Source organism: Xenopus tropicalis, chromosome 8 (assembly GCF_000004195.4).
Source record: "Xenopus tropicalis strain Nigerian chromosome 8, UCB_Xtro_10.0, whole genome shotgun sequence".
Taxonomy (NCBI): Eukaryota; Metazoa; Chordata; class Amphibia; order Anura; family Pipidae; genus Xenopus; species Xenopus tropicalis.
The window spans coordinates 130,829,675-130,901,483 of record NC_030684.2 but is presented as its reverse complement, the minus strand read 5'-3'; the positions used below and the strand labels follow the sequence as shown (position 1 = coordinate 130,901,483).

Genomic DNA, 71,809 nt, shown 5'->3' with positions numbered 1-71,809 from the left:
TGGTCTTTGACCCCAGGGCCAATAATAGTTTTCCATATACACATCATTATTGGACAGCCAATGTTTTATTGCTTTCAGTAGCAGAACGCAAGAATAATCCTTTCATAGACTGTTATAGCAGACTTTATTGAGCAATTACATTTCAGCAATTTGGGACTTTTTCCCCTGTTAGATAATAGACAATGATATAATTACTCTGGACCATGACTAAATGTTTGGCGTTTTTTCTTTTACCTGGAGAGGTAGGGGAATTACAATTTAACATCAGAAAAGGTAAACCTTTGCTCAGGGTTGGACTAGGGGGTGCAGGGCCCATTGGGGGCTGCCGCCCCGGGGCCCCTGTAGGTGCCCCTGCCATCCGTGTCCCCCCTACCCCCCACAGGGGCCCCCCGCTGAGCCTTCCTTACCCCTCACTGAGGCTCCCTAACCCCCCCGCAGGGTCCCCCACCTGATGTCCTCCCTTGAGCATACATGCACGTGTAGCCTATAGAGGCTCTGTTTGACTGTTTTTTATGCAATCAACACTTGCCCCCAAGCCAGAAATTCAAAAATGAGCACCTACATTGAGGCCCCTGGGCGCAACAACCAAGGGGTTGGGGAACAACATGTTGCTCACAAGCCACTGGTTGGGGATCACTGGCCTAAGCCTAATAGGGGATGCTGACCCAGGACTATCTAGAGTGAATGCCTACTCCCACAATATCTCACTCTAGGGGGCACATTTACTAAGACACGAATCCGAACCGAATTGGAAAAATTCCGATTTGAAAACGAACATTTTGCGTATTTTTTGCAATTTTTTCGGCGCCTTTACGACTTTTCGGAAATTGTCGCGACTTTTTCGTTACCAATACGATTTGCGCGAAAAAACGCGAGTTTTTCGTAGCCATTCCGAAAGTTGCGCAAAATCTGGCGATTTTTTCGTAGCATTAAAACTTGCGCGAAAAGTTGTGCCTTTTTCGTAGCGTTAAAACTTAAAAGGCGCAATGTTTCGCGCAAGTTTTAACGCTACGAAAAAATCGCAACTTTTCGCGCAAGTTTTAACGCTACGAAAAAATCGCCAGATTTTGCGCAACTTTCGGAATGGCTACAAAAAACTCGCGTTTTTTCGCGCAAATCGTATTGGTAACGAAAAAGTCGCAACAATTTTCCGAAAAAAATCGCAAAATACCGATCATTACGAAAAAAACGCAATCGGACGCATTCAGCCCGTTCGTGGGTTAGTAAATGTGCCCCTAGGAGTAAGAGTTATGTTTAGGGTGACTAGTATAGGAGTCAGAGCTTTCACCAACATTTGTATTTTCTTTATTTTCACAAACTGTGGATTTTACTAATATCTGTAAACCACCAAAAATTTGTAATTTATTAAGAGCAAAAACCACGAAAAACTCTAATACAAAACTTTGCCATCCAAAATCTGGGGAGGTCATGTAGAAATCAATGGCGGCTGTCCTGTTTTTAATTGTAAAATCTTCCTTTGCTTTTTGGTTTTAGGGGTTTCGGGGTTTTTCCAGACACTGTCGTACATAAAAAAAAATCCTTATGAAGACAGGGATTAAGGGGTTTTGGAGGAATCTTTTTGTTGATTTTTTTTGTTTCTGCTTCTTTGAAGGAGAACAGAGAAAAGAGAATGTACTGGAAAGGACAGAATGATAGGGAACAAGGAAGAGCAGAAGAGGAAGAGGGGAAAAGAAGGGAAATTGGCAAAGAGCAGAATGGGGAAGGGAAGAAACGGAAGCCCAACGGGCAGATATTAGTATCATCCATCAAATAAATCCTCTTTGCAGAAGAGCACACACCCAGCATGGGGTAAATGAGACAAGGTTAAAATGGCACTGACATTTATACTTATATTAAATACAAATAAATTATGCCCTCTGGATCATCATACAACTTGGCAAATAAGTGGGTTACAGGTTTGCTCACACCAGGATATTGTGCAACAGTGTGGTGTCTTATAAATTCTTAGAATTTAGGAAGGAATTGCAACGTTTAACTTGAAATAACATAAAGGGGAAGTGTGTGGTTACATTTGGCTGAGATAGTGTTCAGTGTTTCAGTTGGTCTTCTTTTAATTGGAGCCGTTTGATTAAATGTGTCCCTTTTTGTCAAATCTTAAACATGGAATTTAAACTGTTAATATGTTGGTTGTGTCCTGCTCAGAGTCATTACGGAAAAGCACAGGCAAAGGGATGGTTTCTGGGCTGTGCGAGAGGTGGCGGTGGGGACAGTTGGCACAAGTCAAGTCCCCAAGTACATGCAAGTAGTGAAGCAGGCCTGAGTCTGGGTGGCCAGCCTGAAACTTGCTGCTATAGCCCCACTGCATTTACGTTAAAAATCGGAATACCTATACAGGCACATATTTTTAATATCTCTATGTACAGGCTATGAGCAAATGTAAAGGGGCTGTTCCTGCTGAATTGTGCTTAGTACAGGGGAATCCCTATGCTGCCATAGTTTTATGGTATCTCTCTGTACAGGCTATGAGCAAACTTAGGGGGCTGTTCCTGCTGAATTGTGCTTAGTACAAGGGAATCCCTATGCTGCCATAGTTTTATGGTATCTCTCTGTACAGGCTATGAGCAAACTTAGGAGGCTGTTCCTGCTGAATTGTGCTTAGTACAGGGGAATCCCTATGCTGCCATAGTTTTATGGTATCTCTCTGTACAGGCTATGAGCAAACTTAGGGGGCTGTTCCTGCTGAATTGTGCTTAGTACAGGGGGGTCCCTATGCTGCCATAGTTTTATGGTATCTCTCTGTACAGGCTATGAGCAAACTTAGGGGGCTGTTCCTGCTGAATTGTGCTTAGTAGAGGGGAATCCCTATGCTGCCATAGTTTTATGGTATCTCTCTGTACAGGCTATGAGCAAACTTAGGGGGCTGTTCCTGCTGAATTGTGCTTAATACAGGGGAATCCCTATGCTGCCATAGTTTTATGGTATCTCTCTGTACAGGCTATGAGCAAACTTAGGGGGCTGTTCCTGCTGAATTGTGCTTAGTACAGGGGAATCCCTATGCTGCCAAAGTTTTATGGTATCTCTCTGTACAGGCTATGAGCAAACTTAGGGGGCTGTTCCTGCTCATTTTATTTAGTACAGGGGAATCCCTATGCTGTTATTTCTCAAAATAGCATGTAAGCAAGATCAGCGAATAGCAGGTTGTACAAGAAATAATTATCAGTCTCTTTTACAGGAATAGGTCCATGAGCACCAGCATCCCATCCAGTTTTACTGCATCATCAGCCTCTTGGTTTCCTTTAAAGGAAAACTATACCTCCAGAATGAATACTTAAAAAAATAAAACTATGGACAGCCCTTCCGAAAACTGGGCTGTCTGGGTCAAAACCAGACAGGTGGCAACCCAACTGCTCCCTCAGAGATCACATGACCAGAAATAATGCAGCTCTAACTGTAACAGGAAGTAGTGTGGGAGCAAAAGACAGAACTCTGCCCATTCATTGGCTGATGGGGCCTAGCATGTATGTGTGCCTTGGCTTGTTTGTGTGCACTGTGAATCCTATGATCATGTGCCCGGGCTCTGAACACAGTACATCGTTGGTTAGAGTGCACCAGTGGGGCTGTGAGGGATGGGAGGGATCGTTAAAAACAGCCAAACTGGGACAATAGCCGCTGGGATGAGAGTAAAACTGCCTGTAAACACCTTTACAGAGTGCAAAGCACAAGGTACCCTATTGCGAGATAAATAACCCATGTGCTTTCAGCGTCAGTGAGCCTCTTGCTTTTAAACATTAGAAAAATAGGTTTCATCTTGTCTCCATGTTGCCAAGGCCGCATTATATCTCTCAATTCTCATACCCATGGGCTATCTTCTGTTTTATACTGCCAACCAACCATTCTAATGCAAATTGTCTTTGTATCCCCCATTCCATGCTCTTTGTAGCCCTGTTCTGCTCTCCAATGCTAACCAACCATTTTAGCTTTAAGCTGTGTACTCTGCCCTTTTTGTTCTTCCTGTACTTTCTCTCTCTCTTTAGTAGACTTTATTCATTGCTTGTAGAGAGATAATATCTAGATAGATTTAAGGTGGCCATACACGAGGCCGCCAAGCAAGCGGATCTTCTCCCGATACCCCAACCTAAGGGTGGGCAATATTGGGCAAGTTTAGGCTAATTCGAATTAATCAAATCAAAACGACTGTAATGGGTGCAGTCGGTTCGGGGACCGCATCAATGAGCCAATGCGGTCCCCGATCCGACTAAATTTTTTAACCTGCCTGATTGATATCTGCCTGATTTCAGGTGGGCAAGCCCATTGTTGGTGCCCCTACACTGCCCGATAAGCAGCCTAAACGGTCTAAGGGACCCAAATCAGCAGCTAGAATTGGCCCGTGTATGGCCACCTTTTATGGCACACCTTTCAGATTTGGATCTGCCTCTGAGCTGCCGCTGAGTTTCTATTGAAACTTGGCCCAGCTCCCAGACCTACTTTCAAAATGACTGCATATGACATGAATGCAATTTATTCAGCCATAGTATTTAGGATAAAATAGAGAGAAGTGTACATCTGGGAGGCCGATTAGTAGCAGGTTTCAGTAGTCTAGCGGGATTGGATAAGGGCATGGATAAGTGTTTAAGTAGTTGTCTAAGGGCAGTGGCACAAGGGGAGATTAGTCGCCTGTGATAAATCTTTACTATTGTGAGTGACTAATCACCTTTAAATGCCATCCCACCGGCAAGAATGTAAATCGTTGGTGGGGCGGCAAACGTGTTGCCTCGGTTCCCGAAGTCTCCTTGCGAGGCAACTTCAGGAAACCGAAGCAACACATATGCCGTCCCACTGGCAATTAACCTCCATACTGGTGGGATGGCATTATGGGGAGATTAGTCACCTGCAGTAACAAAGATTTATCACAGGTGACTAATCTCCCCTTGTGCCACTGCCCTAAAGGTGGCCATACACGAGCAGATCCGCTCGCTTGGCGATGTCGCCAAGCGAGCGGATCTTCCCCCGATATCCCCACCTACGGGTGGGCGATATCGGGGACCATTTAGGTAAAAAAAATAATAATCCGATCGGATTATGTGGGCGGCAATGGGGCAGTCGGATCGGGGACCGCATCAACGAGCCGATGCGGTCCCCGATCCGACCAGATTTTCTAACCTGGCCGATCGAGATCTGGCCAATTTCAGGCCAGATATCGGTCGGCCAGGCCGCTCTGCTCTCCCCATACACGGGCCGATTAGCTGCCGAATCGGTCCAAGGGACCGATAGCGGCAGCTATAGTCGGCCCGTGTATGGCCACCTTTAGACAACTACTTAAACACCTATCCATGCCCTTATCCTATCCCGCTAGACTACTATCTGGCCTCCTTGATGTACACTTGAATTTATCCTAAATACTATGGTTAGAGTCCACCTTCTCTCACTTATAAAAAGTTTGATTCTCTGAAATCTTTATTATGTTATGCAAAGAATATAAATTTCTTCTGCTCACCTTTAAAGCCATCCCTCTGAACCCCTGAATACATTGCCTTAAGAGCTTATTGGGGTTCTTAGCCAGTGGGACAATGCAGCTGGAGAAGCCACCACTAGCGCTCCGTGTTTGTCAGCATTGATGTGAATGGAATATGCCAGTAATGTTGTTTAATCTACGTAGAGACTGTGGAATGTTCTAAAGCTGAAGGATAATAATTGTGTTTGATGGCTTGGCGTGACTGCAGCTCAGAGTAGAAAACTTAATTGCAGTGAAACAGATTCAGTTGTTTATTGTTACAGAAACAATGATAAAACTGTTGGGTTAGAAGCCCGGAGCTATTAGGGCACAGAGCGTTGGCTCCGCTACCCTCAGTCTGAGGTTTTTTTTTTTTTTTGCACAGTTTTATCTGCTCCCTTCCACAGCTCCGTGCATATGTACTGACAAGTACCGCTTCCACCCGAGTGCAGGAATATGAAGTGGAGATTGGCCCCAAAATACCTGCTTTTGCGGTCTGATCTTTGCTCTGCTCCCCTCTGTATAAGTGCACTTAGGCGGAAGCTGTGCTGTACAATACAGATAAATGGAGCTGTGGAAGGGAGCGGATCTGCTTCTCTCCGTCTGCCTAAAAAATGCAGCCTGAAAGCAGCAGAGCCAATGCTCCATGTGCCCTTGGAGTAAATGTCTGAGTAGGAAAGAAACAGCACAAGCAGTTACTGCAATCAGCAGGATCAGAGCAGTTAGGTTGTGTAGGATACAGTTGCTTGTTTGTATTGGAAACAAAGGGTAACACAATACTGACAGCCGACAGGTTTATAAGCACGCAAACAGTAGTTATGGTTACTAGTTTGCTAAGAATAAAGTTTTAGGTGAAGGTCATAGTCATACCACTCAAATGTGCTGATCTTTGTGGGACAGTCCCAATTTTAAAAGCTCAACCCGCAGTCCTGGATTCTTATTGAAAAGTCCCTAATTTCCCTTTGATCTCCTGCACTGAACGCTAAAAAAGATACAAAGTTTCTCAAACTTAATTAGATAAGTAGCTTTGGGCAGAGAGCCCAGAATACTCACCCCCTGCACTGAGATACAACTGTAACTAATAAGCTAAACTGGTCTCTTGGGGAACTGAGACTTGCAGGGCAATTTCACCTTTTATAGCAAAACTGTAATAACACATAAAACAAGATCCCAAAACCCCCAGAAATGTGTTCAGCTATTAAATAACCTGCCAAATTTTGTAAGATATGAGTGGAATTTTGGGGGTGTGTTTGCAACAATGGGCACGGTGAAAAGGGAGGTAGAAACAATAGGATTTCTACCTCCTTCTGCCAATTCAGCCCTGAAGGCAGATTTTGCTCAGGCACCTTCTATGTCGCCCAATCAAAATCTTTTAACCTGGCCGATCGGCGATTCGACCCATATCAGCAGCCTCCTGTGATATCTGTCGACTCGCCGACTTGCCATACACGCACCGAATATCGTACGAAACGAGGTTTTGTACGATATTATCGGTGCGTGTATGGCCAGCCTAATGTCCCATGCAGAGTTTAGATGGCCGTCATTGATCTCTGCTACCGCGGGCGACTAATCTCCCCAAAATCCATTTCCACCGCAACAAAGAGAATCACCAGTGGAAAGGCCTACGGCTCTTCAGCTTTTGGAAGTAGAGCAAACTACATTATCCGGCATGCACTGGGCACCCCAAATCAATTATCTTACCGGCAAAGGGCAGGTTCTGGGCATGATAGATGTTGAGAGGACTATTTGTATTAAGGGATCATTTACTTACTACATGTAAGTAGTCCCAGCACTAAATATTTGTGGGTACAAAACATGGCAATAGTCTCAGGAATGTGCACTTTGCACACTGCAGAGCGGAGGTAAATGAACCCTATTTTCTTTCATTGAATGTGATTAGTGATGAGCGAATCTGTCCCATTTTGCTTCACCGAAAAATTTGCGAATCTTGTAAAAGATTCGCGAAACAGCGAAAATGATGTGCATCGAAAAAAATTGTCTGCATTCTTTTTTTACCCTGACAACAATTTTTAGTTGCGCTGCAAATTTTTCCGCAGCAAATTTTGTTGCCCGTTTTGCAAAAAAATCTGCCAGTTGCGACACGTGGATATTCGGTGCAAATCTATGCCTGGATTTCACCCATCGGTAAATGAGATTACTATCATTGTACAACTGGGTGCTTTTGTAATGTTTGTGGCTAATTCTTTTTATAGACGTTGGTTTTGACAAGGAGAGCTGGTAGCCCTGCTTGGAATCCATTAGAAAGCAGCACTCGCCTGGCCAGTAACAATGGTGCTTGCCCCCATGTTATGAACAGGAAAGAAAGGTAAAACTATACCAAGGTCAGTATTTGTTCCAGAGAAGGAACTCTAGTTTCAGGAAACAGTGAGTGAATAAACAAGTCATCGCTTGCTAAGGGCAATGAAATGCAGATTATGTACAGGAAAAACAGCATTCTGTCACGCAGTCGGCTCAGTTAACCCTCTCAGCACCATACGCCTGAATACTTGTATAAGTGTACTAATCCTCCTCGATCTATGGGCTGCGTTTGATACGGTTGACCACTCCCTCCTGATGCAAATTCTGCATTCGATTGGTCTCCGTAGTCAGGCTGCATCCTGGGTCTCTTCCTACCTCTCTAACCGTTCATTCACTGTCTCTTATGCTAACAACACCTCATCTCCAGTTCCTCTTAATGTGGGGGTACCCCAAGGCTCTGTACTTAATGTGGGGGTACCCCAAGGCTCTGTACTTAATGTGGGGATACCCCAAGGCTCTGTACTTAATGTGGGGGTATCCCAAGGCTCTGTACTTAATGTGGGGGTACCCCAAGGCTCTGTACTTAATGTGGGGGTACCCCAAGGCTCTGTACTTAATGTGGGGGTACCCCAAGGCTCTGTACTTAATGTGGGGGTACCCCAAGGCTCTGTACTTAATGTGGGGGTACCCCAAGCCTCAGTACTTAATGTGGGGGTACCCCAAGGCTCTGTACTTAATGTGGGGGTACCCCAAGGCTCTGTACTTAATGTGGGGGTACCCCAAGCCTCAGTACTTAATGTGGGGGTACCCCAAGCCTCAGTACTTAATGTGGGGGTACCCCAAGGCTCTGTCCTTAATGTGGGGGTACCTCAAGGCTCTGTACTTAATGTGGGGGTACCCCAAGGCTCTGTACTTAATGTGGGGGTACCCCAAGGCTCTGTACTTAATGTGGGGGTACCCCAAGGCTCTGTACTTAATGTGGGGGTACCCCAAGCCTCAGTACTTAATGTGGGGGTACCCCAAGGCTCTGTACTTAATGTGGGGGTACCCCAAGGCTCTGTACTTAATGTGGGGGTACCCCAAGCCTCAGTACTTAATGTGGGGGTACCCCAAGCCTCAGTACTTAATGTGGGGGTACCCCAAGGCTCTGTACTTAATGTGGGGGTACCTCAAGGCTCTGTACTTAATGTGGGGGTACCCCAAGGCTCTGTACTTAATGTGGGGGTACCCCAAGGCTCTGTACTTAATGTGGGGGAACCCCAAGGCTCTGTACTTAATGTGGGGGTACCCCAAGGCTCTGTACTTAATGTGGGGGTACCCCAAGGCTCTGTACTTAATGTGGGGGTACCCCAAGCCTCAGTACTTAATGTGGGGGTACCCCAAGGCTCTGTACTTGGGCCATTGTTGTTCTCCCTTTACACGCTGTCCTTGGGAGATCTTATCCGTTCATTCAGCTTTAAATCCCATCTGTATGCTGATGATATCCAAATTTACTTTTCGACCCCTTCATTAACAGTTTAAACTAAGACTCAAATCTCTAACTGCCTCCTGGCTATCTCCAATTGGATGAACCAACGCCACCTCAAACTGAACTAATGATATTTCCGCCTAAGCCTGGTCCTACCTCCCCCCTTTTCTATCTCTATTGATGGCACCCTCATCAACCCTGTCGATTCGGTGTGTTGTTTGGGGGGGATCTTTGACTCCAGTCTCTCCTTCTCTCACCACATTAACACCACTGTCAAAACCTGTCACTTTTTCTTACGCAATATTGCCAAAATCCGTCCCTTTCTTTCTACTGCAACAGCTAGGCTGCTCATGCATGCCCTCATCCTATCCCGACTTGACTACTGCAACCTGCTGCTAACCGGCCTCCCCAACTCCCATCTCTCCCCCCTATAGTCTATATTAAACACTGCTGCCAGAATTCTCCTTGTCTCATCCAGGAGAGTTCAGGCTCTTCCCCTGCTAAAGTCCTTATTGTGGCTTCCTATTAAACAAAGATTTGCCCCCTACATTGGGAATGCCCTCCCTGATTTCCACCGAAGAGAATCCTCCCTCAGTCTTTTTAAAACTAAACTTAAAAACTAAAAACGCACAGCCCCTGATTTGGGAACTGGCACTTATATTGTAATGTCACCCACTGTGACCTACAGCACTTATATTTGCCTATTTGTGTCTGTAAATTACCCCTCCCATATAGATTGTAAGCTCTACGGGGCAGGGACCCCCATCCTCTTGTGTCTTTGACTCTTACCCTTCCATATAGATTGTAAGCTCTACGGGGCAGGGGCCTCCATCCTCTTGTGCCTTTGACTCTTACCCTCCCATATAGATTGTAAGCTCTACGGGGCAGGGACCCCCATCCTCTTGTGTCTTTGACTCTTACACTCCCATATAGATTGTAAGCTCTACGGGGCAGGGACCCCCATCCTCTTGTGTCTTTGACTCTTACCCTCCCATATAGATTGTAAGCTCTACGGGGCAGGGGCCTCCATCCTCTTGTGCCTTTGACTCTTACCCTCCCATATAGATTGTAAGCTCTACGGGGCAGGGACCTCCATCCTCTTGTGCCTTTGACTCTTACCCTCCCATATAGATTGTAAGCTCTACGGGGCAGGGACCTCCATCCTCTTGTGCCTTTGACTCTTACCCTCCCATATAGATTGTAAGCTCTACGGGGCAGGGACCTCCATCCTCTTGTGCCTTTGACTCTTACCCTCCCATATAGATTGTAAGCTCTACGGGGCAGGGACCTCCATCCTCTTGTGCCTTTGACTCTTACCCTCCCATATAGATTGTAAGCTCTACGGGGCAGGGACCTCCATCCTCTTGTGTCTTTGACTCTTAACTTATTGCAACTGTACTTGTATCTATTTGTATTTATTGTTATACTTTGTATTTATCTATTATTATCTTAATAACCCCCTGTTTGTATTAATGTATTCTACTGTACAGCGCTGCGTACATAAGTAGCACTTTATAAATAAAGATATACATACATACATACAATGTCTGTCTAGAAATCCCCTGATACACCCCAGCCATGCCCAGGCTCCCAACCCCTTTGGGCTGTAATTTGGCACTGTGTAAGAGGGTGGAGTACTGTAATAATAATAATTGTTCCAATGCAACACCGACATGGTTAAATTGCTCTTTACCAAACTGTTGGTTAGTCGTTATTTCTCTTCTTTTGTTGTCTGTAAAGTTTGTTCCAGTTTTACCCATATATAGATATATATATATATAGAAGAAAGAGGAGGAACATCAGCGGTAGTAACTATGCTTGGTTGGTGTAAAACGGGGCCATGGTCTAATTTTTCCCTAATTTGGTAATTCAGATGCTGGGAGGTATGTGCCATAAAAAGACTGAGGGGGGGTGTGTGGGATCGCTTAGAAAAGCACAAGTAACCTGCTCCGCTATAGGGCGAAGAAGTATGGGGAGTTTGGGTATTGTACCCCTAAAACTGTAGGAGGAGTAGCATTTAGAAAATGGGGGGCGCTAAGAATAAGAAGAAGAAGAATAAGCGGAAGAATAAGCAGAAGTAGAAGAACAGTCTGTGGGTTTTCCAACCCAACATAGCGAACAAAGGCAAATATAATTTACATGGCACACAACAACACATTTCCTCTTCTTAACAGTGAATTTGCAAATCATTATCATTTTTTGTTGTGATAATAGAACGCTGCTGCCAACCCATGGATATATGAGGTACTTCAATTTTAGGCTCTGGACATGTTTTTATGCTATTGTGAGAGGTCAGGAAAAACTCCACCCATCCCTAACCTGCTGCAACTATACCCACTCCAGGCCCTATTTTAGGGCCAACACTTAGCTTATACCCACAACTTAAGGTGGGTGTTATTATCCAGTTATTTTGAGCCCAGGTAGCAGGCTTGCAGTAGGAGTTTGCTCTATTCTCTTGCACAGCAGTGACTGCAGAATTAGTGCTACCATCTGTGCAACGTGCACTCACTTGTGAATGTAACATGGAGAGTAAACACAAATGATGTGATTAGTAGCATTAATACATTTAGCAACTTGTGGCAATTAACAAAGTGACTGTTCAGCCTGCTGTGATAAACTGAATGCTTGGGCACCACTGTATTACCGTCAGCTTTGATCTGGCAGTGATCCCAGGGTTCCCTTACTTGGTTCCTTCAGAGACTGTGACTGAGTTGCGCCAAATTAATCAGACAAAGATTAACAAAAAGACACCTGTATTTTACCTGTTGTTGAGAAATGTTACTTAGTAGGTACCACATAGATGCTGATATTTGGCACATTGCACCCAAAAAGGGGGGTTGTGGGAGCGTTCCATGGGTAAGTAAAATATACATGTACAATGGAAGTGCGACTGATCTGGCCATTTAGCTACAAACATACAAAAGAGAGAGGGGGAGTGATCAATGCACATTCCCTGGTTCCCCGTTTCGCTAGTCATTTAGTATCATGTATTTTTAAAAATAGGGGTTTTTGGATACAAAAGTGCACTTGTTGGTTTTTGCTTTTCTAACCTTGTCTTGGAGCTCCAGGAATGGACAGACTGCTATATGCCAATCCTCACCAGCACACCTTGCCCTTGACATGGGCAGCGTCAAGTCTTCACCCTTTCCCCCAAACTCTCCACCCCCTTCCTTTTACTAACACTCAGACTCTGTGTGGGTTGAAAAGGCCGCAGCCAAGTTTATTGCATATAATGAACAATCATATAACTTTACAATGCCAACAAGGTAATATATAACACTATCCAACGTGATCTGCCCCCCTAGCCACTGAAGGCTGCTCCTGTGGAGATCCCTTGTTAACCAGCATAACAAATTCCAGAGACTCCTCCCCTTATCTTTTGTCCCTCCCCATTGGCTAATCACCGCCTCTGACCTGCACAACTTCCACCATGTCTCGTACTGGCTAACTTCTGCCACTTATTCCTCATCCCATAGCTACGACTAGTGCTTCTCCATAGGGTAGGTGGGAGGGGCTGTTCTGGTAAATTGATGCCAAATCCCCCTCTGCTCAGCCCTATTATTTCCTCCCTTACCTTCTACCAAATCACTGCCCGGACTACAATCCCCATAAGCCCTTACACCCTAACACTTTCTGGCCCTGTTATGGCCCTGTCCCTCCATTTTTCTCCGGTCCTAGAGGGCCTCCTTTCCACTCTGTTCCACCTCATGCACAGTATTTGGAGAGACTTCGGCACTCTCCACCATGTTCCAAATTGCACAAAAATACTGGCACAACAGGACTTTTTTAACCGGGATAAAGCCTGCTAATTTTTATATTTATATGGTTTGCTACTATTAAAAATTAAAAGGGTTTATCCTGCTTAAATAAGTCCTGTTGTGCCGGTATTTTTGCACAATCTATCACAACTGTAGCCTTCTGGTTTTCTCTGTCTAATCTCTTTTGAACTGGAGCAATGGACAAACCCATCAACCCAAAATAATAACCACTTTCTAGATGCAGTCTTTTTGAAAAAGTGGTGCGATACCACGAAACGCGTCAAGCGTATGGTTTTGTTCTGTATGAGCACAATATGCTTTTAAGGAGATTGAATAAAGGTATGATTTTTTAAACAGCAGTGGGTTTGTTGCTCCGTACAAGATATTCTTTGGTGCAGATTGATTGGCCGTCTGGGTTTCGGCTGTGCGTTGAGCACACACTGCTGATTCGGTAAGTGCTCCCGTGAGTTTTTCGTGGGATTTTTGTACGAATATATGTATATATGTCTTGTAACAATAACTCATTCCTTCTCTCCATCATAACCTTCTTACATTTTCTATCTCACACTCTTCTTCTTCAGCTGCTCCTTCCCCCCCACTGTTCTATTTCAGAATACTTACCTTCATGAATCTATCTACAAACAGATCATCAGGAGTGATGAGCCACATCCTCTTCATATTGACATAATGGTGTTCTACTATTACTATTACTTCTATTTAAAATGTCATACGTCTGCTTACACATTATTTTAGACCATAATCATCAATGCTATCAATTTTAGTGGGATGTAAGTTGAGCATAGAGCTCACTTTTAACCTCAGGCCCAAACTCAGAGGTTGCCTGTCCCTGTCAGTATCAGATTGCCAAGAACCTTCAGAAGGTGCCTATACTGCATAGATATTTGATGCAACATCTGAGCTGTCTAATGATTTCAAATACCCAGGCCCACACATGGAATTGAAATAATGAATTGTCTGGGATATATAAGCTCCTTGAAGTTCTCTATTTCCTTTCAATGTAATTTCCAAATGTCCCCAATGGGCAAAAGTCAACCTTCTTACAAACACAATAGTCAATCAAATGGCAAAGCTCATTTGGATTTAAACAGGATACTTTTTTTTCTGTTGGGGGGAAGTCCAATTACCTGAGGCCTCAACCACATCCCCAATGCACAGTGTTTCCCACTTGTGTGTTATATTTGGTTGGGGTTCCTAGGAAGTTGCTGTATATCCTGCACTAGTCAACTCTCTATAAAAAGGTTCAATAAGGGAAGAGTGCCAAAACATCGACATATGGGTATCAATTCTACACTTCCTCTCTACAACAGCATCATGGACTTCACTCCAGACCCATCTGAGAAGCTAAGGCCCAATGGAACCGAGACATCAGGGACTTTGATAAAGACAAATGGAGAGACATCCTCAACTAAATCAAAGTAACTTATGTGAATAAAAAAGCATGGAATCTCTCTCCTGAGTATCTTCTCCAGTATGGTTGACCCCTATCCCTTTATCTCCGTTTCCCCGGTTTCCTTCATACCCTTTCCCCCTTTTGACCACTGACTATATCTGGAGTAACATGATACAAGTGTGTACTTAAATTCTATGAAACAAATAATGCTGTAACCAATATTGTGCATATATTCAATAAAGACTCGTTGAAAAACAAAACAAAAAAAAAGCATGGAATCCATTTTGTTTGTATCTGTTAAGAATCCATTTTGTTTAAAACATGTTGTATAAGATGAGCTTTTTCTCTTTGCTGTTGAACTTTTTTTCTGATAAGTCATTGAGCCTTGGGACAAGGGGCCCCTGGGCATGTTGGCCAACTGGGCCCCTTTGTTCTGTGTTTAAAGATAACAGAGCTAACTACTGATAAGGGTGTCTTAAAGGAACAGTAACACCAAAAAATGAAAGTGTATAAAAGTAACTAAAATATAATGTGCTGCTGCCCTGCACTGGTAAAAGTTGTGTGTTTACTTCAGAAAGTCTACTATAATTTATATAAATAAGCTGCTATGTAGCCATGGAGGCAGCCATTCAAAGGAGAAAAGGCACAGGCACATAGCAGATAACAGATAAAACACTATTGTATTCTACAGAAATTATCTGTTATCTGCTATGTAACCTGAGCCTTTTCTCCTTTTTTCCAGCTTGAATGGCTGCCCCGGGGCTACACAGCAGCTTATTATATAAATTATAGTAGTGTTACTGTAGCAAACACACCAGTTTTACCAGTGCAGGGCAACAGTGCATTATATTTTTATTACTTTAAAGCTCTTTCATTTTTTGGTGTTACTGTTCCTTTAAGCCAGCCATACATGCACCAATAATATCATATGAAATCTAGTATTGTACGATATTCCGTGCATGTATGGCTGCTCGAAGAGGTGACCGATATCGCAACTCTGGCACTCGTGCTCTGTGATACTCTCTATGCGTGAATATCTTCAATCAAACTGGCCTGTCCAACAGTTTCTCTTTAACACCTCCATTCCAGCTAAATGAACAAATATGTTTTCCAGTGCACTTTACTGAATAAATAAATGTCAAGTTAATTTGCAATAATCTCCATTGGTTTTATGAGGAACCTGCTAATAGTGAAGTTCAAAGTCAAAGAGCGATGAGCAAATTTTTCACCAGGCATGGATCATCAGTGAAATTCTGCCATTGGCGACATTTTTCACAAAATTTTGACATGCAAAAATTGGAGGGCGAGTCAAGAAAAGATGCATTTTCTTATCAAAAAATGGCACGGGCTTGTAAAAAAGAAAAAATTCAGTTTCGCAAAATGGGACAGATTTGCTCATCACTATCAGAGATTAGAAGTGGTCGCAACCTTGTCTGGTGAGGAATAAACCCCGGTTACCTACTAGGAGTGTGTGTAATGGACTAGATATATATCTACCCTTTGTGCAACTACTGTTTCCAGTGGTATCAGGTTAGTAAATTCTACTGGCTGGCTGTTGAAACCAAACTGGGCTAAAATTAACCCATTGTTTTTCCCTGCCCTCCTTATCACCAATTGCCCATTTGCTAAAATCACTATTCTTTGCACTGACTAGTGATGGGCGAAATGTTTCACCAGGCATGGATTCGCGGCGAATTTCCGCGTTTCGCCATTGGCGGATTGTTTCGCGAAATTGTCGCCGGCGTCAAAAAAGAATTGTTGCGGGCGTCAAAAGAATAGGTGCGCGTCAAAAGAATAGCCGCGAGTCAAAAGAATAGCCGCGGGCGTCGAAATAATAGCCGCGTGCGACGAAACAATAGGTGCGCGACGAAATAATAGCCGCGGGCGACTAAACAATAGCCGCGCGACAAAGTAATAGCCGCGGACGACGAAACAATAGCCGCGCGACGAAATAATAGCCGCGCGCGACGAAATAATAGCCGCGGGCGACGAAACAATAGCCGCGCAACAAAATAATAGCCGCGGGCGACGAAACAATAGCCACGCGACAAAATAATAGCTGCGGGCGACAAAACAATAGCCGCGCGACAAAATAATAGCCGCGGGCGACAAATTTTTTTTGTCGCACGACATTTTCGCTGTTTCGCGAATTTTTTGCCGTTTCGCGGATCTTTTTAAAGATTCGCGAATTTTTCGGCGAAGCGAAACGGAACAGATTCGCTCATCACTAGCACTGACTATTGATATTCTAACTGAGTAGGAGTTAGGTACAGAGGCGGATTACTGCTGCAGTAGGAAATAACGTCTTTCTACTGAATCTGGATTGCCGCGGGTCAGACAGAGAGTCTTAGAAATGATTAAAATGAGATTTGGTAAGGGATACCAATGTATATTTTACTCTTTGCTTTGTCAATGTGCCTAGAGACTACAGCAGATTACTAGGGCTTATTCATTAAATTTGCTCATAGGGTGGACCTGCAGTAATACAGAATAGTGATGGTTACAGGACTGAATCCCTCTGTACACTGTGTGATATTGAGTGAGTGTGACCTTGAGTGACCATAGACTGCTGCTCTGCCTAATAATTGTAGAATCTCCAATTTTCCTTCTTTGTTATAAGTCATTTCCTACTTTCTTCCAGCTCAGTGTTCAAGTACAAACTATTCCCCTGCATTGTCAGTTGCTTCTCCTCTGGTTCCATTTTATCTTGCTGATACTTGAAAAAGGGATTATAACACCCCTTTAGTTTGGGTCACATGGCAGATGAGAGCTACAAGGCATCTGTAATTTATGTTTGGCACAAGAACAGTAATCACCCTGCCCTTGTCATTAGCTCACTGTGGCTTCTTCTTACCACAGCTTTGCACCCTAGCTGAATTCAGTGCTGTTATTTTTTTAATTGTTCAGATTTACAGCTCTAGATATAGTAATTAGTCTACTGTTGCTCTTTACCCCATGGGATGAACACAGCAAAATGAATCAAGATCTATTGTTGGATTTGGTGCTCAGTGATTTCAGCAATTGCCTAGTTAAAGTTTCTTAAAGAAACCAAGTCAAGTTTCACAGAATTTTGTAGATGGGGTGTTTTCTGGTGCCTCTGATCTGGTACTGTTATTGTGATGGTTTCTTAAGGTGTCATTATAGTATAGAGATGGTGCCTATAGTATCAGTGGGGGGATAATAGCCTCTGGGAAGGGACTGGGGCTGTGGGATAGCAGGTATAGTAGGGAGAGATGGTGCCTATAGTAGCAGTGGGGGGATAATAGCCTCTGGGAAGGGACTGGGGCTGTGGGATAGCAGGTATAGTAGGGAGAGATGGTGCCTATAGTAACAGTGGGGGATAATAGCCTCTGGGAAGGGACTGGGGCTGTGGGATAGCAGGTATAGTAGGGAGAGATGGTGCCTATAGTAGCAGTGGGGGGATAATAGCCTCTGGGAAGGGACTGAGGCTGTGGGATAGCAGGTATAGTAGGGAGAGATGGTGCCTATAGTATCAGTGGGGGGATAATAGCCTCTGGGAAGGGACTGGGGCTGTGGGATAGCAGGTATAGTAGGTAGAAATGGTGCCTATAGTAGCAGTGGGATAATAGCCTCTGGGAAGGGACTGGGGCTGTGGGATAGCAGGTATAGTAGGGAGAGATGGTGCCTATAGTAGCAGTGGGATAATAGCCTCTGGGAAGGGACTGGGGCTGTGGGATAGCAGTATAGTAGGGAGAGATGGTGCCTATAGTAGCAGTGGGATAATAGCCTCTGGGAAGGGACTGGGGGCTGTGGGATAGCAGGTATAGTAGGGAGAGATGGTGCTTATAGTAGCAGTGGGGGGATAATAGCCTCTGGGAAGGGACTGGGGCTGTGGGATAGCAGGTATAGTAGGGAGAGATGGTGCCTATAGTAGCAGTGGGGGGGATAATAGCCTCTGGGAAGGGACTGGGGCTGTGGGATAGCAGGTATAGTAGGGAGAGATGGTGCCTATAGTAGCAGTGGGGGATAATAGCCTCTGGGAAGGGACTGGGGCTGTGGGATAGCAGGTATAGTAGGGAGAGATGGTGCCTATAGTAGCAGTGGGGGGATAATAGCCTCTGGGAAGGGACTGGGGCTGTGGGATAGCAGGTATAGTAGGGAGAGATGGTGCCTATAGTAGCAGTGGGGGGATAATAGCCTCTGGGAAGGACTGGGGCTGTGGGATAGCAGGTATAGTAGGGAGAGATGGTGCCTATAGTAGCAGTGGGGGATAATAGCCTCTGGGAAGGGACTGTGGCTGTGGGATAGCAGGTATAGTAGGGAGAGATGGTGCCTATAGTAGCAGTGGGGGGATAATAGCCTCTGGGAAGGGACTGGGGCTGTGGGATAGCAGGTATAGTAGGGAGAGATGGTGCCTATAGTAACAGTGGGGGGATAATAGCCTCTGGGAAGGGACTGGGGCTGTGGGATAGCAGGTATAGTAGGGAGAAATGGTGCCTATAGTAGCAGTGGGGGGATAATAGCCTCTGGGAAGGGACTGGGGCTGTGGGATAGCAGGTATAGTAGGGAGAGATGGTGCCTATAGTAGCAGTGGGGGGATAATAGCCTCTGGGAAGGGACTGGGGCTGTGGGATAGCAGGTATAGTAGGGAGAGATGGTGCCTATAGTAGCAGTGGGGGTAACAGTGTTTAGGAAGGGACAGTGGGACAGCAGTTAGTTGGTATAATAGCATTACTTGCACGTCTACTAAATGGTGACAAGTATAAAGTTGGGTCTTTTTACCTGGAAATCACCACACTTGGAGACCCATTCAATGTTCAATCAAGAAGAAATTTATTTGACCAGTGTACTATGATTAAAACACTTGATTAGCATTCAACAAATGTGTCCTGCTTACATCACTACCCACAATTATATACCCCATGATACACATCATTAATATATTGTAATTCAAAACTTACCATTGGTCATTCACTAATCTATGTAATCAGATTTTTATTTGATTAGTTTATTAGAATCACCTGAATTACCCTATTTTACGTCTTTACATGCTCCATGTGGCTGCAGGTCAGGGCAATGGCTCTGGGTGCAGGCATATCAAAAAGCTATAGAAAGTGTATAGGCACATTCTCGGCCTGCGTTTACCTGCAGGCTGAGAATCTTCCCTGTGTAGCATTAGCCAATAGGTCCTAAGAGAGAGAAACTGCTAAATAAAGTGTCTCCCCCCTGTGGGGGCTTAGGGGTGCCACAGGGAACCCTAGGGGGTGCAGGGGACATGGCCAGCGAGGGCACGTTGGGGCGGAAGCCCCGGTGGGCCCTGCACCCCCCAGTCCGACCCTGCCAAAAAGTCATTTATTTGCACAAAAGAGACACCCTCGTCTTTTGTGCCTTATGGGGCACTTACTCATAGGCTCCTATGAGTAAGTGCCCCATAAGGCATGAAACACGTTAGTCCGTCCCTTTTGTCCAAATAAATTACTTTTTGAATTTTATTTTCATCACTACTGGTTTCATTTGATGGTCTTTGCAATTAAGTCGTTTTGTTCATAATTAATTGTTACCCTGAGACTGGGGGCATATTGCCAACCATCTCCTATATACTATTGTAGAGAGACTCTACTAACCCCTAACTGCATTAATTTTTATGGGTTCTTCAACCCATAGCAGCATGTAGTTGAAACACAGGTTTGCCCACAGAAAAAGGACAGAAAATTAGCTAATTACATACATGTATGATAATTAATATAATTGTGTATATGCTCCAGTTTCCTCCAGTATGTACCAATGCAATCACTGCCCGTTTAGATAATTGATTAAATCTTCCATCTCCAAATCTCTTGCTGCTTTCTAAGGATATGGAATCTTTATGGGTATTGATCTCTCAGTTGATGTCTCCGTTTCAGTCAATCAGCTGTAAATAAAATATTTAAAAGTATTTAAACCTACTGACTAAATATAGCTTATGAGAACCAAGAAAGTATTTAGCAACACTCGTCTCTTGTAGAAGAAGGGTTGCAAACATTGTGTATACACACACACACACCCCAGACACATTCTTTAGACAATATATTCACGTACAAAATTTGTTTATACCTGTTGCAGGGTGCCCGTGTTATTTGACTGGTTAATTATTTGGCATATAATTTGTGCCTGCTTTTTCAAACAGTACAGGTATCAGAATGCTTGAGACCCAGGGCTTTCCGGATAAGGGATCTTTCTGTAATTTGGATTTCCATAACTTAAGTCTGCTAAAAATCATTTAAATATTTAATAAACCCAATAGGCTTGTTTTGCCTCCAATAAGGATTAATTATATCTTAGTTGGGATCAAGTACAGGTACTGTTTTATTATTACAGAGAAAAGGGAATCATTTAACCATGAAATAAACCCAATAGGGCTGTTCTGCCCCCAATAAGGGGTAATTATATCTTAGTTGGGATCAAGTACAGGTACTGTTTTATTATTACAGAGAAAAGGGAATCATTTAACCATTAAATAAACCCAATAGGGCTGTTCTGCCCCCAATAAGAGGTAATTATATCTTAGTTGGGATCAAGTACAGGTACTGTTTTATTATTACAGAGAAAAGGGAATCATTTAACCATGAAATAAACCCAATAGGGCTGTTCTGCCCCAATAAGGGGTAATTATATCTTAGTTGGGATCAAGTACAGGTACTGTTTTATTATTACAGAGGAAAGGGAATCATTTAACCATTAAATAAACCCAATAGGGCTGTTCTGCCCCCAATAAAGGGTAATTATATCTTAGTTGGGATCAAGTACAGGTACTGTTTTATTATAACAGAGAAAAAGGAATCATTTTAAAAAATTAGAATTATTTGCTTATAATGGAGTCTATAGGAGATGGCCTTTGCGGAATTCAGAACTTTCTGGATAACAGGTTTCCAGATAAGGGATCCCATACCTGTAAATAAATTTACGCAATCACCTTGGTAGTGTACAATTAATTTCATAAAGTCCCCTGCCAGTGCTCACATTGTTTGGCAACCTGTAAAAATGCACAGCCTGAGGGAAAAAAGTACCTTTGCACTGTGCCGCCATCTTATTAACTTAATAATTGTCCATAGAAATATATAGCACTGTGAAAACAATCAACGCACCAGAGGCCCCTCCTTTAGATTAGAGGAAAGGAGCTTCCATTTGAAGCAGCGTAGGTGGTTTTTCACGGTGAGGGCAGTGAGGAGGTTGGGGAATGCCCTGCCGGGGGATGTTGGGTAGGGGGTTCCTCACGGTGAGGGCAGTGAGGGGGTTGAGGAATGCCCTGCTGGGGGATGTTGGGTAGGGGGTTCCTCACAGTGAGGGCAGTGAGGGGGTTGGGGAATGCCCTGCCGGGGGATGTTGGGTAGGGGGTTCCTCACGGTGAGGGCAGTGAGGGGGTTGGGGAATGCCCTGCCGGGGGATGTTGGGTAGGGGGTTCCTCACGGTGAGGGCAGTGAGGGGGTTGGGGAATGCCCTGCCGGGGGATGTTGGGTAGGGGGTTCCTCACGGTGAGGGCAGTGAGGGGGTTGGGGAATGCCCTGCCGGGGGATGTTGGGTAGGGGGTTCCTCACGGTGAGGGCAGTGAGGTTGGGGAATGCCCTGTTGGGGGATGTTGGGTAGGGGGTTCCTCACGGTGAGGGCAGTGAGGGGGTTGGGGAATGCCCTGCCGGGGGATGTTGGGTAGGGGGTTCCTCACGGTGAGGGCAGTGAGGGGGTTGGGGAATGCCCTGCCGGGGGATGTTGGGTAGGGGGTTCCTCATGGTGAGGGCAGTGAGGGGGTTGGGGAATGCCCTGCCGGGGGATGTTGGGTAGGGGGTTCCTCACGGTGAGGGCAGTGAGGGGGTTGGGGAATGCCCTGCCGGGGGATGTTGGGTAGGGGGTTCCTCACGGTGAGGGCAGTGAGGTTGGGGAATGCCCTGCCGGGGGATGTTGGGTAGGGGGTTCCTCACGGTGAGGGCAGTGAGGGGGTTGGGGAATGCCCTGCCGGGGGATGTTGGGTAGGGGGTTCCTCACGGTGAGGGCAGTGAGGTTGGGGAATGCCCTGTTGGGGGATGTTGGGTAGGGGGTTCCTCACGGTGAGGGCAGTGAGGGGGTTGGGGAATGCCCTGCCGGGGGATGTTGGGTAGGGGGTTCCTCACGGTGAGGGCAGTGAGGGGGTTGGGGAATGCCCTGCCGGGGGATGTTGGGTAGGGGGTTCCTCATGGTGAGGGCAGTGAGGGGGTTGGGGAATGCCCTGCCGGGGGATGTTGGGTAGTGGGTTCCTCACGGTGAGGGCAGTGAGGTTGGGGAATGCCCTGCCGGGGGATGTTGGGTAGGGGGTTCCTCACGGTGAGGGCAGTGAGGGGGTTGGGGAATGCCCTGTTGGGGGATGTTGGGTAGGGGGTTCCTCATGGTGAGGGCAGTGAGGGGGTTGGGGAATGCCCTGCCGGGGGATGTTGGGTAGGGGGTTCCTCACGGTGAGGGCAGTGAGGGGGTTGGGGAATGCCCTGCCGGGGGATGTTGGGTAGGGGGTTCCTCACGGTGAGGGCAGTGAGGGGGTTGGGGAATGCCCTGCCGGGGGATGTTGGGTAGGGGGTTCCTCACGGTGAGGGCAGTGAGGGGGTTGGGGAATGCCCTGCCGGGGGATGTTGGGTAGGGGGTTCCTCACGGTGAGGGCAGTGAGGGGGTTGGGGAATGCCCTGCCGGGGGATGTTGGGTAGGGGGTTCCTCATGGTGAGGGCAGTGAGGGGGTTGGGGAATGCCCTGCCGGGGGATGTTGGGTAGGGGGTTCCTCACGGTGAGGGCAGTGAGGTTGGGGAATGCCCTTCCTAGAGATGGGGTAATGGCAGATTCTGTTAATGCCTTTAAGAGGGGCCTGGATGAGTTCTTGAACAATCAGAATACCCAAGGCTATTGTGATACTAATATCTACAGTTAGTATTAGTGGGTTGTATATATAGTTTATGTATGTGAGTGTATAGATTGGTAGGTGTGGGTTAGGTGTGCTGGGTTTACTTGGATGGGTTGAACTTGATGGACACTGGTCTTTTTTCAACCCTATGTAACTATGTAACTATGTAAAAGCAAATGCAGATTCTGCTTTATTCTAATTTTTTCCATATCCTTTTATGACAGTTACCCATTTACAAACTGTATAAAATGTTAATTTGAACAGCCTTTTCAGAGGGAAGATATTGGATTGGCTGATCTTAGCTTCTCTTTAAGCAAACTTTTTCTGCCATCTATATTTTTATGATTTTCTCTGCCATTCAGTTCAATGCTAGCCTTCTTGTGTCTTTGGAATTGCAGGTTTGGGTGATGTGCACCCAGATTCCATGGGCTGTGGGTATAACTGGGAGTATCACTCAGGTGCTGCAGTATAACTCAGGGGGCAGGGCTGTGGGTATAACTGGGAGTATCACTCAGGTGCTACTTTTTTAGTAGTATATACCATTGGGTAATCCTAAATAGGAAACTGCCATTTTAAGTACTAAGTGCCGCCCCCTGGGATCATAGGATTCACAGTGCACACAAACAAGCCAAGGCACACATACATGCTAGGCCCCATCAGCCAATGAATGGGCAGAGTTCTGCCTTTTGCTCCCACACTACTTCCTGTTACAGTTAGAGCTGCATTATTTCCTGTCAGCTGATCTCTGAGGGAGCACACAGCCCATCACTAAATGGCGGCTCAAGGGAAAGGATGTAAAAGGGCAATAATTACTGATATATATTCCAGTTTGGCGAGATTCTTTAATAGATCACTGTTGGTTGATAACTAGGTACCTACTAGCTTTTCCTGTTATCACCAGCCAAAATTGAGTAATTCGTAAATTTCTGGATAACTGATTTCCGGATAAGGTTTCCAAAACCTGTACAAAAAAAGGAGGATATAACCATTAATGACATTTATTGCTAGTGCCCATGTGGAAATGTTCCAAAGAAAATAGAGATGATACAAATCCCTTCAGATTTCTTACCTGATCAGTACTTGTGGCAGGAAATGAATTGCCAGCGTTTGTAATATATTCCAGCATTCTTCTGTCCTTAAAAGAAACAATAAAAAACATTTGTGACTTTAAGATAAACAAGTCTTTTGAAAAAATACATTTTAAATGGACATAAACATTATAATATATAATATAATATATGATATTTTTTAGTGAAGAATGAGAATAAAATCAATTTTGTGCACAAAAGGATATTATTATATTACAAACTCCATTCTGTAAATTTTAACAAGCATTCTGTCTCACAAATGTATAACATCCATACAAAAAACAGTTATATGTAAAGTTACTTACAGAATGAATAATGTAAACCAAAACCTCGACAAAATATATAATGGTGTAGCTGAATAGCATATTCCAGCTAGATTTTTTATGACAAAATAGATGCGTGTGACAGAAAGTAAGATTCTATAGCAACAACTTCATTCTGTCAACAAAATGAATACACAGTTCCACAAAACTGATTAAATATCCATTCTGTGAAACAACATTGTCAATCAAATTCCTGAACCAATAAGAAACAAGCATAATCATTATCCAATAATATGCAGGTTTTAACTGGAGTCAATTTACTGATCTCCCCACCGTTTTAATGTGTCTATAAAGTGTTCACACACACTATTCATATTAGCAGCATAACTACTGGGTGAGGGGCCCCTCGGTAAAGCACAATACAGCAGATATTTATAGTAGCAATGTAACTCAGTATATCTGAGATACGCACCACATAGCTACAGTATAAACCATCTAACTTTAGCTCCTCCCTCCTGGGATACCAGCTGATTCACATCATTACACTACAACATGACATTTCACAACTTTACATAATTTCCCCGCTGTAGTAATGACTGTTAGACTCCAATGTTTGGCTTCCTCCTATTATTATGTAATATTGTACTAATTAGCTTACAGCAGTCTCTTAATAATGTGCTTATCCATAGTTCAACTACTACACTATGTAGCCACAGTAGCTCTACTCACTGATGTATTTGTAACACTATTTTGGCTATGGAAATGGTTAAACCCAGGCTAGTAGTGATGTGAGAGCATGTGTTACACGCAACCCTCTTTCTTAGGATGGGCCTTCGCTTAGATGGAAGAAACCTAAACAGGAGGTGAGGGTGTAGTTGAACTACAACTCACTGCAGCTGTGTGGTGCAAGTGTAGTAAATATGGACGCCAGAGAGGTTCTTTCTGTTGAACTATGAACAAGTTAGTAGGTTTGTAAATATGCTAAATGACAACTTTTTATTTCAGGTGGTTCAAGAACCTACTAGGAATGATTCTATTTTGGACCTGGTGATTTCTAATAATAATGAACTCATCTCTAACATTTGTGTGGGTGAGCATTTGGGGAACAGTGATCCCAACATGGTCTCCTTTGAGATAATGCTACAGAGACAGCTCTATAAGGGAGGAACTAAAACGCTCAATTTTAGCTGTGCAGACTTTGCCAGTATAAGGGCATCTCTGCAATGTGTCAACTGGGAAAGGCTTTTCATGGGGTTAGACACAGAAGGAAAATGGAACATCTTTAAAACATTGCTTTGCAGGTATACACAACAGTATATCCCCCTTGTAAGCAAGGAGAGGCATCGCAAAGCAAAACCTTTATGGCTGAATAAAAGTGTTAGTGTCGAGGTTGGTAAGAAAAGACGTGCTTTTAAAGCATTCAAGTTAGCTGGGACAGCAGGGACTTTCATCAGGTACAAGGAAGCAAATAAAGCATGCAAAAAAACTATCAGGCAAGCTAAAATAGAGATGGAAAGGGATATTGCAGCTAGGAGTAAAAAGAATCCAAAATTATTTTTTAATTATGTGAATAGTAAAAAAATGAAGCAAGAAGGGGTGGGAACTTTATTATCACGGGGAGATACGTTGGTTGATGAAAACGGGGAAAAAGCTGAAATTTTGAACTCTTATTTTTCATCTGTCTATACATCTGAGGAGCCAGATAATGAAGGCTTCCCTTTTAATATGCCCAGTGCTAGTAATTTAGCTACTGGCGCGTGGGTCACTCGGGAGGAAATTCAAAAGAGACTTGAACATGTAAAGGTAAACAAAGGTCCAGGGCCGGATGGGATTCATCCCAGGGTATTAAATGAGCTGAGCGCTGTGATTGCCAGACAGGTTATCAAGGGTATCACATGCAATTCAAGTACTTTCAGGTACTTTCAATTCAGGTACTTTCTTACTTCCCTCTGAGACACCCTCCCTCTCAGGCCTATTCCCGGTACTCCCGCCAGAAGACCCTCTTTGGGAGTTCCCCCGGTACTTGCGCCAGGAGACCTTCTCTAGGGCTCTCCCCAGTACTCCCGCCAGGCTGACCCTCCCTGAGGCCTCTCCCCGGTACTCTCGCCGAAATATGCCTTTTATAAGGTTGCGCCCATGCGTAATGACGTCACACGTACACACGGGGTGCAACCTTATAAAAGGGCCAGGGACCACCGGCGAGAAGAGAAGCAGCCACAGGAGAGAAGCAGCGTAAGGAGTCGGAGCGCGTACGGGGGCTCTGTGTTTGGGGGGCCTCTGTGTATGGGGGGCCTCTGTGTTTGGGGGGCTCTGTGTATGGGGGGCTCTGTGTATTGGGGGCTTCTGTGTTTGGGGGGGCCTCTGTGTTTGGGGGGACCTCTGTGTTTGGGGGGCTCTGTGTATGGGGGGCTCTGTGTTTGGGGGCCTCTGTGTATGGGGGGCCTCTGTGTTTGGGGGGCCTCTGTGTTTGGGGGGCTCTGTGTATGGGGGGCTCTGTGTATGGGGGGCTCTGTGTTTGGGGGGCCTCTGTGTATGGGGGCCTCTGTGTATGGGGGGGCACTGTGTTTGGGGGGGCTCTGTGTATGGGGGGCTCTGTGTATGGGGGGCCTCTGTGTATGGGGGGCACTGTGTATGGGGGGCACTGTGTATGGGGGGACACTGTGTATAAAGGGTACTGTATATAAAGGGTACTGTGTATGGGGGTACTGTATATGAGGGGGCTCTGTGTATGAAGGGCACTGTGTATGGGGGGGCTCTGTGGGCTTCCTTAGGTAGTACAGTATGAGGGTATAGCACATTTGCATCTGATCCCACCATTTCAACTATATAAAAGGAGTATTTTTAGAAAAAAATGGGGTGTGTTAATTGGGGCGTGGTCACAAAAGTGGGCGTGGCCAAACAATTTGCCGCGCTGCGCGCGCCAAATCTTTTTGTCCCTCTTTTTGTTTTTCAAATGTTGGGAGGTATGTTGTAAGACATTTCATTTAAGAACCTGTAGGGTTTAACAGCTGCCCTTTTAAGAGTATTTGTTCCTTGTTAATGGTTATTGCTATGCAGCACAGCAGACATTAGAGGGCGCCTCTATATCAGGCCACACATCATCTATGCACTGGGGATGGTGCAGCCATGTGGGGCAGAGCTGGCAGTTTTTTACCTTGTTAAATAAATCTTACAAACAAATCCTCCTTTGTGTGTGGGGGGGGGTGCAGGGTCAACACTTTATAGAAACAATTCAAACAGTGGGAAGAAAGCCCAGGTATTATATTGTCCTAGGGTAGGGACAGGTTGAACTGTGACACCCTTCCCTGGGAACTTTGTACAGTCCTCCTCTTTGTATATGGACTCCCTGCAACTCCCAGTACCTTGCCCTCCTTGGGGTAGCTGCTTACCAGGCAGTTGAGGATCCACACTGTGAGGAATAGCACATAAACATCTAGGACCACCTTTAGGTGTCCATACTCAAAAAGGACACCTTCTAGTGCCTGTCTAACAGGAACCCACCTAAGGGCCCAAACCTGGGGATCCCTACACAAAGAATGGATATTTTATCAGTTTTGTGGAACTGTGTATTCATTTTGTTGATAGAATGAATTTTCTGCTATAGAATCTTCCTTTTTGTCACAAGCATTTATTTTGTCATAAAATCTAGCTTGGAATATGCTAGTCAGTTACACCATTATATATGTGTGCAAAATTTTGTTTTACATAATTCATTCTTGTTATGCTGTATGGATGTTATACATTTGAGAAGCAGAATGCTTGTTAAAATTTACAGAATTGAGTTTGTAATATAATTATATCCTTTTGTGCATAAAATTGATTATTTTCACAGAAATATGTCTTTTGTATATTTGTTACCAGTGTACATGACCACACATTCATTCTGTGTACTGAGGATTGTCCTTTGTATACAGAATGTATTTTTGTAGACAAAATGTACTCTGTGTAGTGATGAGCGAATCTGTTCCGTTTCGCTTCGCCGAAAAATTCGCGAATCTTTGAAAAGATCCGCGAAACGGCGAAAAATTCGCGAAACGGCGAAAATGTTGTGCGACAAAAAAAATTGACGCCCGCGGCAATTATTTTGTCGCGCGGCTATTGTTTCGTCTCCCGCGGCTATAGTTTTGTCGCGCGGCTATTATTTCGTCGCCCGCGGCTCTTGTTTCGTCGCGCGGCTCTTGTTTCGTCGCGCGGCTCTTGTTTCGTCGCCCGCGGCTCTTGTTTCGTCGCCCGCGGCTCTTGTTTCGTCGCCCGCGGCTCTTGTTTTGTCGCGCGGCTATTATTTCGTCGCCCGCAGCTATTATTTTGTCGCATGGCTATTGTTTCGTTGAGCGTGGCTATTGTTTCGTTGCGCGCGGCTCTTGTTTCGTCGCCCGCGGCTCTTGTTTCGTCGCCCGCGGCTATTATTTTGTCGCCCGCGACTAATCTTTTTCGACGCCGGCGACAATTTTGGGGACTCTGACATTAAACATGTGAGAATGGCAACAGTTAAAATTTCCCCACTGTTTGGGGACCCTGGTGTTAATTCTGTGAGAATGGCAGCAGGTTGGATTTACCCATTGAAAGTCAATCAAATCTGATTGGCTGTTGGTGGCTCCACCCAATTTTTATAACCTTGAACTGCAGGTACCTGGTGCCTAACCCTGCAAAGTTTGGGGACCCGGCGTTATTACTGTGAGACTGGCAGCAGGTTGGATTTCCGCCAAGTCAATAGGTAAAATCTCATTGGCTGTTAACAGCTCCGCCCACTTTTGGTCATCCAACAAATAGCATATTTTCATTCAGGCTGAGCCCATGACTGTGTGATTCAGGTTTGGGGGGTGTAGCCTCAAAGCTGTAAGATTGGCAGCAGTTTGAAAATCTTCCCTGTCAAAGTCAATGGGAAAATTGGGGGTTCGGAGCGGCGCCACAAAAAGACGGGGGGCGGGATCCCTTAGAAAAGCACAAGCAACCTGCTCCGCTATAGGGCGAAGAAGTGTGGGGAGTTTGGGTGTTGTACCCCTAAAACTGTAGGAGGAGTAGTGTTTAGAAAATGGGGGGCGCTAAGAATAAGAAGAAGAAGCGGAAGAATCAGCTGAAGGGGAAGAACAGTCTGTGGGGTTCAGCCCAACATAATAAAGACAGGGGGCAGGGATAGAAAGTGCAGCACAGAAATACAAGTAAAAATACACAGAGATGTTACAGAAGGCACAGAGAGGCAGGAAGAGAAGAGACAGGAGGTTGGGAAAGAGCGACGTTGGATGAAAAAGGGAAAAGGAATCAGGGTTCAGAGACGGGGGGGGGGGGAGTCACAACAATAAGGCCATTCATTAACATTATTCAAGGAATCTCAGCAGGAATATCCCTGTAACTGATTCCATTTAATGATAACATGTTTACATGCAATTGAGCAAGATAATTGAAAGATTCTTTTGGTGGGACTTTGCAAACTCTGCTATAGGCCAGTAAACTCAATTCTGTAGTTTCTCTTGTAAATGAGTAGCCAGGTTTATAATGATTGGGGGGGGCGGGGTTAGGGGACATGGCCAGCAGGGGGCATGGGAGCCCAAGTGGGCCCTGCACCCCCCCCAGTCCGACCCTGTGTGAGGAAATAACTGGAGCCTCTGTGACTGAGGTGAGTGTAGGGATGGGTCACTACAGAATGCTAAAAGCTAAAAGCTAAAATCCTAAAAAAAAAGCGGGCATGAACAGGCAGAAAGGGGGTGATTAATCAAGAACAAACCCAGGAATGGGTAAATGTAGTGGGTAGTCATTACATTAACAAATGTCAGTTACTTAGTTCACAATCTAGATGTTAAACCGAAAAATGCTGGATCACACAAAGTTGTGTAAGTACGATATTCAGTATGTGAAATAAGTTAAAAAGTAGAAGTCAAGGAATTCAAAGAGGAAAGCTAACAGACAGTATGCCTTGGCACATTGTATAAGTCACTTACCTGCATTGCTCGTCTTCTTCTGCTATACACAGCTTTATATACAGCTTTATATACAGCTATACATACAGCTGTAATGATGAAGGCAAGTATAACACAGAACCAACCCATGGGAGGTAATAAGGACAGAAGATAATCTCTCCCAGTTCCAGAAATGACAATATAGAATACAAAATCTTTATCTGTGTGCAATAAACAAAGGAGAACACAGGTAGTTAGTTATATGTGTGGCCCTATCTTCCTTTTTCTAACTAGCAGTGGAAAGGGGCAAATAGCAGTTGGTGCAGGTATTTATTCACTGACGCTCTCCTGTAGAGCAACACAGTAACATTTTAGTAGCCATTTTAGTGAGAAGCCTAGTTTCACACTATGGCACCAACCAGAAAACCTTTATAACAAGTAGCTCAAGTTTTTCATTTGCCTGCCATACCAAAAGATGCCAGTTCAGTAGAATCTATATGAAAATATTTTATACATAATGATATTGTAAATAGTGATGAGCGAATCTGTTCCGTTTCGCTTCGCCGAAAAATTTGTAAATCTTTCAAAAGATCCACGAAACCGTGAAAATGTTGTGCAGCAAAAAAAATTGTCACCCACGGCTTTTATTTTGTCGCACGGCTATTCTTTTGTCGCCCATGGCTATTATTTCGTCGCCCACGGCTATTATTTCGTGTCGCGGCTATTATTTTGTCGCCCATGGCTATTATTTCATCGCACGGCTATTATTTTGTCGCCCGCAGCTATTATTTTGTCGCGCAGCTATTATTTTGTTGTCAGCGGCTATTATTTTGTCGCACGGCTATTCTTTTGACGCCTGCGGCTATTATTTTGTCGCCCGCAGCTATTATTTTGTTGTCTGCGGCTATTATTTTGTCGCACGGCTATTCTTTTGACGCCTGCGACTATTCTTTTTTGACGCCGGCGACAATTTTTGGACGTGCAGCGAATTTTTCCGCTGCAAATTTTTTCATCGGTTTCGCGAAACAATCCGCCAATGCCGAAATTTGGAAATTCGCCGCAAATCCATGCCTGGCGAAACATTTCGCCCATCACTAATTGTAAACATTTGTCAGTTTCCATAATGACAGATATGACTAATGCTGTTTGGGCAGTTGTGTTCTCCTGTGTGAGACTTATTTTCTTCCCTTCACAACCTTAACCTGATGTAAAGAGCTGATAGAAAGAACACAGTTACTGTATGTGGGGGAAGGTTCTCATCAATACTCTTTGACATATGTTTCACCTGTACCAAAAATCATCTTAACAACATAGATAACGAAATTTATAGCAGTTTCATAACTAAATGCAAATGTGTAATACATCAAATAACACCAGAAGTTAAATGGCCAAGGACTAATACCCACCATTTGTAAAAATAAAACATAGATAAACAGTGCTTGTAAATGAAATAAACATGTGAAGCTGTTAGAATATAAATGTTATAATATAAATGTGTATATAAACTGTCATGATTTTTATGGTATACTTTTTATTTCTAAATGACACTGTTACACAGCAAATAATTCACTTTCCCATCTAAAATTTTATTCTTGAACCAACAAATGTATTTTTTTTAGCTGTAATATTGGTGTGTAGGCGCCATCTCAGTGCCTTGTGCCTGAGTCTGAGCTTTCAGCCAGCGCTACACATTAGAACTGCTTTCAGCTAACCTATTGTTTCTCCTACTCCCATGTAACTGGAGGAGTCCCAAGCCGGACTTGGATCTCTTACTATTGAGTGCTATTCTGATACCTACTGGGAGATGCTATCTTGCTCCCTTCCCATTGTTCTGCTGATCGGCTGCTGGGGGGGAGGGGGGATATCACTCCAACTTGCAGCGCAGCAGTAAAGTGTGACTGATGCTTATCAGAGCACAGGTCACATGGCTGTGGCACCCTGGAAAATGAAAAATACAGCTAGCCCCATGTGAAATTTCTAAATTAAACATAAACAAATGTTTTATGTTTTACTCGGCAGGCTGAGTATGGAACACACAGGCGGCATAGGGCAGGCAGAGTATTGCACACACAGATAGAATAGGGCAGGCAGAGTATGGCACACACAGGTAGAATAGGGCAGGCAGAGTATGGCACACACAGGCAGTGTAGGGCAGGCAGAGTATGCATACACAGGCAGAACAGGGCAAGCAGATTATGGCATACACAGGAAGTATAGAGCAGGCAGAATTTGGCACACACAGGCAGCATAGGGAAGGCAGCATATGGCACACACAGGCAGAATAGGGCAGGCAGAGTATGGCACTGACAGGCAAAGTAGTGCAGGCAGAGTATGGCACACACAGGCAAAGTAGGGCAGGCAGAGTATGGCAGACACAGGCAAAGTAGGGCAGGCAAACACACACAGCATAGGGCAGGCAGAATATGGCATACACAGGCAGAATGGGGCAGGCAGAGTATGGCATACACAGGCAGCATATGGTAGGCAGAGTATGGCACACACAGGCAGGATAGGGCAGGCAGAGTATGGCACAGACAGATGGCATACGGCAGAGTATGGCACACACAGGCAGCATAGGGCAGGCAGAGTATGGCACACACAGGCAGCATAGAGCAGGCAGAGTATGGCACACACAGACAGCATAGGGAAGGCAGAGTATGGCACACACAGGCAAAGTAGGGTAGGCAGAATATGGCCCACACAGGAGGCATAGGGCAGGCAGAGTATGGCACACACAGGCGACATAGGGCATGCAGAGTATGGCACACACAGGCAGCATAGGGCAGGCAGAGTATGACGCACACAGGCAGCATAGGGCAGGCAGAGTATGGCACACAGAGACATGGTAGGGCAGTCAGAGTATGGCACACACAGGGTAGGCAAGGCAAAGCATGGCACTCACAGGCTAGGGCAGGCAGAGTATGGCACACACAGGTGACATAGGGCAGGCAGAGTATGGCACACAGACAGGGTAGGGCAGGCAAAGTATGGCACACACAGGCAGTGCAGGGCAGGCAGAGTATCGCACACACAGGCAGCATAGGGCAGGCAGAGTATGACACACACAGGCAGCATAGGGCAGGCAGAGTATGGCACACAAAGACATGGTAGGGCAGTCAGAGTATGGCACACACAGGGTAGGGAAGGCAAAGCATGGCACTCACAGGGTAGGGCAGGCAGAGTATGGCACACACAGGTGACATAGGGCAGGCAGAGTATGGCACACAGAGGCAACATAGGGCAGGCAGAGTATGGCACACACAGACATGGTAGGGCAGTCAGAGTATGGCACACACAGGGTAGGGCAGGCAGAGCATGGCACTCACAGGGTAGGGCAGGCAGAGCATGACACTCACAGGGTAGGGCAGGCAGAGTATGGCACACACAGACAGGGTAGGGCAGGCAGGGAATGGAAAACACAGGCAGCATAGGGTAGGCAGATGTGTGCCATACTCTGCCTGTCCTATTCTGATTGTGTGTGCCATACTCTGCCTGCCCTATGCTGCCTGTGTGTGTGATACTCTGCCTGCCCTATGCTGCCTGTGTGTGCCATACTCTGCCTGCCCTATGCTGCCTGTGTGTGCCATACTCTGCCTGCGCTATGCTGCCTGTGTGCACCATACTCTGCCTGCCCTATGCTGCCTGTGTGCACCATACTCTGCCTGGCCTACCCTGTCTGTGCGCCATACTCTGCCTGCCCTATGCTGCCTGTGGGCAGACAGTACATACAGTAACACAATGCTGGTACTGGTCCTACAGTCTACACACGCACGCAGATGATGCTGGGTGTCTCCGCCACCCCACTGGACCACCAGCTACAGTATCTTTACACTGAATCTGAGGTGAGAACCATGCAGAGGGGCAGTTAATCTTAGTACTGATACCATTTAAAGCTTACACACAGATAAGCAGTCACAGCAGCCAGGTGGGGGCCACCAGTTGGCCAGCACTGATTTAAACTGATATAAATTAATTGTAAAATGTTTATTAGTGCTGCCCCCCCATACATACCTTTTGTTTGTGCCTTTGTCTGTGCCTCCCCACATGGATATAAAGGGACGGATGTGCTGTTCCTGTGAGCAGGATTCTGTACCCAGCAGGTAAATTCTGCCCCCAATGCCTTATCCTTCAGTGATACAGTGATTGTGCTGCCATTGGCATATAGTCTGTCAGTGCCAGTATCTCTGTAGGTCCAACTGTAGGACAGGGTTGGTGAGTTTGATGGGACAGAACAATGAAGATGGCAGAGATCAGTGGAATTCCCATCTAATGTCTTCTCTATTACTGGTGTAGGGATGGGGAGAGGCTCTGCAATTAGAAACAAATCAAAATGTAAAAATACATTTATTAAATAATGGTACATTATTCTATTGTTGTACAGCTTCTTGTAAGAACTCCCTGGCCATTGCATGAAGCCCATGTAAATGGGACTTTTCTAAGAGCCTAAAGGAATTTGTTCCCAGAATCTTGTTATGACATTTACATACGTATGAGGCGGTCTCCTCAACCCTTTTAGCTTGTTCGTGAATCCCCACTCCTGGCTCTCCCTAAGCTGATCAGAAAACCCTGCACTACACTGATGAACTCCAAAAAGGGTGAAACTGGTCTGTAGTTGGGAATCTGATCAACTAAGATCCTGGCTTTTGCTTTAAACCCAGTGGGGGAGCTTTAGCCTATAGGATAAACCCATGTAAATGGGACTTTTCTAAGAGCCTAAAGGAATTTGTTCCCAGAATCCTGTTATGAGTTATTTGACATAAATACTTGGTGTGTATTCTGACTCCTATTGCTGTTATAGTGGCTGAGTTTCCCCTGAGACCCTTCTCCCTGGGCCTGTATGGAGCTGGGCACAACCACTGTGGGCAATCTTTACCAACAGGGCAATATATACTGATATATATATATATATATTCCAGTTTGGCAAGATTCTTTAGAAGGCCACTTAATATGATATACACTGTCTTTTGGTTAAGTATTTATTCTCGGGGTATAGTTTTCCTTTAAATCATGGCACATGGGGAAACTAAAGGGAGAGTGGTATTTGGGCCATTGAGGATTTATAATTATTCCTTCATCAGCATTGGCTTTGCTTCATTCAGTTATGCTGTAAGATCTTGGGCATATTGTCTGTGCGGTGCTACATAGTTGTGATGTGCAGATAATTCACAATTGGAGCACAGCAAATACATGCATGATCTCATCATATGATCATAACTGAGTGAAGCTATTTCAAAATAGTGTCATTAGGTACAATAGCATTCTGCACCAGTCATTGATTTAAGTAAATCCTCTCTAACCCAATCTCCTCTCTTTATTCTCTGTTCATTCAGGAGTAGAGATGTAGCGAACTGTTCGCCGGCGAACTAATTCGCACGAAAATCGGGTGTTCGCAAGTTCGCGAACTTTTAGCGATGTTCGCAATTTTGGGTTCGCCTTAGCTGGAGCCAAATTTTGACCTCTCACCCCAGAGCCAGCAGATACATGGCAGCCAATCAGGCAGCTCTCCCTCCTGGACCACCCCCGGACCACTCCCTTCCATATATAAACCGAAGCCCAGCAGCCATTTTACATTCTGCCTGTGTGTGCTTGATGAGTTAGCATAGGGAGAGAGCTGTGCAGGGGTTTGAGGGACAGTTTAGGTAGCTTTGCTGACTAGTAATCTACTTTCTACTGCTCTGTATGTAGCTGCTGGGGACAGCTGTCCTGCTGATCTCATCTGCTGTAACCCAATAGTCCTTGTAAAAGCAGTTTATTACACAAGTTTAGAAATGTAGTGTGATTTCTGCCCTTTACAGCACAAAATGCAACGCTGTGTCAACAACGTATTTTTCAGAGAAGTTTTTGCCCTTGATCCCCCTCCTGCATGCCCCTGTCCAGGTCGTGGCACCCTTTAAACAACTTTAAAATCAGTTTTCTGGCCAGAAATGGCTTTTCTAGGTTTTAAAGTTCGCCTTCCCATTGAAGTCTATGGGGTTCGCAAAGTTCGCAAAAGTTCGCACTTTTTGGCAGAAGTTCGCGAATGGGTTCGCGAACTTTTTTTGTGAGGTTCGCTACATCTCTATTCAGGAGTCGGGAGTCTGATTTTGATTAACATTAAGGCCTCAGAGGGGGCTCAGTTTGCCTAGGCAATGTATTAGTCCTCAGTCTTTGAAAATAACCAACTGCGGCACAATGCTTCATGTAGAGAGACATTTGTGTCAAAGTTGGTTATTTTGAAAGACTGAGCTCAAATAGAGACCAAAAGAGGCCCACCCCACCACTTATGTGTCAATTTTAATCTGACATATGAAGAAGAAGGAAGAGACACAGACAAAACAATACAGTATGTACTTTTTTTTGTCAGTTGCAACTGGTCAGTGGATTCCTTCTCTCTTACCCCCTTAATTGCCTCACCAGGTTTTCCACTTTTTTCTTTCCACTTAGCATCCTTTATACGCTATTCATTCTCTATATAACATGAATGCACATGCTCTCACACAGTCAATTACCTAACACTGTGACATTATAATAAATGTCTATTATTTTTCTTTTAAAAAGAATTTGTGCAGTGAAGATCCCAGAATCCTCCATTCTCAGCTCCCTGATCTGCAGTGTGGTTTCTTCCAGATGATTGATAAAGTTCTGGTCTCTGAATTCAGCCAGGAGTATTTTTTTCCCATTGCGATCAACCATCCATGTGACTCCTATAATGGGGTCTGTCAGATTCAGACGGGGTGTCAGTGAGACAGTCTCCCCTACACGGCCAGTCACTGGGAGAGGGACGTCTCCTCCTCCTGCAGCACATAGAAGTAGGGAATGAGCAACACATAGAAGTAGGGAATGAGCAGCACATAGAAGTAGGGAATGAGCAACACATAGAAGTAGGGAATGAGCAACATATAGAAGTAGGGAATGAGCAACACATAGAAGTAGGGAATGAGCAACATATAGAAGTAGGGAATGAGCAACACATAGAAGTAGGGAATGAGCAACACATAGAAGTAGGGAATGAGCAGCAGGAACACTCAGGTGCCTAATTAATGGGGGAGACAGAGAGGGAATCAGTTTGGGGCCCTCAGACTAACAGGGAATTCCCTTGGTTCGGATTTGTTTGTGGTGTTTTTGGGGAAAGTACAAAGTGCAGCTGTTACATTGGGCAATAACTGCTATATAATGGGAATATTCCCCACCAGAAATGAGCCTCAAGCTATTTTGCACTACAGTTCCCAGCATCTCATCAACCAATCAATAGGCTCAGGCACACAGGGAATTGTGGGATTTATAGCTGAACATCGGCTCATTGGCTGTACTGTCTTGTTGTTTGTTCTTAGATGGGGCAGTTTTTTTTAATTTACCTTACACTCAGACTTACACGCACACTCACACACACATGCCTCAGTCACATACTCACACACACACTTACCCAACCCAACTGTGACATTATAAGTAATTTCTGCCTCTTCTCCATTAACAAGAAACCGTGCAGTGAAGATCCCAGAATCCTCCATTCTCAGCTTCCTGATCAGTAATGCGGTGCCAGTATTAGATCCTTCCAGTCGGTTGGGAAAATAATTCTTATTCTCTCTGATAAACTTCTGGTCTCTGAATTCAGCCAGGAGTATTTTTTTCCCATTGACATGAAACATCCATGTGACTCTATCAATGGGATCTGTTAGATTCAGAGTGCACGGCAGTGTGACAGTCTCCCCTACACGGCCAGTCACTGGGAGAGGGAGGTCTTCGTCTCCTCCTCCTCCTCCTCCTGCAACACATAGAAGTAGGGAATGAGCAGCAGGAACACTCAGCATGTTGGTTAGTTTTTAGGTGGGATTTGCCTTTAATGGGAGTACAAAGTGTTGTTATGTAGTGTTATATATGTTAAATATTTATAGCATTCACCTCCACCAGTGACTGCTAATTACTTAACAAATTGCACTGTGCTGGAATAGTGTAATATAGCAGAGTTGAGGGCTACAATATTCATATTCCCAAAAAACCTCAGAAAAATAGCTAAAGATCTACAGTGCACACTCCATAAGGATGAGGGGCTCCAAAACATATTCCCAGACCCACCACTACTGGCATTCAGGCAGCCCCCAAACCTAAAAAAACTATTAACAAGAAGTGCCTTAATACAACCCAACAAAAATGGAACCTATCCCTGTGGCAAAAAACAATGCAAAACCTGCCCACACATCTGTAATTCAGACAAAATACAGATTCCAGACACATTAGAGGAATACAGCATCCATGGCCAGTACGACTGTTCTTCCTCCAACGTGGGGTACTTAATACAGTGCACTAGATGCCCAACAGGGGGACTGTATATAGGAGAGACTGGCCAAAGCCTGAGAAAGAGGAATACACACCGCCGCTTTACCATAACATATAAAAAACTGGACACACCAGTAGGGAACCATTTTAACAGCCCTCACCGCTCCATAAACGATTTAAGAATCTTGATCCTTAAGGGAAACTTTAAAACAGAGAATGAAAGGAAGGTATGGGAGTACAAATTAATGAAAACTTTCAACTCTCTGGAGAAGGGATTGAACCTGGGCCTTGGATTTATGGCAAATTATATAGATTAAGAGCTGCCTGCACCCAGCCAGAAATACCAACATCTGTAGAGACACTGGGCCAGTTAATCTCATGGAATTCCTTTTACTTCACACTTCAGTAACTTACCCTAATTTATATCAAGTCACTTTGATCCACATTATCCTGTACCTTATCTGTTTGTATCTGTTTGTCCCTTGCAGCCCCCCCCCCCCCATTTATATGACTTTGTTAACACCTTCCACACAGATATTCCTTTTTTCTGGTTATTTGATCTATGAGCTGAATGTTGTATATATATCAGAGAGCAGCACAGCTTCATTGTAATCAGCTTGAAAAAGGAACTAGAACGTTCTGAAAGCTTGCTATGGGTATCTTAGTTAGCCAATAAAGGTATCACCTTTATACCACTTTTGTTATTTTTTATTTCAAAAGGGTTAAGGTCCCCATACACGGGCTGATAGAAGCTGCTGATATCGGTCCCTTGGACCGACTCGGCAGCTTATCGGCCCATGTAGGGGCAGAAACAATTGGACTGGGCGACCGATATCTGGCCTGAAATCGGGCAGATATCGATCGGCCAGGTTAGAAAATCCCGTCGGATCGGGGACCGCATCGGCTCATTGATGCGGTCCCTGAACCGACTGCCCCATTGCCGCGTGCAGAATTCGATCGTTTGGCCCCAGGGCCCCCCCTACATGCTTCCCCGATATCGCCACCCGTAGGTGGGGATATCGGGTGAAGATCCGCACGCTTGGCGACATCGCCAAGCGAGCGGATCTGGCCGTGTATGGCCACCTTTACCCTGTAAACATTTTTGACTGGCTAACACGGTACATCACCTTTTTCTTATTCCCTGTAATCTCCCAGGCTATTCCAGGCTTGATAGAGCTTTCCCCACTGTGAACATGAAAGCTGGCTGAATTATTTTCACTATTCGCACACATGGTGCATGTCTGGCCTCTTTCTTTAACTGAGTATGTCGATATACCATCCTTGGAATAAAAATACATATTTTTTTGGCATAATATAAGATACAGTTATTGTTATCAACTTCCCAACATATTTGTAAACGTGATTACTATTCTAAGCAGTTTTTGTAAGAGTTAATACATAAGTTGCATAACGTGTTGAAATATAGCTTCCTGTAGAGACACAGCTTCTTTTACAAAATGTGGCCTTGTTTAAGAGGTAACCGACTTGTAGCAGTTATGGATGTGAGCAGTTGACGGGGCTTGAAATAAAGAATGTGAAAGGAGGGCTAGATCAACTGCAGAATCTATATAAAAGCCTGCCTTATCCTGTATAAGTCAGACAATCATTTATGTGCTGCTTATGCTTATCCCCTCACTGCGAGAAATAAAAACACTTTTGCCTTATTCCTATGAGCCCTGCAAGTCATTGGCAGAATTTCCCCAACAGTAGTTTTCCTGTCTATTGCAATTACCTATGTGAAAGAAAAAAGAAACCATCTTATTTCTTTACTCCATCTTGTTCATATCATTTGATATTAGAGGGGTTTCTGAAATACATTTTATAAGAATGTTTTCTCTTTGCCGTTAAACACCTTTTCTGATGAGTCATTGAGCTTGTGACAAGGGGCCCCATGGGCGTGTTGGGCATGTTGGCCAGCTGGGCCCTTTGCCTAATGCCTATTCTGCTTTTAGAGATAACAGAGATAACTACTGATAAGAGAGTTTCAGAGTAATAATACAAGCATGTTCGTACTAATAAATGTAGCAACAATCAAACTGGCCTATCTAACATTTTCATCTTTAACACCTCCAATCCTTTTCCATTCCAGCTAATAGCAGCTTTATTATAGTTACTGTCAGTGGCCAACCTCAGGGTTGCTGTCATGTACTGGTAAAAGTACAAGTTACATCCCAAATCCCCCCCTAACTGGCCTTCAGGCTGGGCCCCCTTAGCCCATAACAAGGTTACAGATATATAGAAACATTGGGGTAACAGTCACCCTGCTATAGTTCCAGGGGTACCCAGGGCACAAATAAGCACTCACCCCAAATCCCCCCCTAACTGGCCTTCAGGCTGGGCCCCCTTAGCCCATAACAAGGTTACAGATATATAGAAACATTAGGGTAACAGTCACCCTGCTATAGTTCCAGGGGTACCCAGGGCACAAATAAGCACTCACCCCAAATCTCCCCCTAACTGGCCTTCAGGCTGGGCCCCCTTAGCCCATAACAAGGTTACAGATATATAGAAACATTGGAGTAACAGTCACCATGCTATAGTTCCAGGGGTACCCAGGGCACAAATAAGCACTCACCCCAAATCCCACCCTAACTGGCCTTCAGGCTGGGCCCCCTTAGCCCATAACAAGGTTACAGATATATAGAAACATTGGGGTAACAGTCACCCTGATATAGTCTGTGGGCAGCTAAAAAAATCATGAAATGCAACATGTTTTTAGGTTTACTCTAATAAAATGGTTGAAATAGGCTAAAATGTTTTAATTATAGCCTTAAAAGGGACATGTCACCCTAAGAAATAATTCCAATTTCTTTTCTATTGTGTTTGTTAAGCAAAATGAACTTCACATACTATATAAATGATATAAATCTTGTTTCCTTCAGTCTTAGGAATATACCTGTACAATTACTGCCATTTTGTGGACACTGTTATTAAGGCAAGCTTTGTATCACCCCAAAATCTTGTGTATGTGCCAGAATGGGGGAGCAGATGCCCATGCACTGGCTACACAATTAGATGGTAAGAAGGGAGGGGGAATGTGGGTGCTGAATGTAAAGTTTGTAATTGTCTGCCCTGCCTCTATGCCTAAGTCATAGAGGTGGGTCAGGCAGTATATGATTGACAGCTGGGATTTTTAAATGCCTTTATAATGGGTTTAGATGTGTTAATATAAAAATGAATTTTGGTTTCATGTTTAATTTGAAAAGGACTTTTATTATACAGCTTTTTTATGTCTGGGTGACAGGTCCACTTTAATTACCATGTCACTGTGTACGTGACAACTTAGAATTACAGGTTAAACACGGCTGTAAAACATTTTGATCTTGGCATAAATAAAATAAATTCCCGCACAAATAAAACCCCACACACCAATAAAGTTATAACCCTGGCACTCCCATCCATCTATTGCATATAAATGCAAGGATATATTGCTTCCAGCATATTCAGAAAAATAATTTACTTTCTGTACTAAAAATTAGCAATTCTTTTCTCTGACCAGTCCATGTTGCTAACCTTCCCTATATCCAGCCCCCATGTTTCCTCTCCTGGATCTCAAGTTTTATTACATCCCCCATTACATTAATGTTACCTTTCTATGTTGGCTTTATGTAACATAGTGGCAAACCAAAATCCTTGGCAATAAATAGCCCATTAGCAATTCCAAAAGGACTGACATGTGGGATTTATACAGGAACTGCTCACAGTGTGTGTTGTGCAGACTATTTACAGTATCTGTGGTGCATCCTTGTGCGCTAAGAATGAGTGAGAAACCATAATAATGACCCCGGCAAGCTATCTTTCATATACAGCCTTCAGTGTGTGTAATAAATTCTATGAGTTTATTATAAAGAATACCAATAATGCTGGTTTTCTATATGGTTGCTAGGGTTCAAATTACCCTAGCAACCAGGCATTGAAATGAATGAAAGGCTGTAATAGGAATAAGATAGGGCCTGAATAGAAAGATGTTCTATTAAACAATACCCTCTGACAGCATCTAACTGGCTTTCACATGCTGGGGAACAGTATATACAAAAGCATATGGAATTCAGATATTCTTTACTTCATATCATAAACACATATAATTCAGTAGTGACTGGTCAGTCTACTTAAGCATCAAAAAATTACAAATACAATATAAGTACACATTAAAAAAACATATTTAAAATTTATGAACCAGACTTCCTGCGGCCATTTATCCTGCACCAAAAAGCTAAAGGATTTGAGCTCATAGCTAAACAAGGATTACCCCAAAAAGGCTTGATTTCCAGGATATACTGTACCATTACACCATGTCCGGAGCAGACAACTTTTCACAAATACATGACCAAGTGGAATGAAAACAAGACGCTACCCATCACTGAGGAAAACAGGACCTCCATATGGGCAAATGCCAAAAGAATGGTGACATGCACAAAACAAAAAGAAAATACAGTATATATAAAATAATGATGCACTGGTATAATACCCCAGAGAGACTTAGTACTTTTTTCCCCAACCAATCTCCACTCTTCTGGAGAGGCTGCCAAACCATAGGTACACTGTATTACATCCTATGGGCATGTCCCATTATACAGCCTTACTGGGACAGCATCAGAGATTTGCTGTCTCCACTCACCTGCCGCACCATCCAGAAAGACTCACTCATATTTATATTGGGAAAGCCATTTCCAGGACTGCATAAAACCTCTCAAGCCCTGATGAATCAAGTCTTAACAGCGGCTAAGTTAGCACTTACGCGCAAATGGAAGTCAGCAACCCCACCATCATTAGCAGAAGTAATAAAGAGGGTAAAAAGCAACAAAGAGTTTGAATCTAGAATAGCCATTTACAGAACAAAAATACTCAATTTATGGAAATATGGGCCATGTGGGAACTAGCAGGACCAAAATGACTGACCCTACGGCCACCCAACCCGGGGACGCACTAAACCCAATGAAACATCAACCGGCTCAATTTTTTCTACCTGGACAAAGCCCTATTATGACCACTAAAACAAAGCCGCATAACAACAACTATGACCATATAAATAGTCCCCAGGACATGGGAACCTGAACCACACAACCATCCACTCACATGTCTATGGAATATCCAATGAGACTAAACTACCTATTGATGCTACCCCCACTAATTGCAGTCACTATATGCTATGTTTATGTATATTTTGCCTTTTCTTTCTCCTTTACTTCCTTGATAAAAAACAATTATGAACCATAATATCATATATAGTGGAACTAGGAATATATACTGTATATATATATAATCACAGTTGAGATTCACAAATGATATAAAAAATATATTTTTTTAAAAATCGTGGGATGTTTGCATGTACACAGTGTGGCAACTCTAAATTTCTAACCAGAACCAAATGTGTACAGAAGGGTGATGGGAATCACATGATAAGGTCTCTATATAACTGTCAGTCTAAGCAGGTGATATATATGATTAAATGCCCATGGAAATTGCCATATATCGGCAAGACTGACAGAGCACTTACTATACGGATAGGGGAACATAGGGGGATATTAAGAGAGCAGTGGTCAATTTCAATGCGGGTGTTAAGCCGCCATTTATATATAGGCACTATGCATTGGTGCATGATGGGAAATTAGAAGGGATCACTTTAGTTATTTTAAATGGGATTAATTGTGCTTATAAAGTGAAGGGAGGTGATCTTACCAATCTGTTATTACAAAAAGAACAACAGCATTTGGCTTAAATGATTATGTAGAATTGGTACCTTTTTGAAATGATTTTTTTCTTCTTTTTCTTGCTTTTGGATTTCTGGATTTTTGCCATCTTGGAGGGGGCATGGCTAACTGCCAAGGAAGATGGCTGCATAAAAGGAGAGTGCCCCACATGAGACTCAGAGGCTGAGGTACTGCCGGGTCCGCACACTACAATTACTCTGCCCCCCCTCCCACTGATTTTTAATTTGGTAATAGAAGTCTTAGCTCAGAAACTTAGAGATACAGGTGAATTGTCTGGTATTCTAATTGGTGCTAAAGATTATCATATAGGTTTATGCTGACGATATTATGACAGTACTATCTAATCCCAAAGAGAGATTATCTAAATTTAGACAAATATTACAAGAATTTGGAGACATTTCTTACTATAAATAAATGAGAATAAATCACAAGCTATGATGTTTAACATACCACTTAAAGATCAATCTCCATTAAAACGTCAGTTTAAGTTTGACTGGCGGAAAGAATATATATCTTACCTGGGTATAAAATGAACAAAACATCCAGAAAAAATTGTTTAATATTAATTTTCTCCCATTGATGCAAGCTTTTAAAGAGGATATTATTACATGGAAGCCCTTATTTATTTCTTGGATAGGAAGAATTGCTGATAGAAATGCTGTTGTTGCCTAAACTACTATATTTGTTTTGTACTATTCCTATTTCAATCCCCCCCCCAGTTTTCTTTGTAAGGTTACAAATGCGTTTTACCAATTTATATGAAATAAGAAAGCTCCTAGAGTATCCAAATCTATTTATTATTATTATTATTGATTATTGCAGACTCAATCTTTGAATTGTATTGTTTTTCCCTTCTGGTCACTAGAGGGCTGCAGGTTTTAATTTGAATTTACCTTATAGCCTTTTTTTTTCTTTTTCCTTTTTTGCCCATTTTGAAATACTAGATAATTTATAGTTATGTTTGATTTGTCTGGCGTTTTTTTCTTTCTTTTTTTAGGTAACCTACAGTTGTGTTAAGTTATGGTGTTTTTCTTTTCTCCCTGGAGATATCGATAACGTAAGCAGTGTAATTACAGGTATAGGACCCATTATCCAGAATGCTTGGAACCGGGGGTATTCCGTATAAGGGGTCTTTCCGTAATTTGGATCTCGATACCTTAAGTCTACTAAAAAATCAAAAAAAGATTAATTAAACCAAAGAGGATTGTGTTGCATCCAATAAGGATTATTTATATCTTAGTTGGGATCAATTACAGGTACTGTTTTATTATTACAGAGAAAAGGGAATCATTTAACCATTAAATAAACCCAATAGGGCTGTTCTGCCCCCAATAAGGGGTAATTATATCTTAGTTGGGATCAAGTACAGGTACTGTTTTATTATTACAGAGAAAAGGGAATCATTTAACCATGAAATAAACCCAATAGGGCTGTTCTGCCCCCAATAAGGGGTAATTATATCTTAGTTGGGATCAAGTATAGGTACTGTTTTATTATTACAGAGAAAAAGGAAATCAGTTTTACAATTCTCAGTTATTTGATTATAGTGGAATCTATGGGAGACAGGCTTTCCGTAATTCGGAGCTTTCTGGATAACGGGTTTCCGGATAAGGGATCCCATACCTGTACTTGATAATTTATAGTTATGTATGATGTGTCTGGGGTTTTTTTCTTTCTTTTTTTTGGTAACCTACAGTTATGTTAAGTTATGGTGTTTTTCTTTTCTCTCTGGAGATATCGATAACGTAAGCAGTGTAATTATTATTATTTCCATGTATTGTAAAAACTAATGAATAGTAAGTTTAAAAAAAAACCTGCACCATCTTTACCAGACCTTTTCTGTATAACATAGGATAGATGACAGATGAAGATTATGTACTCACCACGGGTTCCCAGGTATAATGTCAATACGAGAATGAAAAGTTCGGTCTTTATTCTCCACAATACCCCCCTACCCTTAATTGCTAAGCTATCCTGTACAGGCAAAGTAGAAACTGAAGACTGCATTTGTAATAAAGCGTATCAGGGAGCTCTATAAGCAAAAGAAAATAGTATAATAGTTGCACTTCCTTCTTCTACACACAGAGAGTGAATAAATTCAGCCCAGCAAGTTTATTAAAAGTAAAGGGGAGGGGGGAGTGGCTTGTCCCTCTACTAAGCAGTGAATCTGGCATCGTGCACCATTGGGGTCAATATATTTCCTTATCTGTCCTTATCCTTGAATTGCTAATTGTTCCCAGGATTACAGGTTCTAAGGAGGGCTTGTAATCTATTTAATTCTATGGGAAACTCCACCAATTTCTGTTTGTATAATACAAGGAAATATAATTCTAAGCAACTTTCTAAATATACATTTATTACACATTTTCATTGATATTTGTAAAGCAGTATTTGTTTGTGAACCAACAGCGCAGAAACAAAGTACTTTCAGTAGCAATTAAACTACCCCATGCTTGGCCCTTGTAAGATTAGATTAAACATAGGCAGAATATATGAATAAGCCCTATTCATTGCTCTCGTGTTCAAGAAGGAGGTACACTGTCATTTTAAAGGTGAGCAGCTTTAAGGCAGAAAGTGTAAAAGGAGCAGCCACACCCAGGTTCAAGGTCTTTGACAGGAGGGCGGGGTCGAGTTAACATCTATTGACAGGTGAGTCAGGACCTGGGCAGTAGTAGAGGAATAGCTAGCCTAGGTTAGAGGGGTGTAATAGTGAGCTTTATGTGCATGAGGCAGTCAGGGTAGATAGAACGGCAAGCCTCTGCCCCAACCAGGAGAGAGGGGAACCAGGTTCCAACGGGTCTCCCATTAGTCAGGGAATCCAGTGCCAGTATAGGAATAGTTAGGAAGAGAGTAAAGGCTTCTGGCCAGAATCCGTAGATAAAATGTCCTATCCTGGAACAGTGGAGGGGTATCACTGAGGAGTACCGGGCCACTAAAGAGAGTGGAGGGGTACTAGAGTGGATACCGGGCCACTAGAGTGGATAGGTGGGACTAGGTCCAGGGTAGTGGAATTGAAGAGATAATTTGCTTCGCTGTGCAGCTGGCCTAGGAAGCCCTTTGAAGGAGAAGGAATTGTATGTAATATTTAAAGTGCTCAACTGCCATCCTGTCTGAATGCAATGGTAACCATCTGCTGTGAATAAAAAATTATTTGCATGAAAACGAGTCTACAAATTCCTTTCTAACCAGAGTCCAATTACCAAGTAAAGGTGAGGGCTCTGTCCCTTTAAGGAATTGGCACCCATGTCCTGCTTACAAGCCCAAGGCACCCACAGCCATTTAGCTGGGAAGATCTGTGCCCCAAAGATGCCCCAGTAGCCCCCCATCTTCTTTTCTGCTAATTCCCTGCACATACTCTGTGCTGCTGGCAATAACTGAGTTTAGGGACCCACTCACTATATACTGTATATATAGAATATAAATGCTAATTAGTGAATAACAGATAATTACTGCATGGCAGCTCTGAAACTAGTGCTATTGTCATCAGACTTCAATCATCAGCCCATTAGGGCTTGCTGTTGATTGTTTTGTTCAGTTATTTAAGGCGGAGAACCTCATAAGACTGCATGGCTGGGAAACAAACCAATGTGTTATAGTGCCAGGGCCTGAATATCTGCCTCAGTACCCACTGCATCTCACTGTATATAATGTGCTGGTTTTGTGAATACAGTCTTCATCGTACTACATATAATGTGCCTGGGATGTCTCTACTCAATGCCTCTCACTGTATATAATGTGCCTGTAATGTCTCCACTCAATGCCTCTCACTGTATATAATGTGCCTGACATGTCTCTACTCAATGCCTTCACTGTATATAATGTGCCTGTAATGTCTCTACTCAATGCCCCTTACTGTATATAATGTGCCTATAATGTCTCTACTCAATGCCTCTCACTGTATATAATGTGCCTGTAATGTCTCTACTCAATGCCCCTTACTGTATATAATGTGCCTGTAATGTCTCCACTCAATGCCTCTCACTGTATATAATGTGCCTATAATGTCTCTACTCAATGCCTCCACTGTATATAATGTGCCTGTAATGTCTCTACTCAATGCCCCTTACTGTATATAACGTGCCTGTAATGTCTCTACTCAATGCCCCTTACTGTATATAATGTGCCTGTAATGTCTCTACTCAATGCCTCTCACTGTATATAATGTGCCTGTAATGTCTTTACTCAATGCCTCCACTGTATATAATGTGCCTATAATGTCTCTTCTCATTGCCTCTCACTGTATATAATGTGCCTGTAATGGCTCTACTCAATACCTCTCACTGTATATAATGTGCCTGTAATGTCTCTACTCAATGCCTTTCACTGTATATAATGTGCCTGGGATGTCTCTACTCAATGCCTCTCACTGTATATAACGTGCCTGTAATGTCTCTACTCAATGCCTCTCACTGTATATAACGTGCCTGTAATGTCTCTACTCAATGCCCCTTACTGTATATAATGTGCTTGTAATGTCTCTACTCAATGCCTCTCACTGTATATAATGTGCCTGTAATGTCTCTACTCAATGCCCCTTACTGTATATAATGTGCCTGTAATGTCTCTACTCAATGCCTCTCACTGTATATAATGTGCCTGTAATGTCTCTACTAAATGCCTCTCACTGTATATAATGTGCCTGTAATGTCTCTACTCAATGCCTCTCACTGTATATAATGCGCCTGTAATGTCTCTACTCAATGCCTCCACTGTATATAATGTGCCTGTAATGTCTCTCCTCATTGCCTCTCACTGTATATAATGTGCCTGTAATGGTTCTACTCAGTGCCTCTCACTGTATATAATGTGCCTGTAATGGTTCTACTCAATACCTCTCACTGTATATAATGTGCCTGGGATGTCTCTACTCAGTGCCTCTCACTGTATATAATGTTCCTGGGATGTCAGTACCCAATGCCTTCCTAACTAAAACACAATTAAGCTACCCTATCTTAGACACCATGATTCAGTGTTATACTTTTAAGCCCTTTAGGGTTGACTGAAGCAGAGTTAGCTTTAGATTTAGAAATTGTGAAGAAAAAAAAGCTACCACTGTTTAACATTATACAAAAATATTACAGCGACAGGTTTAGCCAACAGCCTTGCCAATGTCCAGTTCTATTTCTTGAATATAGCAAAATTTTTCTATGCTGACAAAGCTCACCCTCTCTGGGGCCCCAGACAACAGAAGCAACAAAACAATTTCAATGCAACTTTGATTATAAACTACCTGTGACCCTAAAAGCAACATTATCCACTTCTAAATTTACTTACCTTACCTGTTCCCTTAGCTGGTTTTTGAAATACTTTCCCAGCCCACCCAAATAAAATAATAAATCATTATGCCACATGTACATTGGCTTATACAAATACAGAATTTACCTGATGTATATTATGAAACCTTAAAACTAGCCTCAAAGTTTCACTAACTTTGGAACAGAAACTTCAACAGAATTTATCAGGTGCTATACATATAGCGCTATACATACTGTAATAAAGATGCAAGGATACAGATAAAGAAACTCCAATGTGACTTACATTTTTATATTTTAAAGTAGGGGCTATATTATTTATTTATGAAACACAGGTTTTGATGACAAACATAAAGCAAGTGAAATTTCTAAGCACGGAAGTTGCCCAACACAATTTCGAAGAATATATTTTACATGATATTGATGTCCCCGGTGTATTTACTCTGCTTTTATTTATGCTGCATGCAGCTTTTAACCTCTAAGAAGTAAGATGAACCTCCTACAGTAGAGGAAGTTCCATGAAACATAGAAGAAATATGGGTAATGGAAAAATAACATATGTATGGGGGGGTTACTAAATGCAGCCATAGTTTGGGCATTGGGACTTATAGAGACACAAGTACTGTATTTATGAGGGACAGGCTGGTTTAGGTATGCACAGTAACTGCGCCATTCATGCCTGTTGGTGCAAGTTCTAGGGAGCACTGTCCTTACTGCCTGCCCTAGCCGGTTCTAGCATTTGGGGGCTTCGAACTTGGAACTGAATGAGCCCATGTCAAAAATGGGGTATATTTTTCATTTAAGACAGACTAAAAGGGTGCCATATAAGTATCTGAATTATTATTACAATTATGTAGCATTTTGGGCTTATTCTCATTATATATTTAGATTTTTGATTAAAAATTAGTTTCTCATTTTTGATCAACTGAGTGTGTGGTCACTATTGAATTATTATTACACTGGAGCCATTTTATGAGTGGTGTATCTGCACCTTACTATAGCTATCTGGGTGTGTGCTACCAACCCTTGATGGAATAAATACAAACATGTAGCACATCATAAGCCTCTCAAGTGGAAAAAAAATTCTTCTTGACCCCAAAATAGAATTTACATTATTCCTGGGTTAATTGCTACTGAATGTTTAACAAAGCAATTTTATATAGCACAAAAAACTCAATTGTTGGTGAACTGTATGAATAAAACGTTCAAAAGTCTTTCTTCCTTGTTGTTGCTTTGTGCTGCAACCAAGCTTAATCTGCAATATCCAAAAAGGTAGGAAGAAGAGGGCCAGCAGATTTACTGCAAAATATTTATTGTGAGAGCCCTGTGACAAATCTTCATTGTTGTGGGTGACTAATCTCCCCGCAATGCCATCCCATTGCAAGAATATAAACCGCCCATGGAATGGCATATATGTCACTACAATTTGCAGAAGTCGCCCGGTTTCCTCTCAAGGCAACTTGTAGTGTCAGCTATCAGTCGCACACAGTGACATCCATAGCAATCTGGCCCTGTTTTCCCAGTGGAAGACCAGAAGCAGCTTATTTGATTCCATGAATTTATTTTATTTCAGGAGATGCTGGCTTCCCATGTTATCGGTGGCTAATGACTCCAATAACCAGGCCGCATAAAAGAGCTGAATCTGCTTTTAATGAAGCACATGTGAAAGCACTGTAATTGAGAGAACTTTTGGGGTTCTGAAAAGCCGCTTCAGATGCCTGGACAAGTCGGGTGGAAGCCTGATGTACAGCCCCAGTAAAGTGGCACAAATTGTAGTAGCCTGCGCTGTACTGCACAATATTGCCAACCATCATGGCTTGCCTGGGTTTGTGGCTGATGACCTAGATAACCCAATTCATCCAACACACCCTGTACAAAGTGCAGATAACAGAGGCAATTGAGTATGGGAAGAAATCGTAAACAATTACTTTGCGTGTAAGTACCTACAATCTTTACTAGAATAAAAAACAAACACAAAACAACATCTGAAACAATACTCCTTATTTGCAGTGAAAATAGTTGCACAATTTTAAAAAAATGCCCACTCATCAGTAGTGAGTGGCAATGTGCCACATTGCAAATGATCATCTCTCCATTCACCCATTGATAAAAACACATCTACAACTTTCAAACAAATGCATATTGGTGCAAATTTACGGTGATGAACTCTAATTAAAGACTTTAAAGAAATCTGCCCCGAGCATATCAACAAAATATGGGAAATTATTTTTCTTTTGCGAAGTTGGTGAGTTGTACTTGTACTCTTTCCTACAAGAGCGTGTTGGCAATACTTGACTGCTATCTATAGCACTTAGCAATAGTGATGGGCGAAAAGTTTCACCAGGCATGGATTCGCGGTGAATTTCCGCGTTTCGCCATTGGCGGATTGTTTCGCGAAACGGAAGAAAAATTTCGCTGCAGAAAAATTCGCCGCACGTCCAAAAATTTTCGCCGGTGTCAAAAAAGAATAGTCACGGGCGACAAAATAATAGCCATGGGTGACAAAACAATAGCTGCGCGACAAAATAATAGCCGCGGGCGACGAAATAATAGCCGCGGGCGACGAAACAATAGCCGTGCGACAAAACAATAGCCACGGGCGACGAAACAATAGCCGCACGACAAAATAATAGCCGCGGGCGACGAAACAATAGCTGTGCGACAAAACAATAGCCGCGGGCGACGAAACAATAGCCGCACGACAAAATAATAGCCGCGGGCGACGAAACAATAGCCGCGCTACAAAATAATAGCCACGGGTGACAATTTTTTGTTGTTGCACGATATTTTCGCCGTTTCGCTTCGCCGAAAAATTCGGGAATCTTTCAAAAGATCCGCGAAACGGCGAAAATATTTGCTCATCACTACTTAGCAAGTTTTTGTTGACAATTACTCATGTTATCTAAAATGCCATTTTGTTTTCCCAACAAAGAAATATGCTGTTCCTTGATGACTCATGCATCTTTAACAGAGCTGCCTCGTATAAGGCTTGTTGTCCCTGACTGTTGTTGTAACATGTTGTGGCCAAACACAGATCAAGATGAACAACCTGCATTTTTTTCATGAGAGATTTTTGATAATTGATAAGAGTTTTGGAAACGATTTTTTTCTGGTTCAAGTATTTTTGGGGTAACAGTACTATTTGTGGATTTGACCTTACGTTTATGAAGTGCTTGTTGTGGACATTGTGAGGGGTTAGCATTATTATCATTACCAGCCTCATTGGCATCAGCAGAAAATACAGCATGATAAGATACATTTTCAGGACACCGTCTTGCATTATCATCAACAATAAACCTCTTTACCATTTCAGGAGATTGTTGGGGTTCTCTGCGAAGCTGTCTTGCTGACTTTCCAACCCACTGACCTCTTGGACCTTTATATAAAAAAGAATACATTTTTTTTAATGTTTTCAATGATGTTTATCATGGCATGGAACATACAAGCTGATGGAGAATAATGTTATTTTGTTATTTTTGGACATTACAAAGTTCACGTTAAAAACTTATTTGTGGACATTAATTAAAAATGACCAAAAAAGGTACAATCTTTAGCAAAACACACTGCAAGGCAAAAAAAGGCTGAAAGATTGACTGCACATAAGTACAAGAATAACTGACTGCACCTAACCCAGCAAGACACACATGTCCAATAACTCACTTATCTTATTAGCAATACACTGCACTTCTCTCGTTTAAACACCTGCAATATACACAGACACAATTCCCTCTCATGCCATTGCACAAGCCTGACACAAACCCACGTCTCCTCCAAACTTAGTAACCAATATTACCTGCAATGCTAGAAAGTGAGAATTATCTGCCTTTGTTTCTGATAGCTGGTAATGATGAATCTGTTTTTCAAAAAAATTGGATTCCATTAATAATGAGCTTCTCTGCAAGGGAAAATACACTTATATTAATGTCATTGGGCCTACCTTTGGTGACATTTCTGTCAGAATCAAAAACACCAGCGACGCCCGTCACGCTGTCTCTATGGATAAGAGACCTCAGCATTACCTCATACGCAGTAAAGAAAACCTTTTTGGAAGGCCCACCTCCAGTTCCAGACCTAAACAAAATACTGTATATGAATGCTTTTATTGTGTTGCCTACAATAAGCAATCCCATGACAACGCAGTCAATTTTTGTTACTCATTGTTGCCCAAATAAATCCCTCTCTTTCCAGTGTAACAAGTAGAATACTAAGGCATGCTCTGACACTAACCCTACTAAACTACTGCAAGTTGCTACTAACTGGCCTCGCTAACTCCCATCCCTCTCCCTTATATTCTGTATTAATGCTTCCACAATGATCCTCCTTCATAAAGGAGAGTACAGGGCATTAACTATTTTTTTGAATATTATTGTAATGACCCCCCTATTTACTGTACTGTATTAATTTGTTGTTGTACTCAGCAGCCTTGGGTACATAAGTAGCGCAGATAAGCATAGGCATGCATACATACATACATACATACATACTCATCTCGGCCGTGGGATCCTTATATCAACCTGTATCTACTTTCAGTGACTATTATTTACAACCATTGGTTAAATCCATGCCCTCATACACACAGGATTCCACACATGTAATCTTGCGATTAAGAGCACTGGGAGAAATCCCACCTGACAGTATCCTGGTGACCATGGACGTAAAAAGTTTATACACTGTCATCCCACACGACTTGGGCATCAAGGCTACCAGACGGGCACTCCTAACAAATACCTCTCTACGAATCCCAATTGAATTTTTACTTCAATTACTTGAGCTCACCCTCACAAGGAACTTTTTCCGGTTCGAGAACTCCTTTTTTCTTCAAATAGCAGGTGCGGCTATGGGTAGTGCCCTCGCCCCGTCCTATGCCAACTTATTTATGCTTGAATACGAGACTGAACATATTGTACCACTAATAGGGGACTCCATACTTGTATATTTTCGATACATCGATGACTTGTTCATGGTCTGGACCAAAGGTGCTGACAGTCTACTTTCCTTCCACCAACATTTGAATGACTTAGATAATCCTGTCAAACTAACTCTGAATTACCACATTGATAACATTGAATTCCTAGACCTAAATATCTGCAGAGACCAGAACCGACTGGGAACCCGTCTCTTTCGCAAGACGACTGATCGTAATTCCATACTTCACGCTTCTAGTTATCACCCTCCTGCCACCATTAGGGGCATCCCCTATTCCCAATTTCTACGGACTATTAGGAATAACAGCACACCAGATGTGGCTGTGGTACAACTGAGGGAAATGTTCATCAGGTTCCAGGAACGTGGCTATTCTGACTGCATACTGGAACAACAACTACAGAGGGCACTTCAACACACTCAGGATGACCTACTGGTGCGACACAAGGAAACCGCCAAAGATCCCCCCATTGATCTTTACCACCACGTTCACAGCAGCCTCTACACAACTTTCTAGGAATATACAGAAACATTGGCCAATGATTAACCAGGATGAGTCCCTCTCACTCTATTTATCTAACAAACCTCTTATGGGCTATAAGAGGAGTAGTAGCCTCAGAGACATGCTTGTACGTACTGACTTTAAGAAACACAACAAAGACCCTTCAGATTGGCTCTCGGCACACAAAAAATTGGGCTGTTACAGATGCCCGGACTGTGTTACTTGCCGCTGTCTCCTCTCTGGTCCTGATTTTCCTCATCCCCACACGGGCAGAAGGATCAAAATCAAGCATCGCTTATCCTGCACCTCTAGCTATGTGGTGTATATCATTACATGCCCATGCGGACTATATTACGTAGGCAAAACAGTGAATATGTTAAAAGAGAGGATCGGGAATCACCGTTCAGCGATTAGCAAAGCACTGAAGGAGGGTACTTCAATACAACCGGTTGCTAGGCATTTTGCCCAGCAACGGCATCCACTTCCTACTTTTAAATGCATGGCGATAGATCAGCAGCTTCCCCTGTCAAGGGGGGGTAATAGAGACTTGGCTCTTCTCCGCAGAGAATCCAGATGGATCCACACATTGGACTGTGTGGCCCCTAGGGGCCTGAATGAAATGTTACCCTTGGGATGTTTCTTTTGATGAAGTATCAGACCCTTGGTGTTCCTAGTGGCCTCCTGTTATCTCTTTATTAATTGGTGTACTGTACACCCTACGTTGTTTTAAGTGTATTATCATTTCTTTTTCTTTTCTTTTTGGTATCATCACCTATGGCCTGCCGCCCTTGTTTCTTGTATGCACATATACTGGTTAATGGGTTAATACTGGACTGAGGAATCCTGTCCATTTACCACCCCCCGCTACACCGGTCACAAAATTGTGGGTAGTAAGTGTACCCAGTTTTTGCCGGCACTGTCTCTCTTTTTGAGGGCCCCGAAGTATCACGTTTTTGGCGCCACCTGGTGCTTTTTAAATGTGTGTATACATTCACAGTGCTATTTTTCCCTGATGAAAGTTCCTGTTTGGAACTGAAACGTCGGATCAATAAAAAACCATGTAGTCACAAAGATTTTTTTTGTTTATACTTTTTTTTTTCTATTGATGTGTGATTTCATAAAAGACCCGTGAGTGCTGGCCTACATTGCTCTCTTATTTGTATTTCTTGCACAAGCACCCGGGCAATTACCACTTTGTATGTGGTGTGCTTCCAGTACTGGAACTACATATATAACATAAAAGTAAAGAAAGCAGTAAAGAAGAAAAAAAAATGAAGGAAAGATAGTAAGCAAAAAGTAAAAGCCGACTGATGAAAAAAGCAGATGAGCAAGTGTTAAAAAAAAATATCAATGTAAGATGTGTACCTATATTTGGATTCATCAGAAAGTTTTTTCTTGAGGACCCTTTTTATATCTTGGTATATTTTCTTGCTATTCTGCACGCTTCTTAAGGCTGCCACACACGGGCCGATTGTAGCTGCTGATATGGGTCCCTTAGATTGATTCAGCAGCTTATCGGCCCATGTAGGGGCACAAACAACGGGCCTGTCCGACTGATATCTGGCCTGAAATTGCCCAGATATCGATTGGGCGGGTTAAAAAATGTAGTTGGATCGGGGACCGCATCAGCTCATTGGTGCAGTCCCCAAACCAACTGCGCCTATTACTGGTGTTCTAATTCGATCATTTGGCCCCAGGGCCAAACAACCAAATTAGCCTAAATTCTCTCGATATCATTCACCCGTAAGTGGGGATATCGGAAGAAGATCTGCTCACTTGGCGACCCCGCCAGGCGAGTGGATCTTAACATGTATGGCCACCTTAAGACAGACACCAACACCGTTAACATGGTCAGCTATGTACTTCCAGTATTTCGTTTTCAGGGCAGTAGCAGTTTTAGAAGCATATTTGCCAATTATTCTGTCAAACAATGGCACTAATTTCTCAATAGGAGCCTTATTTTCCAACTCTCTAAATTTGAGATTTCTCAGTGTGCTCTCATGAAGTTTTTTCTGTGTTTGGGTGAGGGGGGGGGTGTCAATTTCCTCACTGTCTACTTCACTTGGTTCCTCAGGATGATAATTTTTGTCTGTAAGTTCAATATCAGATAAATCTGGGCTGCTAATATAGTGAGGCCTTTTCACATGATTCCTCTTTTTTGTGTTGAGTTTCTGCTCTGTTGTAGCTACTAACACCTGACCTGTCACTGCTCTCATTAAGGTAAATAGGTATTTCACTTTTTCCTTCAGATTTACTAACGCTTCCATCTTTGGTGGTTTGGGCCAAATCTCTGAGATAAAAGTTCCTTTCTGCTTGCAATTGTGACTTTTCTGTATTGTGGCCTCTGCTGTTTTCTACTCTCTTCTTTCCTTTTTTGCATTGTGTTTGCTTTAGTGTTCAAATAACATTCATGCCTCCATCTACTGTCACCTCTATCATGCCCCAGCCTACCTTGCTCATCTTTCTTTTGTTTCAGTTTTTAATTACAGCCACTGTCAGCCAAATCGCTGTTGCCTCTCCTCTCCATTGTTTGCCTTGCAAAGGGGTTCCTTCTAAGCACTTCAGATGGTGATTGCGCACCTGCATTATCCACGACCTCCATCTTATGATGGCGGAAGTAATGTGAAATGTGACATTTAACGGTTACTTCGGAATCAAGATCTATTGTTGCATTTTTGGTGCTCAGTGATTACAACAATTGCCTAGTTAAAGGGAAGGGACTGGGGCTGTGGGATAGCAGGTATAGTAGGGAGAGATGGTGCCTATAGTAGCAGTGGGGGGGGGATAATAGCCTCTGGAAAGGGACTGGGGCTGTGGGATAGCAGGTATAGTAGGGAGAGATGGTGCCTATAGTAGCAGTGGGGGGATAATAGCCTCTGGGAAGGGACTGGGGCTGTGGGATAGCAGGTATAGTAGGGAGAGATGGTGCCTATAGTAGCAGTGGGGGGATAATAGCCTCTGGGAAGGGACTGGGGCTGTGGGATAGCAGGTATAGTAGGGAAAGATGGTGCCTATAGTAGCAGTGGGGGGATAATAGCCTCTGGGAAGGGACTGGGGCTGTGGGATAGCAGGTATAGTAGGGAGAGGTGGTGCCTATAGTAGCAGTGGGGGGATAATAGCCTCTGGGAAGGGACTGGGGCTGTGGGATAGCAGGTATAGTAGGGAGAGAATTTTATTAAAATATATTAAACAAATACAATTAAACAATAATTACATTTCAATCAAGCAAAAAAAAAACAAACATATAAATCAATATCACATCAAAAAAACAAAGCGTACCTCCCTCCAAAGCATCTTATTTCTTACAGATCATTATAAAACACATATCAAGAGGCATCTTTATGTTTCTTTTTTTGAAAATTGTCCAAACATTTCCCAGCAGACCGTTTAACCTGTACCCGCACACCTGCCCCCTGACTCTCCATCACACTTTCCTCCTCCAACTCCCCTTCCTCCAGTGACTCCTTTTCTGCCCCCTGAGACTGAAAAGCCCCTTCCCTTTTGCTCTTCTTCCTGCTGGAGATGATATCAGATGAGAGACTTTTCCTTTTCTCCCTCTCCTCCTCTCCCTCCTCCATTCTCTCCAACTCTACCTGTTCCTCTGCTAAATCCCCCCATGACTTCCCTCCTGGCAAAACAAACCTATTTTCAGTTGGGAGGGTAATTACACCCGGGCACTGAGTCTCCTTAGCTTTATTAGATTTGCTGCCCACCACTATCCAACCATCCCCTCCACCTCCCTCCTCTTGGGCTGCCTGTACCTTTGCCTGTTTGTTCTCTCTCTCCTTCCCTCTCACCTCTGTTGGGCGCCCCCTGTCTGTCTCTTTTGCCCCACCTGCCCTCTCCTCCCCCCTTCCCTCAGTCTGGGGCAAGTTCTCCCCTGGCATTGGGGTACTCATTACTTTTTCCAGATTGGGACAAGCCTTCCTAATGTTGCGCCAGGTGTCGGGGCAGGCCCTATAAGCATGGCCGGATTGCATACACAGGTTACACTTTATGGCCTTTACACACTCCTTGCTTGGGTGCCCAGTCTCCCCACACAAAGCACATTTCTGTATGTTGCACTTTACAGCATAATGCCTGTTGGACCCACATTTATAGCATAGCCTGGGCTGGCCCACATAGAAACAGACACCCCTTGCTTTCCCAATGAAAAAGGAATTTCGGAGATGTTTCTGAACATTCTGATCCACATGCAGTTTTACTTGGACTTTATACCCCCCTATCCAGAATCCCTCCTCATCAAACACAGGCTCCAGGGGGGATAGGACAGTGCACTGGCGCCGGAGCCATATGAGGATGTCCTGCTCATGCACTGTCTCTCTCTTCATGATAATGGTGACCAGTTTGGTTTCGGGTTTGGACACAGGGATTACCCTAAACCCCTCCCACTCCTTGGCCTCTTTACTCAGATGGTACCGCCTCCAGAACTCCTCTAACCCTTGGGATAGCTTATAGCTTAAATCAGTGCTGTCCAACTGGCGGCCCGCGGGCCGCATGCGGCCCGCGACCCCCCTCTGTGTGGCCCCCCACCTGTCTGGCTGCTTTGATGGCTTACTCTTGTGTAAACTTTAAATGGTATCAGTACTGTGATTAACTGCCCCCCCTGCATGGTTCTCACCTCAGATTCAGGCTGTAATCAGGCTGTATTGTTTAAATATGTAATCCCCTGTGTTGTTCACACCTTTTAATCTCTGCATTGTTCAACCCCTGCAGTGTTCACACCTCAGGCTCAGGCTGTAATCACCCCCATTGTTCCCCTGTTCACACCTCAGGAGCAGTAGAAACCCACAAATAATCCCTGCATACTACAAAAAGAACATATACTGAGGTGGTACTGCAATTAAAACGTTTTTTAATATATAGTTATTGTGCAGACTGTAGGAGCAGTGCCAGCATTGTGTCACTATAGGCTGCCTGTGTGTGCCATACACACAGGCAGCATAGGGCAAGCAGAGTATGGACACACAGGCAGGGTAGGGAAGGCAGAGTATGGCACACACAGGCAGGGTAGGGCAGGCAGAGTATTGCACACACAGGCCAAGTATGGCACAAACCAGCCAAGAATGGCACACACAGTGAAAGTATGGCATGCAGGCAGGGTAGGGCAGGCAGAGTATGGCACACACAGGCAGGGTAGGGAAGGCAGAGTATGGCACACACAAAGGCAGGGTAGGGCAGGCAGAGTATGGCACACACACAGGCAGGGTAGGGCAGGCAGAGTATGGGAGGTTTTTGCTGTACTACAACCATTAATATGGGTATGGTCATGTGATAACATGGGTGTGGTTTCAAGTGGGTGCAGTTTCAAAAAGGGGAGTGGTCAAAACTGGCTTCCATTATCGGCCCTCCACCACATAGGCCGGTAAAATTCCGGCCCTCGGTACAACAAAAGTTGGACAGCACTGGCTTAAATCAAACTCAGTGTCTGTGACACTCAGCAAGGCATAAACGTCCTGTGGGGTAAAACCCAGCAACTGCTTAATGATGTTTCTGCCCACAAACCTGCGCCCCGGGAAATCCTCCCTCTCTTTCTCCCACTTAATTTTCACAACATTCTTCCTCTTATCAAACTCATCATCAAACTCCTCATCCTGCTCACGTGCAAAGAATCTCCTTCCCTCCCAAACACTGCCCCCCGCAGCCCCAGCAACACTCTCAGTCCCCCCTTGCACATTGCTTTCCCCAGCAGAATAAACGACATTTTTTCCTTCCCCTCCCCCCTCAGTCACACACGTTGCATTACCTGCAATCACCTGCACCTCAGCTGCACCACTCTCAGCCACTTGCACCTCAGCTGCCCCAGCACTCACTGCCCCACCCCCCTCACTCACACACATTGCATTACCTGCAATCACCTGCACCTCAGCCCTCATCCCACTCACGGCAGCTGCACACACACCATCAGTATTGGAAAGACCGTTACTATGCACAGTATCAGTAGCAACGCTACATTCTGCAACAGTTTTTGAAACCTCAGTCTCTTTGACCAGTTCAACGACTTTAAGCAGTCTCTCAGTAGTCACATTGCCTTCTTTCATCTGCTCAAACCTCTGCTTGTTGCCATACAGCTCCCTCCATGGCTCTATAACAGCCAGAAAGTAGCCCAATGACCCGTAGTAAAACGTAGGGAAGCAGGGGCATGACAGACGCGTTGGACAGACTTAGCCACTCCCAGTTACAGGTGATTGGTTGGTTTGTAAGGGGTATAAAATGCGGGTAACTGTTCCCGCTTCTCACTCCATTTTAGTCAGCAGAGTAAAACGGTTACGTTGGACTGTGCTGCCTAAAATGGCGGAGAGCGGGGATTTGGCCGACCTGGTCCAGAGGTTCCGTGCAGCAGCAGCCCAGCAAGATCCGGAATGGCTTCAGCAGCAGCTACGTGACCTGCTTGGAAGGAGTCCGGCGGCGCAGAGGGATGGAAGGCCGACCAGACGTTCCAGACCGCCGGAGAGGTTGAGCCCGCAGCCCTTCAGTGGAGCAAGCAGAAGGAGCCGGAGGAGCGACGGGAGCACACAGGGGGAGAGGCAGAGCGGCAGGGGACGAGCGGCGAGCACAAGAAGGGGCAGTGAGGGAGCCATGGAGGTCGCGCAGCAAGCAGGAGGGAGCAGCAGGCAAGTATGCGTTAGGGCCCTCCCTGCAGCTCCGAGATCAGAGTGTGAAGGGCAGAGCGGGGGGGCTGAATCTGCAGAGGGGGATGGAGCGGCAGCGTCTTCAGGCCCACAGTCCACAGGAGCAGCGGAGGAGGGAGCAGGAATCGGCACACCAGGGGCCAGGGAGGAAGCTACGGCCCTGCAAGGGGGGAACACGGGGGATGAGGGCACGGAGGTCACGGCCCGCCCTGCGGCTCCGAGGCCAGCGGGGAGAGGGAGAAGCAGGGAGGGGGAAGCCTCCCAACACACGCAGGCTGCGAGGGGGGGCAGAGCATCACAGCCCCCAGCACCACGGGAGACGTGCAAAGCACGGAAGGGAGCAGGCAAGGGAACATCCAGGGCCAGGACAAGAGACACGGCCCAGCAGGGGAAGATAGGAGGGGGAGAGCAAAGGCAGAGCACAGGGAGCAGAAGGGACACCACGGGAGCACAGCAAGGGGAGGCGGCCCCCAACCCAGTGGGTGGCCAGGAGAGGGGAAGAGGACATGGCACGGCTCAGGGGCACCCCCGGGAGCCGGGGGCATCAAGGGAGAGCACCCCTGTAATCCGGCAGGGGGGGGGATCGGGCAGAGGCAGTGGGGAGGGATTGCCCAGCAACAGGACCCATGGAAGCAGCAGGCCCAGTAGGAGCAGGGAGCGCAGCAGGACCAGGCAAGGAGGGAGGCACAGCCCCCACCTTAGGAGCAGGTCCAGGAGTAGGGGGCACAGGGACTGGCACGAGCACGGCCACAGCATGGCCAGGAGCAGAAGGGAGGACAGCGCGGCACGCTTGGGGACGCAGAGAGCGTGGGAACAGGGGATGGAGCACAGGAGCAGGTCTAGGTCACGCTGCAGTTCACATAGGGGCAGGCACTCGTGCTGTCGGTTTTCTTACAGGAGCAGCCCTTGCGGTTCGGAGAGAAGGACATCGCATGCAGGGACCCCAGCGCGGGACAGCAGGACACACGGGAGACAGTCAAGGGGACGGGAAGAGGACCGGGGAACTCAGCGCGGTGCCAGCCAGCAACAGCATCGGACTGGAGGCACCAGGTTGGAGAGCACAGTCACGGCCCAGGGGCCGGCCGCGCCCTTGGGGCCAGGAGGTAAGCAAGGTGGGACACCTCAGGGGCAGGAGGCAGGCACACTTCTCGAGGGCCTTCGGCAACTCCTGGAAGGTTGGGAAGGTGGGAATCACACGGAGCGAGGGGCGGCCAGGGCCTGGGTGGCAAGTCAAGGGTCCACAACACCAGGTTTGATTGGAGTCACGCAGGCAGCGGGGGCCAGGATGGGAGCTAGCACGGCCCCAAACCCACAGGCAGGGGATGCAGCGGCGAGCAAGGGCGTGGACGTGGCCGGGGGGGAACCGGAGGACAGCAGCAAAGCAAGGGAGGCAGAGAGGGACGCGATAGTCAGCGGGATAGCGGATGCAGCTCGCCAGAACGCATACGTTTCCTTCGCAGGACCACTGGGGGTCCATGTCAAGGTTGAAATTAAGGAAAAAATATGGAAAGGGGAGTTCGTCGAGTTATTCTCCTTACTACCCCTAGATGAGGTAATCGAACTGAAAGATGAGGATAAAAAGGACAGCAAGAAAGAGGAGGAGGAAAAGAAAAAGAAGTACAGGAAGCTGCCCAAAACATTCGGGAACTGGCTGAGGGCATTCTGTATCCTAGCCAGTATTATTGGGGAGAAAACTCCCGAAAAATGCTCGGCGCTATTTTGTTACGTAGACGGCATATGGGAAGCTTTTAGGGTGTACGGGGGGCTGGCTTGGTGGCGCTACGACGAGCAGTTTCGTCAAAGACTAGCGGCCAATCCTACCATGAGGTGGGACCAGATGGACATTACCCTCTGGCTCCGGCTCATGATGGCGCAGCGTTCCACCCCCTTTCAGAAGGGGGCCGGGGGGCAAGGAAGCTCCTCGGCCCCATTCAAGCCCGGATATTGCTGGCTGTTTAATGACAGCCAGTGCAAGTGGGGTAACACTTGTAAATACAAGCACGAGTGTTCCGGGTGCGGAGGAGCGCATGCTTACTGCAGATGTTTTAAGCGTGGAAAACCGGCAGGGAGACAAGGGGAGTCTGCAAAAGGGGAGGACGCCAGTGAGGCTAAGCGGGATGCAGCCCTGGCTAGACCGCTACGGTAAGAGGGGGGAGGCGCGGGCGCTGGAGCAGGGCTTTCAGGAAGGGTTTAGGATTCCATTTAAAGAAAAAGGGCCCTTACCGCCCCCGCGCAATCTAAAGTCCGCAGAGCAATTCCCAGAGGTAGTGAGGCAAAAATTGGCCAAAGAGGTTGAGTTGGGCAGGGTGGCGGGACCTTTCGCTAGCCCGCCCCTGGACAACTTACGTATATCGCCATTGGGGGTGGTCCCAAAAAAGGAGCCGGGAAAATTCCGCTTAATCCATCATTTGTCGTACCCAAAAGGGGGTTCGGTGAATGATGACATTGACAAGGAATTGAGCTCCGTGTCATACACGTCCTTTGACCAGGCAGTAGAGTTGGTGAGGATAGCAGGGAGGGGAGCGCTGATGGCGAAGGTGGACATTGAGTCTGCCTTCCGCTTGCTGCCGATACACCCAGACTGTCAACACCTGCTAGGTTGCAGGTTTGAGGGATCGTATTTTGTGGATTTATGCCTCCCAATGGGGTGCGCTATTTCCTGCGCATACTTCGAAATGTTTAGTCGGTTTCTAGAATGGGTAATCAAAAAAGAATCGGGCTACACCTCAGTGGTCCATTATTTGGATGATTACCTCTGTATAGGCCCGGCCAACAGTAGCATTTGCGCATATATCCTGGAGACGATACAGGAAGTAGCCCTATCTTTCGGTGTCCCCTTAGCTAAAGAAAAAACCGAGGGCCCTACCACATCAATTCAGTTCCTGGGGATCCTAATTGACTCAGTGGCAGGGGAATGCAGGCTACCGGAGGGTAAGGTTATGGAGTTGAGACAAGCGGTGGCAGAGATGGGAAAGGCAAAGAGAGCAACGCTAAGACAGGTCCAATCACTCTTAGGCAAGTTGAACTTCGCTTGTAGGATCATCCCGGTGGGACGGGTTTTTAGTAGGCGTTTGGCACAGGCGACAGCCGGGGTGCAGGTGGCACACCACCACTTGGGCATATCCAGAGAAGTTAAGGCCGATTTAGCGGTGTGGGGGCGGTTCCTGCGGGATTTCAATGGCAGGGTACTATTCCAAGCCAAAGAGATCTCTGCACTGGAACTACAGCTATTCACGGACGCGGCGGGGAGCTCCGGCTTTGGAGCTTACCTCGCGGGCCGATGGTGCGCGGCACCTTGGCCGCTGGAGTGGGGGCAGTCAGAATTGGTACGGAACATAGCCTTTTTGGAACTATTCCCCATAGTGGTAGCGATGCACGTCTGGGAAAAAGAACTTAGGAACCGCAGAATTGTATTCCACTCAGACAATATGACAGTAGTGCAGGCCATCAACAGCTGGTCGGCTTCTTCCCCCCCTGTTTTGAGGCTGCTGCGAGCACTGGTGCTGCGGTGCCTCCAGTTGAATGTAAAGTGCAGGGCAGTACATGTGGAGGGTGAGAAGAACATAATAGCAGATGCACTTTCTCGGTTTCAGTGGGAGCGTTTTTGGGAGGCGGCGCCCGAGGCATCGCGGCAGGCATGCGAATTTCCACAACGGCTCTGGCAGTTAGCGAGTGTCGACTGCTGGAGTTTGTAAAAGCGTCAGTGGCGGATTCTACCTGGGCTGCATATAGCAAGGCTTGGAACGATTGGAGGCAGCTGGAGGAGTGGTCCGGGGGGTTTGGTAGCAGGCAAGACAAGCTTTCAGGCCTGGTGTGGTATGTGGTGTGGCTTGCGGAACAGGGTAAGTCAGTGGCTTTTATTGAAAAACGAATGGCAGCGCTGGCATTCCGGTTTAAGCTCTTAGGTGAAGAGGATCTCACGAAGGAATTCCGGATTAAGCAGGCAGTGAAGGGTATAAAACGGGGAAAACGGACACGAGATTCGCGCAGGCCCATCTCCTTTGATTTACTGGGTAAGTTACAGGGTGTCCTGCCTAAGTGTTGCCGCTCTGAGTATGAAGTTATTTTATTCAGAGCAGCGTTTGCGCTAGCATTCTTCGGGGCACTGAGACTGGGAGAGTTGGTAAGTAAGAGCAAGTCGGTCCCAGGCGGTCTGTTTTTTCAGGATGTACAAGTCACAGAGGATAGGGTTTTTATTCGGCTGCAGCGGTCAAAGACGGATGTCCTAGGAAAAGGAAAGGATATTGTTCTCTTTAAAGTTGACGGGGGGTTGGCATGCCCCGTTGGCTGTCTTCACCGGTTCTTAAAGGTACGGCGGGAGGGAGCCGAGGTGTTCCTCATACACGATGACAAAACCCCTCTTACACGTTTTCAGTTTACTAACATCTTGAAGAGGAGTTTGGGTATGTCTGGGGTGATCCCGGCAGAATTTGGGACACATTCCTTTCGTATCGGGGCAGCAACCGAAGCAGCAAGGCTCGGTTTGGGGGATCACACGGTTATGCAGATCGGGAGGTGGGAGTCTAAGCGCTTCAAAAGTTATATACGGCCTGGCTTATTGGTCCAGGGCAGTTCAAACGCGTAATTGGGGTGATGCAAGGGCATCATTGGTGTAAGGGGTGGTGGTCAGGTCACCATACCAAGTTTAAAATGTTTGTGTTGTTTTCTCTGTTGGTTTACATTATTTATTTTGCAGGCTGCAAAACGGTTGTTTGGATGATGGGCCATTCGTACATGTGTTGGGCCCGAAGGAGAGCCGCAGTTAGAAGAACTGGAGTGCAGCTGGGCTTTCCGGAGGACCTCGTGACACTAAAATGGTTTGGAGTTTCTGGCCTAAGATGGGATGGCATACTGCCAATGTTGTTTAACTCTGTCCGGGCAGGCCACAGACCGGACATTCTGGTGATACATGCAGGTGGCAACGATTTGGGGGCAGTGCCCCAGAAACAACTTGTGGCTAGGATGAAACAAGATTTGGATGCTGTGAGGTTGAGGTTTCCGGATATTGTTTTGGTATGGTCAGAGATAATTCCCAGGTTAGTATGGAGACATGCGAGGGATGCGGTGGCTATTGAGAGGTGTAGGAAGAAGGTGAACAAGTTGGTATCGCCTTTTGTTCGGAAGTGTGGGGGAGTGGTAGTGAGGCATAGGTCTTTAGAGGAGAAATTAGCGGGCTACTACATCCGGGATGGAGTGCACCTTTCGGAGGTTGGATTGGATCTCTTCAACCTGGCTTTGAGTGAAGGCATAGAGAAGGCTTTGTTGTGGCTAGGTGGGGCACGGCGCGCATGAGGAGTCACGCGCGCGCGTTCGTGGCGGGGTGATTAAGTTGGGGGAAAGCAATGGTTGGGTTAGGAGGGGAGTTTTATAGTTAAGTGGGGCTGGCATGCTTGGAACCTCAGGGGTAAGAAAGTGGATTAGGAGGTAAGTTTTGTTGGGTAGTTGGTTCCGGGCCAGAAGGGCAGCTGGCAGCGCCAGTTGCGCTGCGCAGTTATTGGATTGTTACAGTGTTTGGCTATTTAAAAGTTGATTTGTTTGTTATACAAACATTTGTGTTATGTTTGAGATGTTGTTTCACATTTGTTATTTATGTTATGTTTTAAATTAAAACTTCACTTGTTGTTAATAAATTTTCTGCGGCCATTTTTATCCCAAGAATTGGTGTCTGTGTGTTTATTGGGGATGGTAAGTAAAGAGGTAAAAGGGGGTTGTTGGTTGGGAGAAGGGCGGGTCAAGTTCCAACGTTACTCATGTCATGTCTTTAATGTAGATCTCAGTCTCTTCCAGCTCCTTATTGAGGAAAGTCACCTCTCTGATAAATCGAGCTCTCCTCTCTCCTTTCAGCGAATCCTCACTCTTTATCAGTCTGTCAATGTCTCTGTTTAACTTACTTTGTTTTTCCTCCAAACACCGCAGCTCTTTCAAAGCATTAATAATGGTGTCATACTGTATAACAGTCTCAGTACCTTTGTGCCCTTCCCCAGCTTTCCCCAGGGGGCCGGCAGCCATTACCTGCTCACTCTCCAGGGCCACACGGCTTCCATGTACCTCACAGGCAGCAGCCATTTCCTGGTCACTCAGAGCGCTCTCTGCAACCTCCAGGGCCACACAGCTTCCATGTTCCCCATTGGCAGCAGCCATCTCCTGGTTGGTCAGAACACTTTCTGCAACCACCATTGCCATATGGCTTTCATGCCCCTCACTGCCAGCAGCCATTTTGCAGTCATCAGACTCTCCTCTCACCTCCTGGTTTGCCTCTGCTGTAGCTCCGCAGCTCCCTGCAGTTACTCCAACACCGGCGCCCAGGTCACAGAGTCACTCTCCATGCCGCTTTGGGAACAGCTTTTGCTTTTCTTTTCCTTTCCTTTATCAGAGCAGGAAACATTGCCCTCTGCAGTGCGCTCCACTGTCACCATGATGTTGGACTCAGTGGCCTTCCTGCTGCTTCTCAAACGGGTCTCAACTACCCGGCCAAATGGTTTCGCCTTCTTCCCCATTGAGTAGGGAAAAACAGTAAAAAACAGAGAAAAAGTACCCACAAAACTAACCCCCAGACCCAGCCGGGCCTGGGAGAAAGTCACAACTCCACAGAGCACTCAGAGCACCTCCACTCAGTAGCAACAGCAATGAGCAAATGGCCTCTGGGAAGGGGGTGTGGCTGTGGGATAGCAGGTATAGTAGGGAGAGATGGTGCCTATAGTAGCAGTGGGATAATAGCCTCTGGGAAGGGACTGGGGCTGTGGGATAGCAGGTATAGTAGGGAGAGATGGTGCCTATAGTAGCAGTGGGGGGATAATAGCCTCTGGGAAAGGACTGGGGCTGTGGGATAGCAGGTATAGTAGGGAGAGATGGTGCCTATAGTAGCAGTGGGATAATAGCCTCTGGGAAGGGACTGGGGCTGTGGGATAGCAGGTATAGTAGGGAGAGATGGTGCCTATAGTAGCAGTGGGGGGATAATAGCCTCTGGGAAGGGACTGTGGCTGTGGGATAGCAGGTATAGTAGGGGAGAGATGGTGCCTATAGTAGCAGTGGGATAATAGCCTCTGGGAAGGGACTGGGGCTGTGGGATAGCAGGTATAGTAGGGAGAGATGGTGCCTATAGTAGCAGTGGGATAATAGCCTCTGGGAAGGGACTGGGGCTGTGGGATAGCAGGTATAGTAGGGAGAGATGGTGCCTATAGTAGCAGTGGGGGGATAATAGCCTCTGGGAAGGGACTGGGGCTGTGGGATAGCAGGTATAGTAGGGATAGATGGTGCCTATAGTAGCAGTGGGATAATAGCCTCTGGGAAGGGACTGGGGCTGTGGGATAGCAGGTATAGTAGGGAGAGATGGTGCCTATAGTAGCAGTGGGGGGATAATAGCCTCTGGGAAGGGACTGGGCTGTGGGATAGCAGGTATAGTAGGGAGAGATGGTGCCTATAGTAGCAGTGGGGGGATAATAGCCTCTGGGAAGGGACTGGGGCTGTGGGATAGAAGGTATAGTAGGGAGAGATGGTGCCTATAGTAGCAGTGGGATAATAGCCTCTGGGAAGGGACTGGGGCTGTGGGATAGCAGGTATAGTAGGGAGAGATGGTGCCTATAGTAGCAGTGGGGGGATAATAGCTTCTGGGAAGGGACTGGGGCTGTCGGATAGCAGGGATAGTAGGGAGAGATGGTGCCTATAGTAGCAGTGGGGGGATAATAGCCTCTGGGAAGGGACTGGGGCTGTGGGATAGCAGGTATAGGAGGGAGAGATGGTGCCTATAGTAGCAGTGGGATAAAAGCCTCTGGGAAGGGACTGGGGCTGTGGGATAGCAGGTATAGGAGGGAGAGATGGTGCCTATAGTAGCAGTGGGATAAAAGCCTCTGGGAAGGGACTGGGGCTGTGGGATAGCAGGTATAGGAGGGAGAGATGGTGCCTATAGTAGCAGTGGGGGGATAATAGCCTCTGGGAAGGGACTGGGGCTGTGGGATAGCAGGTATAGGAGGGAGAGATGGTGCCTATAGTAGCAGTGGGGGGATAATAGCCTCTGGGAAGGGACTGGGGCTGTGGGATAGCAGGTATAGGAGGGGAGAGATGGTGCCTATAGTAGCAGTGGGATAAAAGCCTCTGGGAAGGGACTGGGGCTGTGGATAGCAGGTATAGGAGGGAGAGATGGTGCCTATAGTAGCAGTGGGATAAAAGCCTCTGGGAAGGGACTGGGGCTGTGGGATAGCAGGTATAGTAGGGAGAGATGGTGCCTATAGTAGCAGTGGGGGGATAATAGCCTCTGGGAAGGGACTGGGGCTGTGGGATAGCAGGTATAGTAGGGAGAGATGGTGGCCTATATTAGCAGTGGGGGATAATAGCCTCTGGGAAGGGACTGGGGCTGTGGGATAGCAGGTATAGTAGGGAGAGATGGTGCCTATAGTAGCAGTGGGGGGGATAATAGCCTCTGGGAAGGGACTGTGGCTGTGGGATAGCAGGTATAGTAGGGAGAGATGGTGCCTATAGTAGCAGTGGGACAATAGCCTCTGGGAAGGGACTGGGGCTGTGGGATAGCAGGTATAGTAGGGAGAGATGGTGCCTATAGTAGCAGTGGGGGGGATAATAGCCTCTGGGAAGGGACTGGGGCTGTGGGATAGCAGGTATAGTAGGGAGAGATGGTGCCTATAGTAGCAGTGGGATAATAGCCTCTGGGAAGGGACTGGGGCTGTGGGATAGCAGGTATAGTAGGGAGAGATGGTGCCTATAGTAGCAGTGGGGGGATAATAGCCTCTGGGAAGGGACTGGGGCTGTGGGATAGCAGGTATAGGAGGGAGAGATGGTGCCTATAGTAGCAGTGGGGGGATAATAGCCTCTGGGAAGGAACTGGGGCTGTGGGATGGATAGCAGGTATAGTAGGGAAAGATGGTGCCTATAGTAGCAGTGGGATAATAGCCTCTGGGAAGGGACTGGGGCTGTGGGATAGCAGGTATAGTAGGGAGAGATGGTGCCTATAGTAGCAGTGGGGGGATAATAGCCTCTGGGAAGGAACTGGGGCTGTGGGATGGATAGCAGGTATAGTAGGGAGAGATGGTGCCTATATTAGCAGTGGGGGGATAATAGCCTCTGGGAAGGGACTGGGGCTGTGGGATAGCAGGTATAGTAGGGAGAGATGGTGCCTATAGTAGCAGTGGGGGGATAATAGCCTCTGGGAAGGGACTGGGGCTGTGGGATAGCAGGTATAGTAGGGAAAGATGGTGCCTATAGTAGCAGTGGGGGGATAATAGCCTCTGGGAAGGGACTGGGGCTGTGGGATAGCAGGTATAGTAGGGAGAGATGGTGCCTATAGTAGCAGTGGGGGGATAATAGCCTCTGGGAAGGGACTGGGGCTGTGGGATAGCAGGTATAGTAGGGAGAGATGGTGCCTATAGTAGCAGTGGGGGGATAATAGCCTCTGGGAAGGGACTGGGGCTGTGGGATAGCAGGTATAGTAGGGAGAGATGGTGCCTATAGTAGCAGTGGGGGGATAATAGCCTCTGGGAAGGGACTGTGGCTGTGGGATAGCAGGTATAGTAGGGAGAGATGGTGCCTATAGTAGCAGTGGGGGGATAATAGCTTCTGGGAAGGGACTGGGGCTGTGGGATAGCAGGTATAGTAGGGAGAGATGGTGCCTATAGTAGCAGTGGGGGGGATAATAGCCTCTGGGAAGGGGGTGTGGCTGTGGGATAGCAGGTATAGTAGGGAGAGATGGTGCCTATAGTAGCAGTGGGGGGATAATAGCTTCTGGGAAGGGACTGGGGCTGTGGGATAGCAGGGATAGTAGGGAGAGATGGTGCTATAGTAGCAGTGGGATAATAGCCTCTGGGAAGGGACTGGGGCTGTGGGATAGCAGGTATAGGAGGGAGAGATGGTGCCTATAGTAGCAGTGGGGGGATAATAGCCTCTGGGAAGGGACTAGGGCTGTGGGATAGCAGGTATAGTAGGGAGAGATGGTGCCTATAGTAGCAGTGGGGGGATAATAGCTTCTGGGAAGGGACTGGGGCTGTGGGATAGCAGGTATAGTAGGGAGAGATGGTGCCTATAGTAGCAGTGGGGGGGATAATAGCCTCTGGGAAGGGGGTGTGGCTGTGGGATAGCAGGTAT

The 71,809-nt window shown here is 45.3% G+C and overlaps 2 protein-coding genes across 5 annotated transcripts; one reads left to right on the top strand and one right to left on the bottom strand.

The window, feature by feature from the left end:
• Positions 1-19,118: 19,118 nt before the first annotated feature.
• Positions 19,119-57,847, bottom strand: LOC101731813 (SLAM family member 6). Of its 3 annotated transcripts, XM_031891388.1 has the most exons (11): positions 57,540-57,847; positions 53,601-53,734; positions 53,457-53,516; positions 52,969-53,039; positions 37,850-38,188; positions 36,936-37,220; positions 34,459-34,755; positions 30,490-30,668; positions 24,272-24,337; positions 24,082-24,163; positions 19,119-20,220 (listed from the first exon to the last, which is right to left on the bottom strand). In XM_031891388.1, the coding sequence occupies exons 5-11, from the start codon at positions 38,070-38,072 to the stop codon at positions 20,213-20,215; spliced, it is 1,140 nt and encodes a 379-aa protein (XP_031747248.1). In that variant the 5' UTR covers positions 38,073-38,188; positions 52,969-53,039; positions 53,457-53,516; positions 53,601-53,734; positions 57,540-57,847; the 3' UTR covers positions 19,119-20,212. The 3 variants fall into 3 exon arrangements, with proteins under 3 accessions (XP_031747248.1, XP_031747247.1, XP_017952411.2); XM_031891387.1 differs by lacking the exons at positions 52,969-53,039; positions 53,457-53,516; positions 53,601-53,734; positions 57,540-57,847 and adding an exon at positions 46,295-46,481 and having other exon boundaries at positions 24,078-24,163; XM_018096922.2 differs by lacking the exons at positions 52,969-53,039; positions 53,457-53,516; positions 53,601-53,734; positions 57,540-57,847 and adding an exon at positions 46,295-46,481.
• Positions 57,848-61,290: 3,443 nt separating this feature from the next.
• Positions 61,291-67,323, top strand: LOC116406709 (hornerin-like). 2 transcript variants are annotated; one of them, XM_031891385.1, is made up of 2 exons: positions 61,291-62,823; positions 65,314-67,067. In XM_031891385.1, the coding sequence occupies exons 1-2, from the start codon at positions 61,302-61,304 to the stop codon at positions 66,303-66,305; spliced, it is 2,514 nt and encodes an 837-aa protein (XP_031747245.1). In that variant the 5' UTR covers positions 61,291-61,301; the 3' UTR covers positions 66,306-67,067. The 2 variants fall into 2 exon arrangements, with proteins under 2 accessions (XP_031747245.1, XP_031747246.1); XM_031891386.1 differs by having other exon boundaries at positions 61,293-62,823; positions 66,417-67,323.
• Positions 67,324-71,809: the final 4,486 nt, after the last annotated feature.

Bases quoted from the DNA above. Each gene is read 5' to 3' on its own strand.
- LOC116406709 (XM_031891385.1), top strand. From the start codon at position 61,302: ATGCGGGTAACTGTTCCCGCTTCTCACTCCATTTTAGTCAGCAGAGTA. The intron at 62,824-65,313 runs GTAAGCAAGGTG...TCTCGGTTTCAG, and splicing joins CGCGCCCTTGGGGCCAGGAG to TGGGAGCGTTTTTGGGAGGC.
- LOC101731813 (XM_031891387.1), bottom strand. From the start codon at position 46,418: ATGCAGTCTTCAGTTTCTACTTTGCCTGTACAGGATAGCTTAGCAATT. The intron at 30,669-34,458 runs GTATGTATGGGG...TATTGCACACAG, and splicing joins GACAAAGGCACAAACAAAAG to ATAAAGATTTTGTATTCTAT. The intron at 24,164-24,271 runs GTAAGAAATCTG...TTTTTTGTACAG, and splicing joins CTGCCACAAGTACTGATCAG to GTTTTGGAAACCTTATCCGG.